The sequence below is a fragment of the Rutilus rutilus genome (genome assembly GCF_951802725.1).
Source record: "Rutilus rutilus genome assembly, chromosome: 1".
NCBI lineage: Eukaryota > Metazoa > Chordata > Actinopteri > Cypriniformes > Leuciscidae > Rutilus > Rutilus rutilus.
This window is the reverse complement of record NC_140209.1, coordinates 68,472,540-68,544,628: the sequence shown is the minus strand read 5'-3', so window position 1 is coordinate 68,544,628 and position 72,089 is coordinate 68,472,540. Positions and strand designations below refer to the sequence as shown.

The 72,089-nt window shown below is 40.0% G+C and overlaps 1 protein-coding gene and 3 long non-coding RNA genes across 5 annotated transcripts in view; 2 read left to right on the top strand and 2 right to left on the bottom strand.

Moving 5' to 3' along the window:
• Positions 1–21,921, bottom strand: part of LOC311295375 (uncharacterized protein) — a 26,310-nt gene extending 4,389 nt beyond the window's left edge. Inside the window, exons 1-9 of one of the 2 annotated variants that reach the window (XM_084416719.1) lie at positions 21,852–21,921; positions 21,612–21,741; positions 20,130–20,336; positions 19,098–19,835; positions 15,118–15,201; positions 10,991–12,931; positions 6,840–7,013; positions 4,874–5,047; positions 2,298–2,468 (exon numbers count right to left, since the gene is read on the bottom strand). In XM_084416719.1, the coding sequence (XP_084272845.1) occupies positions 2,298–2,468; positions 4,874–5,047; positions 6,840–7,013; positions 10,991–12,931; positions 15,118–15,201; positions 19,098–19,835; positions 20,130–20,281 (3,434 nt within the window). In that variant the 5' untranslated portion in view covers positions 20,282–20,336; positions 21,612–21,741; positions 21,852–21,921. The remainder of the gene's footprint in view (positions 1–2,297; positions 2,469–4,873; positions 5,048–6,839; positions 7,014–10,990; positions 12,932–15,117; positions 15,202–19,097; positions 19,836–20,129; positions 20,337–21,611; positions 21,742–21,851) is intronic. The other variant, XM_084416720.1, reaches the window with a different exon arrangement.
• A 34,197-nt stretch (positions 21,922–56,118) lies between these two features.
• LOC311296728 lies at positions 56,119–57,255 on the top strand. Its single transcript, XR_014628692.1, has 3 exons — positions 56,119–56,170; positions 56,288–56,455; positions 57,005–57,255. It is a non-coding gene; the product is annotated as an uncharacterized lncRNA (long non-coding RNA).
• A 2,030-nt stretch (positions 57,256–59,285) lies between these two features.
• On the top strand, positions 59,286–61,767 carry LOC311296707. The gene is made up of 3 exons (XR_014628687.1): positions 59,286–59,397; positions 59,523–59,566; positions 61,430–61,767. It is a non-coding gene; the product is annotated as an uncharacterized lncRNA (long non-coding RNA).
• Positions 61,768–64,778: 3,011 nt separating this feature from the next.
• LOC311296722 lies at positions 64,779–65,995 on the bottom strand. Its single transcript, XR_014628690.1, has 4 exons — positions 65,945–65,995; positions 65,607–65,816; positions 65,131–65,431; positions 64,779–65,025 (listed from the first exon to the last, which is right to left on the bottom strand). It is a non-coding gene; the product is annotated as an uncharacterized lncRNA (long non-coding RNA).
• Between the last annotated feature and the right edge of the window lie 6,094 nt (positions 65,996–72,089).

The following is a 72,089-nucleotide window of genomic DNA, read 5'->3' as shown; positions in this document are numbered from 1 at the left end:
ACCTGATCGCCGAACACGGAGGGGCGGGATGGTATATTTTCGGGCTTTTCAATAGCAGCCGCAACAGGAAATCAATAAAAAAAAAGTGCTGCGTCAATTGCGTTATTTTTTTTAACCCGTTAAACATCTCAAATTAATCGCAAAGATTAACGCGTTAATTCCCCCAGCCCTAATTTAAATTATACGTTTATCTCTGTAAAGCTGCATCAGCGACGGAAAGTATTATATCACTATAGGTCACTGCCCCGCTTACACTGGGTGTTCTTTAAGGTTCAGTTCTTGGCCCACTACTGTTCATCATTTATATATATCCACTTGGTGACATCATATACATGCATGAACTTCAATTTCATTGCTATGCTGATGACATTCAAATTTACCTCACCACCAGCTCTAACAGAGCATCCCTGCCCGACTCACTTACTGCATGTATCAGGGATATCAAGCACTGGATGTCCCTGAATTTCCTCAAGTTAAATAATAACACAACTGAAATATTGATGATTGGCTCTGCTGCCTCAGTCAAAAGGATGGACCGGTCCTTTGATATTGATGGGGTTCATGTTAAGACATTTTAAGACCATAAAGATTGAAATTTAAGACCTACCAAATAATTACCAAATAAATATTAAAATCAAAGAATTATTTTTATTTCAATGAATTCAGTAATTAAAAAAGCATTAATTTAATTTACAGATAAATCACATTAGTAACCTTCCACACCCAACAACGCGTGTCAGAGAAAAGAACAGAATCAGATATAATTTTTTTTATAGAAAATTGTACTTTGCATATTATACTGTAAAAAACACATAATTAGTTGATTTTAGTTGATCATAGTTGATCATAACTAGAGATGAAATGGCATGAACATTTAATTTCATGATTATAGTGACAAAAATGATCATGGTTTCAAGTTTTATGTCGAAAACCAGCAAATAAATAAATTTCGCATCAATATGCACTTTTGGTTTACATAAACATTAAAATAATACCATTAAAAATTAACATTTTTAAAGTGTCTTGCATGTTATATACTAACATGTACAAGTTAAAATAAAGGTTTGACAAAAAAGGTTTTATAAAAAGATAAACCTCACATATTTCAGACTTTAAATATTTTTTTATAAAAAGAATGAGTCAAAAAAGATAAATTACTGACATTTACAATGCACTTTAGCTTATCTTTTATTAGTAAAAAAACGCTTGCTGTAGCTCTGCTACAAGATTTATTTACGGAGAAGAGAAAAACACCCGTAGTGTTTGGGTGCATTCCCATCCTTCCTATTGACTGAGCTTTCAGACAGCGCCTGGAAAAAACGAGCGCGTCGCTTCAATTATGAGCACGCTTACCGCGCGCCTACATTTGAACGAACTTGAGCGCGCAAAAGACACGATATGTGAACGGCCTCTTGGCGAGCGACCTCCAATCAGGCCGCGAGCGACGTGTTGGAGACCCCTGCACTAGAGCTCTGCTTTGTAGGCTACGACTCGATACTTTTTTGCTACTTTGTAATAACTTTCTGCGGCCAGCGTTTCTGGAAATAAACGAGGGTAAACCCTTTTTAAGACCTGACTAAATGAAATTTAAGACCGCGGATGAAAATCTGGCCGTTTTTAAGACGTTTTAAGGCCTTAAATTTAAAGTTCAGAATTTTAGACTTTTTAAGACCCCGCGGGAACCCTGTAAGCCTTCTTCATCCATCCGTAACCTTGGTGTTGTATTTGACTCAACTCTTTTTGCACTCATATTTCTTCTGTTGTTAAAAACTATTTTTTCCATTTTCGTATTATTGCACATCTTCGGTCTTCTCTAGCTGATGCTGACACCTTAATTCATGCATCAGTTGATTACAGTATGTTCTCACATCGACCAGGCATTCTACTCACATTACTCCTCTGCTGCATGATCTTCACTGATAACCCGTGGCATCACGTATTCACTTTAAGATATTACTGATCTACCATCTGATCTACTTTACTCCTACCACCCTGCCTGGTCCCTTAGATCAGCTGAACTTGTTTTTTTTTTGTCCACTGTAGGTGGAAGTTCATTTAGTGTTAATGCTCCTAAATTATGGAATTCACTACCCCTTACACTTCGTTATATCTCATCTATGGCTACCTTCAAGACTCAGCTAAAAACATATCTATTTAACATGTACTTTGGATAATGTGGCTATATGTATCCTTATGTGTTTGCAATGTGTGTGAGGGTGTGTAAATGTATTGTAATGTACAATGTAAAGCGACCTTGAGCTACGGAAAGGCGCTATATACTTAAAACTTCTAAGTACCTCAAAATGTTGAGTTGACAGTTTTTCTTCAGTCCAGCAGAGAGCACCTTCACTCCTGAATCCTGCAGGTCATTGTTACTCAGGTCCAGCTCTCTCAGGGAGGAGTTTGATGATTGTAGAACTGAAGCCACAACTTCACAGTGCTGATCAGTTAGATTACAGGCTGTTAATCTGAAAAAAAAGGAGTACTCTGGTTATAACCATCATGGAATAAAAATATATTTTCATACATTTATGATCAATATATTAACTAGTTAAAATATATTGAAAACTATATGAAATAATATATTGCGTCAATATTTTACAATATAGTATATACAATATATAAACTATATTTACTATGTTACACTAATGTGTATTCACCTGAGTTACTTTCACTCAATTGAGTTGTTTCTGCCACACAAAGTAATGAGTTGAGTTTGTGTGTAAAGTTAATTACTTAAGGGTGCAATGTTGAAAACATTTACCCCCGGTTTCACAGACAAGGTTTAAGCCTAGTCTCAGACTAAAATGCATGTTTGAGTAGTTTCAACCGAAAGCAACTCGCACTGATATATCTTAAAATATGTCAATGCCATTGCTTTGTCTCAAGATGCACACCAGTAATGTTTTTTTTCAAAGGCAAGTTTATAAAAGCTACTTAAATGCCCTAATTGAACTAAGGCCTAATCCTGGCTTAATCTAAACCCTGTCTGTGAAACCGGGCCGTAAAGTCTAATTGGTCAAAAAAAATGGTTAAGTTCAAAACTCTAGGTTTGTTTTTTTTTCAATCACCCCATTCATCAACCAATCAGAGTCATGCATTCAACAGCCCCCCGTAGTATAAATTTATATTAAACACACATTATTATTAACATTAATTAACCTGTTAACCGTTGCCAGTGCGCCCGCGCACTGAAGCGTTATTTATTTATTTAATTCAAAATTACTATCAGATTTAATGTTATACCTTGACAAACTATACATAATTAAAAAGATATAATACTCAAGTTTCAGTATTTGACCACTATTGTATTCTGAGAAACTCATAGTGACAGTTATGTCTTAATTTGTGTCAGGAGTTATGAAATGAAAAAATGAGTCGATACCTTTAATATGAATTATGCGCGTCAGCCGCTTTCATTCATAAAAAACTCCGTGCTGTCGTCATGACAGCGATACACAAAACAACTTGCCTCAGGGCTTTAGCTCAAAAATGTGCAGATTTGGAGAAATATTGATAGATTCGCGTAGATTTACATCATATTTCTATAGACAGGAATAATATTTATTGAATTTATACCCAAATGCGTCGATGTAATCTTTATGAGCATTTGGTATTCCGATACTGTGTTTTTTTAATTCATACCAATAGCCTGAGGGCGCTACATGCACAATAATAGTCCATATATGGAACATGAAGAAGAGCCATGACCATGTGACATTCCAGGACGTCTGATACACACAAAGCTAACAAGAGATCGTGCTGTAACATGCAGATACAGATGTTTTGAAGACAATAAACATGATTGCACTGATATTTGAGTTACCTGTGTTTTTCAAGCCATGCCAGGTATTTTCATAATAATAGATTATATTTATAATGTAATGCCAATCTATATAGACTATCATTGTGCAGAACACTATCCAATAGTATATTTTCTGTCTGATTTTTTTTATCTGAAGCCAAATTAGATCACAGAAGATTATTTAAAATACTCAACGTGCGTTAAAAAGTAAGTTTAGAGCACAAACATGGTTTTAATCTCATAAATTGTCGTGTATTGATGGTGTGCTAAGCTAACATGCTAGCTAGCCCTAGGTGCACCTGCTACCTAGAAGTTATACTTTTATTATTTTTTGAATGCTACCTGAAATGTGTCTTTATTCAAGAAATGCATTTGATACAGTTTAAAATGTGGGGTAAACTTTGAGAAAAGAAATTAGGGACTGAAACCCTATGAATAGCCTGTGAATAGCCAGTCGTTAGTAGCTATAATGCAGACAAAAGAAATGCATATTTCGAGCCATAACCAGGCTGGAGAGGTGTGAATGTGTGCAGGGGGAGACTGAGACTGAATGGGGATCGTCTGCACCACAAAACAATAGAGACAATATACTGGATAGATGGTTAGAAGATGACAATAAACATCAGTAGCATTTTAGCGTCAAATCAAAATAAAGTCATTTGACATGGTCTTGAAAAACATTTAACTAAATACAGAGTTTTGCACTTATTATCTTCAGATTTTAAACATAGAATGTTTAGACATATGGCTTTAGCTGTAGTGCATTTCTAGATTGCTCCAGTGCCAACTTCAATTTTATTTTCATGAGGATGTTTCATAAAAATTAATTTCTAATAATTTTACAAAACTTTGAAGCTATTTATAAAAAAAATTTTCATTATGACAATAATTAATTCTACATTTACAATAAACTGCCAGGTGTCAGCTTTCAAATGAGATCATACTTGTGCTTTTAATGCAAAGGGTTCATGAACTGTATCTGTTTCAGTTTGGGTATGTCATTTCTGGGGATTTTTCAAAAGTGGGGTTGCAGCTTAACAGGTTAATGAATGAAAGTCAAACTCAAACCTCAGTATGTTGAGTTGACAGTTTGGACTCTTCAGTCCAGCACAGAGTAACTTCAGTTTTGACTCCTGCGGGTCATTGTTACTCAGGTCCAGCTCTCTCAGGGAGGAGTTTGATGACTGTAGAACTGAAGCCACAATTTCACAGTGCTGATCAGTGAGATTACCGGCTGTTAATCTGAAAAAAAAAGAAAAAAAAAGAGGACTCCAGTTAAAAGGTTATGATCAGTCAAGAGCTTGGTCCTGTGTTAATAATGGAGAAGCTTCTGAGCACTGGAGGGATGATAGAGAGCGGGAAGGCCTGGGTTGCACTTTTATTTTACATTACATGCACAATGTTCTTACAGTGTACTTACTTTAGAAAGTACTGGGTAATATAAGGTAACTGCATGGGTTAAGGTTAGGTTTAGGGGTAGGTTCATGGTTGGTACCTAGTTAGTACCCAGTTATTGTAATTACTATTATAACATATTAATTAGTATATGTAATAAGTAAATAGCATGTGCAAGAATTGAACCCTGGGGCACCCCCATAGAGACTGCCAGAGGACTGGACAGCAGGCCCTCCGATTTTACACACTAAACTCTGTCTAAGAAGTAGTTAGAGAACCAAGCGAGGCAGTCACTTGAGAAACCAAGGCTGTTGAGTCTGCCAATAAGAATACGATGATTGACAGAGTCGAAAGCCTTGGCAAGATCGATGAAGACAGCTGCACAATAATGTCTTCTATCGATAGAGGTTATGATATCGTTAAGTATCTTGAGCATAGCTGAAGTACATCCATGACCAACTCGAAAACCAGATTGCATAGCAGAGAAAATACGATGGGATTCAAAATATTGAGTGATCTGTTTATTAACTTGGCTTTCGAACATTTTAGCAAGACATGGCAGGATAGATTTACATTTACATTTATTCATTTAGCTGACGCTTTTATCCAAAGCGACTTACAATTGCTATATATGTCAGAGGTCGCACGCCTCTGGAGCAACTAGGGGTTAAGTGTCTTGCTCAGGGACACATTGGTGTCTCACAGTGGATTCGAACCCGGGTCTCTCACACCAAAGGCATGTGTCTTATCCATTGCGCCACCACCACCCCATAGATATAGGTCTATAAGAATTTGGATCTAGAGTGTCTCCCCCTTTGAAGAGGGGGATGACCGCGGCAGCTTTCCAATCTCTAGGGATCTCACACGATACAAAAGAGAGGTTGAATAGGCTGGTAATAGGGGTTGCAATAATTTCGGCTAATAGTTTTAAGAAGAAAGGGTCCAGATTGTCTAGCCCAGCAGATTTGTAGGGATCCAGATTAAGCAGCTCTTTCAAAACATCATCATTGTTAATTTTGATTAATATGTGCGGGGGAGAGAAAACAAAAATAGGTTGAACACAGAGAGAGTGCCTGCGGGGGAGGGGCTCTTTGCTCATTCTCTCTCTCAGTCAACATGCGCCCTTTCACAAATAAATCACAATAACTGATCAAATAAGGCTTTGGCAGGACAAAAATTAGTTTGGGAGGCTGACAAAAAAAATTCAATGTACGAAAAACCCTGATTTGGGATTGCGCGCTGTCTGAGAGAGCACTTCTGGTGTGTCATTCAACGCGATACCACATTGAGTTCTTTTTTCACAAGTTACTGCGCATAGTAACTGGATAAACTCTTTTTGAAGATAAATGTACTTCCTTATTCCGTAATACCTCGTTAAATGTACACACATGCTTCTTTGACATCTTCACGGCTGACTTGATCTCCTTACTCTCTAATATCCCGCCTTTAACAACTGCAAGTTAATCGATTACGAATTGTGATAAGATGGTAATTTTGTTCTTGAAAATGACGAGATTGTCTTATTAACTTATTCTCGCGTGACAGACTACTAGAAGGGAGGGGTGTCAATTTCAAATATTGACAGTGTTTCACAGAAATCGCTTTCTGCTCCTTTACAGAACGAATGTGAAACTCAAACCTCAGTATGTTGACGCCACAGTTTGGACTCTTCAGTCCGGCACAGAGCAGCTTCAGTCCTGAATCCTGCAAGTGATTGTTACTCAGGTCCAGCTCTCTCAGGGAGGAGTTTGATGACTGTAGAACTGAAGCCACAACTTCACACTGCTGATCACTGAGATCACAGGCTGTTAATCTGAAAAAAGAGATGACCATGGTTAAAAGGTTCTGGTCAGTCAAGAGCTCGGTCCTGTGTTAATAATGGAGAAGCTTCTGAGCACTGGAGAGACGTTAGAGAGCAGGAAGGCCTGAGTTGCACTTTTTTTTCTCCATTACATGCACGTACATGTTCTTACAGGGCTTTTCACACTGCAATTAACCACTGGTTATAGTCATTCTTAACCCCGCTTTTAACCCTGGGTAAAGAAATATCTCACATTTGTAAGATAAAAGTGAGTTTAGCAGTATTAGAGCCGCTTCTGTGCGGTTAACCCCGGACTGCAGTGCCAAACTTGCACAGTGTGAAACGATACAGTGTTAGAATGTTACGGCTAGATACTTAGCAATGGACAGCCAATCGAGTGCCTCAAGTTCACATGCTTTGTATGGTCACAGAAACACTGACACAGAGTCTGAAATCGAATACTTCCCTACTATATAGTATGTCAAAAACTGTACGTTAACAGAGGAGTTTGTCTGAATACATAGTATTTGAAAAACAGTCAGCAAAAAGTCGCCGGATGACCTACTACTTCTGGCAAGATTCTGAAGTACGCATACAATGGAAACTTTACTATCCCATGAGGCCAAGGAAGAGGTTTTATGAATGGCAGTGAAGCAATGTAACTGACGCTTGTAGGTCATATAATAATGACAACATGGCGGATGTAGTACGTCCGGATTACATTCATACTAAACACATTCATACTAGGGCTACACAATGTATCGTTTCAGCATCAATATTGCAATGTGCGCAACCGCGATAGTCATGGATTGATGGATAGTCGTGGATTATTTGCAAAGTTTAACCATCATAGAGTGAAAGTTTATCATTTGCACGTTTTTAAGTCGAGTCAGGCATCAAGCACAAGAGGACTCGTGCTCTGTTTTCTGTGCGCACACACAAAGCCACGCAGACAGCACGTGAACGCCAAATTCAGTTCCCTTTCTCTTTATTTCAAGCTTAAACGGACATGTGCACGTGAAATGAAGTCAAAATGCACGTGAAATGAAGTCAAGTCTGGGCATTTGTCTTAAAGGTAGAGCAGCTTAATGTACCCGCAGCTGTTTGTGAGACCAATGGTGATCAAACAACACAAGAGAAAGAGAAAATTACTTTTGTAGCTTTAACCCCTTAACGCCTGAATTTATAAAGCTGTATATAAAAAAAAAAATTCTGTGTGTTTTTGACTTTAGGTAGATGGTAAATAATGTTGAGATTATCAATTTCACTTTTGCACAACAAATAAATAGAAATTTTGGTATGTTGCAAATTTGCGACAACAGGCATTTAGGGTAATTTTGGTATGTTGCAAATTTGCGACAGTGGGCATTTAGGGTATTTTTTTACAAAATGGAAAAATTAATAAAACACATTTTCCCATCTCAGGAATGTAGATTTTATTCATGGCACAAAGTTGTTAGAACTTATAAACTTTATACTTATAAACTTTGACAAATTAATGAATCTTGACAACAGCAAGAAACAAAACACTCTCCTACTCCCTAACATTGACAGTAGTTTTTATACATTCCATGTTACACTCTGTTTAACTCTTTCCTTGTTTCTCCAGTGCATACATTATATATTCTTATAGTGTTATATCCTAACATGCTATTTTTTGTGAAAAAAAAAAAAAAAAAAAAAAAATTCAATTATTCTAGAATGATTCATTCTATTCAAATAGAGCTATCCAAATCAACTGGTGAAATTGTTTATTTATATTTCGCAATATATATCGGAGAAAAACAAAAAATTGCAATGTAAGTTTTTTCCAATATCGTGCAGCCCTAATTCATACTATATATCACATACATTTTTAATGGTTGCAAAGGTAATTTTCAGAGTTTAATGGAAAGCATTTCTAAAGGCAACAGAAAACTCGCCAATTGGAGTGAAGAATATACCTTTTCATTGTAACCTTTACGGTCCAAAAAGTCCATATAGACAAAAAAAAACTTGATAGCAGTTGGCAATATATAATACGAGGATGCGCAATGCAAAAGCCTTCATGTAAACGGGTTGCATGCGGCATTCATCTAATCAATTAATCTAACACCGCAAATGTGCAAATACGAATATTAGCTGAGGGTTTAGAAGTGTACGGCATGAAACATCAGTTTATAAATAACCAGCATTAATTGTTAACCCCAGGTAAATTATGATCAGTGTTAAGGTTTACAATGACCCATGGTTAACTATTTCAAGTGTGAAAAGCCCTCTTGTATGTCAATAATTAGTTATAAGACAGATAGTTCTAGACCTTGATTCGATGGTTGAGCCGTGTTTTAAGCCTTAGTAATAGAGATGCACCGATTGATCGGCTGGTGACCGGAATTGGCCGATTTTCATGTGATCGGCCATGACCGGCGACCGGCCGGTTAGTCTGACATATGCCGATTTTATGCCGGTCAAATGCACCCGGGCGCCGCATGATTAACATCGCGAAACATCAGCATCACACGTGCAAACGGAACGCAATAGGAAACCTCGTGAATTACGGCCATTTCACACGCAAGCGTGAGCGGCGCATGAGCAGTGCGTATTTTTTTCGGTGTGCATACATTCACACCGCAAGCAGAAGCAGCGCGTGAGCAGCAGTGAAGCGCGGGTTTTGGCGCTCAATTAAAGTGAAAGCACACTTTTGATGGACAAAATAAGTATTATTCCACACAAAAAGTGCCCAAAATGCACAGAATTTGCATGTTGTCTAATGTGTTTTAACAAGAACTGGAGTAGGCTATGTCAGAAAATAATATTTATAGAAAATTTACCCATTCAAACTTGTTTTTATTATTCAGTTTGGGTAAAAAAAGTTCTATATGGTGTTTTATATATATATATTTTTTTAAATGAGTAAACTAGTCAGAATGTACAGTATAAGATTTCTTTTAGTTTAATTTTAATTAACTTTTAATTTCCCACACCAGGAGTAATTTATATAGTTCCATTTTGATTATCTGTTCAAAACATTTTCTATGTTCTATGCAAAATGTTCTATTAAAGAAAAGATAGAAAATAAATATTTGTGTGTGCTGTAAAGTGGATAGAAAAAATGAAATCGGAATTGGTTAAAATCGGTATTGGCAGGTCAAACTCAATGAAAAATCGGAAATCGGAATCGGTCAAGAAAATTGTAATCGGTGCATCTCTACTTAGTAAATTACACTACAAGGACTCAAGCCATCCAAGCCACATAACATTTCCAGTGCTCTTATCACGGTTACAGTACCATAGCATTAAGGCCCGGACTAGTAGTCTCAGAGACAGTTTCTGGTCAATCCTGTTCCTGGAGTACCCACAGCACTGCACATTTTCAACTCATCAGCTAGTTAGTAAAGACTCCAAGACCTCGAATATGTGTGTTAGATAAGAGAGACATCAAAAATGTACAGTGCTGGGATACTCCAGGACCAGGGTTGGGAACCACTGACCTAAATCAAGACATTTCTTATTTTAATTCATCCTCTCCACAACCAGATATATGAGGTAGCGTTATTTTAAAAGTGTGATTTCTAGAACAGAAAAAGTCATGTCATTTAAATAAAAACCTACAGCCTAAATACCAAAACTTGGGGGCATTTTTATTGGGTAGAGAAAAATATTTTACTAAAAATACTTAATCCTTATCCAGTAAATCATGAACAATGGAAAGTCATGTAAATTAATTGGTTAAAAAGAATGTTATCATCTATGAAAAAAAAGACTGAGAAAAATTCAGCTTTTAAAACTTCTGCAATTCAGAAATGCAATTACTTAGATATTAATTATAATAAAAAAAAAAAAAAAATTATATTTGAATCAGTGGACACTTCAAATGTATGTAAATAAATAAATAATATATATTTTTTAAATTATCATTACAGTGCATTTACCAGAGGAAATCTATGAGTATGGGGGTATTATGTTCATATTCCAATTCATTGATATTATGTTCATATTTTGACACTCACAGAGCTTTTCTGCAGTTCCTCAGAGCAGGTAACAGTCTCCTTAGACCCTCTTGTGATGATATGATATTGTACTTTTTAGGGTCAAACTCATCCATCACCTCCTCTGACATCAAGATCATGTTTGCCAAAGTTGAACATTGTGCAAGAGAAAGACGTTTTTCGTTTGTTCCAGATTTTAAAAATGCCTGCATTTCTTCAACAATAGAGTTATTCTTCATCTCAATCAAGCAATGCGACAGATTCATCCATCTTTCAGGGCTGACATTGTTTTTTTGACCTCGTTTGAGGTTGTGGATTATTTTCTTGATGTTCTCTGGGTTGTTCTCTGTGTGAATCAGCAGATCCTGTAAGAGTCTCTGATTGGACTCCAGTGAGATGCCATGAAGGAATCGAAGGAGAAGATCCAGGTGTCCATTTTTACTCTTCAAAGCTTTATTCATTGCTCCCTTCAGAAACACATCCAGAGGAACATTTCCAGACTGAGTTCTGGACTTTCCAGTGAGAAACATTTTCATAACTTCACTGTTCTTGTGTAAATAACAGAAAAACACATACAGTGCTGCAAAAAACTCCTGAAAGCTGAGATGTACAAAGCTGTAAACCTTCCTGTGATAAATCACAGATTCCTCCCTAAAGATCTCAGTGCAAATCCCAGAATACACTGAGGCATCAGTGATGTCTATGCCGCTTTCAATCAGGTCCTCCTCATAGAACATCACATTGCCCTTCATCAGCTGATTGAAAGCCAGTTCAGCAAGTTTCACAATCACTTCTCTGTTGGACTGCAGGAGTTTCTCTGGATCTCTCTCTTCATACTTCTGGTTCCTCATGCTAGTCTGAATGAGGAGGAAGTGTATGTACATTTCAGTCAGAGTTTGAGGGATTTCTGCACTGAGATCTTGTTTCAGGATGTTTTGAAGCACAGTGGCTGAGATCCAGCAGAAGACGGGTATGTGGCACATGATGTGGAGGCTTCTTGCTCTTCTGATGTGTGAGATGATTCTGCTGGCTTGATCCTCATCACTGATTCTCTTCCTGAAATATTCCTCCTTCTGAGGGTCATTGAATCCCTGAATTTCTGTCACACGGTTGATGTATTTGGAGGGGATCTGATTGGCTGCTGCTGGTCTGGTGGTGATCCAGATGAGAGCAGAGGGAAGCAGATCTCCTTTCATGAGGTTTGACATCAACACACACACTGATGAAGACTCAGTCACACCAGAAACTTTCTCACTGTCTGAAAACATCAGTGTAATTCTGCTTTCATCCAGACCATCAAAGATGAACACAACTGTACATTCATCATAAATCTTTGGGTCCAGATCTTGAAGTTCAGGATGAAAGTCCAGCAGAAGTCTGTGAAGACTGTACTGATGATCTTTAATCAAGTTCAGCTCTCTAAATGGAAGCACAAATATGAAATCTACATCCTGATTGGCTTTTCCCTCGGCCCAGTCCAGAATGAACTTCTGCACAGAGACGGTTTTTCCAATTCCAGCGATGCCTTTAGTAAGAACAGTCTTGATTTTGTCCTCCTTCTCTCTTCTCTTCTCCTCATATCCTAGTTCGGGTGAAGCATCAAAGATGTCATTGCAGTTGATTGGAGTGTCTTGGAGTGTCTTGTAACTTTTCTCCATCTGTAGCACCTCATGTTCTTCATTCACTCCTTCACTCTCTCCCTCTATGATGTACAGCTGTGTGTAAATCCTGTTCAGGAGGGTCTGATTCTCTTGTAGTTTGATTCCCTCAAATAAGCTCTCATACTTGTTCTTCATGCTGGTTTTGTGCTGGTCTTTGACTCTCTGCAGATCATCATGCACTGGCTGGTGAGAATCGAGCTGCAGGGCTGCTTCTGTGTCATGATGACTGATGTGTTTCTGACAGGAGGAGGATGTGCTGGTCTGACAGGACACATATTTGATCTGGTCAGCTCTCCAATCACTGAAAAAAAAAAAAAAACATTATGATGAACAGAAAGACAAACAAAAGACAGAAAATATTTGAATGTCTTTAATATTAAATTATCCTATTTGAAATCATACCACAAACACATTTAAAAAGAAGTGTTTGATTAATTGACTATAATATGATTACTGTCCCATGTGACAAAAATGCAGTCAAATATATATATTAAAAAAAGTATATTTAACAAAGGCCCTACTGACTAGAGGTCTGCAAGCCCGTCGGGGCCCGACACGCTAAGCCCATTCAGGCCGAGCTTGGGCCATTTTTATTTTTTTTTACAGATCGGGCTCGGGTCGGACTCAGGCTTATTTAGCTTCTCTCCTTTCATTGTGCCCATAATATACGTGCAGAGCACACGTCACATAGTGTGCATGAAATATTGTTATTACAAATATTATACATCGCCTAAGCAACACAAATGCAATACGCATATACGCACGCATCACTCACGTGCATTAACAGGTGACAGTTGACCATGCAGAGGATCAGGGAGAAGTTGGATTTTTTTAAAATTAATATTATTTAACATTAGCCAGTTGGCGAAGAGTTCTTCATTTTTGAACATTGTTTTGTACATTGTTCTTCAGTTACTTAAAAGCAAAGAAAGGAAGGCCGTTTATTTACTTATTTTTGCGGTTGGATCCCGTAGCGCTATATTCTCTACTGAATGCTTATGCTTCTCTCTAATGGACAGTCTGTTCAATATTTGTGTGCATGATGTTTCAGGCCTATAATAAAAGTTTACCTTTTAGTAGTGTGTGACGTGTTTGTGTTTGTGTGTAGCAGAGACAGCGCGCATCAGAGAGTGCACATCAGAGAGCACGCGTCAGAAAGAGCTTTAAGTGATATTGATGTTGGTCTCGGGTCGGTTCGGTTTCGGGTTGAGAAATTGCAGCCGTTGTCGGGCTGGGGCCGGGTAGGGCTTGAACACCACGGGCCAGGGCCGGGTTAGGGCTGAAGTTTTAAAGGAACACTCCACCCATTTGCATTAAGCTTTGCAATGTTAGAAACCCAGTCATACTATTGAATGGTCGTGCAACATTTTCTCATTTTCCCCTGAGACGAGAGAAATCTGTATTTACCTCTTTACACTTCCTCCTACAAAAATCGTCATTTGCGTCATTGTAGGAGGAAGTGTAAAAGGGGGGGATTTCTGTTAAGACTACAAGCACTAGTTCCCACCCTTTCAAACCCGCCCATAGGGGGTTGGACCTAATGCGCTAACAGACCTATCACAGATCAGTGCCAGTGCGTTTGATTTAACCGGCAGAAACCTGCACAAAACATGGACGAAGAAAGCTGAGTAGCAGGGGTTACCATACACTTTTTCCCGGACATGTCCGGCCGTCGAGATCGTCCAAAATGTCCGGGATTCGGCATTTGCTTTCTGCAGTCGCCATTCATTGTTTACATGCACACCTTTTGTTTCAATCTAACTGAATTCATTCCGATTGGTGAATCTGAATGTAGTGTTTACATGAACGCTAAACAAGTGATCGGTTGATGTGCGTTTTAACATTGCTAAGAAAATTCCCGCACCTCCGTGAGATGCAAGACCGGTGCGTCTCACAGGTCTCGCTCATCAGTAATCACGCCACCGGCCTCGCGCCGTTCTCCCACGCCCCTCAGCCTCGTCCTGCTCGCCACAGTAAACATAATGAATGGCGACTGTAGAACGCAAAAGCCGAATCCCGGACATTTTGGGCGATCTCGAAATCCCGGGCAAACTCGTCACGGAGACTCACTCGTAGCCTAGCCTTGTTGTTTTCAACTGCGCCCTCTTACTGGTAGGCGTGGCTTGGGAGTGGCCTCATAGGGCAGCGAAGCAAGTGCATTCTGGGAGTTGTTGTCGTTCATCCACATAAGCCAAAAATACATTTTCTGGCTTTTCTCAGTCTAGAAAGCTCCAAATTCAAAAATAATTTCACATTTCTTCTACATAAATGACCTATTTTAAATACACATTCATCTTTCCAGAGGTGGAGTGTTCCTTTAAAGACTCTTTCTTTACATCACAATTTCAGTTTCTGTTGTATTTGATGTTTTCTGTTTAAAGAACTTTATTGCTGAAATAAAATAAAAATGTAATAATGTTCCTCTTGTTGTTTGTGTACACTCTGTGTTCTTATGTTGAATGTCTCACTCTACATGAATATACTCACAGACGGTCTCTGGGCGCTGCTTCATCACTGAGATCAGGGGGCTGTAGAGGAGATGCTGCTCTCTTTCTCTTCCTGCTGAAGATACTGGGAGAAAGAGAGAAATATTTCAGACTGTTTCTTTGAAGATTATCTGTGTGCTCCAACAAATTAACACCAATACTGGTTTAAAGAGCAGTACTTGTATTACATGTAAAGAAAACAGAGGTTTTCTCTTTAAAATATTATATATTATAATATAAACTAATAAATGTTAATTTAATGAAGCAGACACAGATTACTGTTTTCCTTGATCCCTTTCCTAACTATGTGACAAAATATTTTAAGTTTAAACTGACCAATCAGTAGACAAGAGTAGGGATGTCGTGATTACCCAATTTCACAATTTACCGCAATTAAATGGTCACAGTTATTAAACCATAATAATATGGAAGATACTGTTAAAAACTGAAAAAAACACTGTCTTTCGGACTGAGATTAAGCACTTGCTCCCCGCGTCTGCCTGGATGCTCTGTGAGGCTGTTACTAGTGAATTCACAAGGTGATTATCTGGGTAAAGCAAGCGCATACATAGCAGGAACTTTCAGCACAAGTGAAACTCAAAATGAAAACATGGTAAACACAGACCTGCAAACTCACAAGTGGTGAAAAAGGTTGCATGTTTATGAAGTAAACTGTTGTAGGGGGGTCTGGGGGCATTGTCCCCCATGAGAAAACATTTGTGATTTTAACATGTAGGCTAAATGAAGCATTCTGATGAATTCTGACAAGAAAATAAAGGAAAAAAGATATTTGCTTCAAGTAAAAAAATAATTTATTGACACTGGGCTGGACATTGACACACATTTCCTAATTTAATTCAATATTGGTTAACTTGGGGCCTATCAGGTACATAGCAAATTTCTTCAAAGAAAAAAAATATCTTTTAACTAATGCTGTAAACTATAAGGAACCCCAGTTGGTACATCATTGTAAAATTAAAGGTTAAAAAATATTTATTTGTAGGCTTAAGATACTTACATTTAAATTACACATAAGGAAGTTTTTATAATAACGTTATAATACATTTGTAATTACATAAGTATGTTTCTACTCTTTTTTTTATATATAAACATTTAAATGGTGGCTGTCATAAGTAAATATAATTTATTCTGAAGCAATATTCTCATCAGTGTTCTATCAGCTTTTACATGTACTTAAATCTGCATTTTTGTGATATTTACCACTGGGCGTTATTTACCTTTATAAAGGCCAATTTTTAAAAATCTTTTTAAATATATGCGTCATCTTTCATGTCACATTCTTAAATTTGATCAATAATTTCAGTTTTAATGATGAGGGCTGTTATCAATCGAATTAAATAATTTGCACTGCAAAATTACAACTGTAATAAATAATGTTATGTGATTGATGTTTAAACAAATGTACAAAAATAAAAAATAAAATCAATGATACTTTTAAACATGAAACTAAACCACCAATAGGTGGCGACAAGTAACCGTCTTAATAAATTAGTCATTGAGTCATTCATTAAAACGATTCGTTCAAAATGCTGTACCATTCAATAACAAAATACTGCACTGAAGTGTTGCTTTTCTTTTGTAACAAAAAGAGTCAATATTGTGTCTAAAATGTAAGTAACTACATATTAACTACTTGTTTATTAAACTATAAATTCAATTTAATATTTGTATTTGCAATCGTGATAATATTCAGTAGACCAGCTCCCTTAGTCGTGTTATGTTACTTATAACATTTAGTGAGTTGTTTCTGTGTGTTGTTACGCTCATTTGTTGAGACTGTCCTTGCTGCAGCCATTTGCGCAATTACATACTTGATAAATAAAATACGTAGTTAATGTTTAACGTGCATGCACGGAATTGGATGTTTTTAACACGCATGTATTAATCTTGTATTGAATGTAATTTAAACTGTAATGCCGAGTTAAAGATGGAATAAATAGATACAAATGGTTGTGTTTCATTAGAGAAATTATTCTGTGATTTTAAATCAGTAGCTATCGTATATAAACTTTAAGCAACGAGGGCATAGTGTTTTGAATAGCCTATATAACCCATGTATTATTATTATAATTTGTTTAATTTGGTCCTTTATGAATACAAATAGACTGAAAATATCTATAACTACTGTCTTAATTTTTTTTTCACTCATAGTCTGTCTGATATATATAGCCTTATGTGTTATTTGTTTCATATTTCCGTAAAAGCAATGTGGCATTTATTTGTTCATGAATTAATTAAATACTATTTCTTACATGGCTGCAGTTTGAGGAAGAAACTGTGCGTGTGTGTGTGTGTGTGTGTCTTTGTTACAAGATACCAGAGGAAGAGAGATATGGCTTCAGGGAGATGTTTGACAGACCAAATGGGGAAGACATATAGAAGTGCAGATTTGTGCCGAATATTTGTGACCGAATCGGAATATTGAATAGAGGACAGGGTTTTACTTTAACGCTCCTCCTCTCCATCTCTGCTCATAGCAGACTGACAGTTTGAGCGGAGTGGTTTAACGTTTTCAACCCAAGCCGTCAAACTGACGTCATCAGAGAAGGAACGCCATTCCAGACCGAAAGTAACTTTTCAGATTTTGATTAAAGCCACACTAAGTAGAATTTGTGTTTTTGTCAAACAGCAACCCCTAGAGTCGCTGTGGAGTACTTGCACTGCCGTAAATATATTAGCCTATATTATAACGTTTTTACATGATTGCAACTAAATCACAAGTAAATAGTCTATAGTCTAGGCCTACTGTATAATTTAATTTCTGTTGTTTTTACTGGAATGTAAACATTACAAAATGCTAGATAACATCAATTAAGTTAAATGTACGTCGCATTATTTCATAACATTGGCCGTTATGATGTTTAGACATTAGACATGATTATTGCAATTTATCATAATAGTTTGCAAATTGTGCTCGTTCATACTATTTACAACCTCTACGTTAGGCTTATTTATGTCCTGATAATTATGTGAGATATTGAAAGCTGTTCTCATGATAATCGCAGAAATTATGTCAACAGCGTCGTCTGATATCCCTCAGGACTACGTGATAAATACACCTCACAACACCTGAGTTCAGCTGGCAAACTAATTTGTGAGGCATAGCTATCTGATTTATCAAAACAATTCCATTTACACCTGGTCACATAAATGTATTTTTGCGAAACGGATTTAAATCCGATCTTCAATTCTCGCGCTATATGCAGATTGAATGGAGTGCACGTCACCGAAAGCAACAGATATGAGCTGCATTTCATAGATCATCAGCTAAAATTTCAAAATCAAAGACCGCAATAGCCTAAGAGAGAGCAGTAAGCCTGGTAAGATCATTTCGTTTCTTTACTTTTAATGATGAAGATTGTGTTAAGCGTCTGCGACTTACTTTCACTTTGATTTGCGATAGTTTGCACGTTGGCTTGATGCAGTTGCTCATCTGCGGTGATGCGTGTTCCAGCGCGTCGTCATATCTGGATATAACATATAGCATATAACACGCTCTCACACGTTTTTTTTTTGTATTTTATTTTTTTTTTTTGGGAGGAGTACAATTTGGTTTCTTTCAACAACCATATGCATTTACACTTGTCCAGTTTCGTCTGGAATGCGTCTCAGATCACCTCCTGAAGTGGTTTGAGGGATCGGATTCAAATCCGTCTCGAATGCATTTCGGAGGGCATTTACACCTGGACTTTTCACGATCGGATAGCTATCAGATCTGAGAAAACGCATTAAAGGGGCATTTCACCCATTTGAACATTGTTTTTTATTTAAAGTGGGTCATATATGTAGTCGAAATGTAAAATAAATTTTGAATTTGGTGCCTTTGTGACCGAGAAAAGACAAAAAATTACTTTAATCGATTGACAGCCCCATTATTAAGATATTCATATTCAGAGAAAAGAACATCAGTGAGTGAATCATCATGTTAAAAAATTTCACATCCAACTTCATGATACTCACACAGGGCCAGAGGTCACAGCAGGTCCATCACTGAGATCAGGGGGCTGAAACATGGATCTGTTACTCTTCATAGACACACAGCTGAATTCTGGAGATGGTCCATTACTGAACATAGGGGGCTGAAACATGGATCTGTTACTCTTCATAGACACACAACTGAATTCTGGAGATGGTCCATTACTGAACATAGGGGGCTGAAACATGGATCTGTTACTCTTCATAGACACACAACTGAATTCTGGAGATGGTCCATCACTGAACATAGGGGGCTGAAACATGGATCTGTTACTCTTCATAGACACACAACTGAATTCTGGAGATGGTCCATCACTGAACATAGGGGGCTGAAACATGGATCTGTTACTTTTCATAGACACACAGCTGAATTCTGGAGATGGTCCATTACTGAACATAGGGGGCTGAAACATGGAGTTGTTACTCTTCATAGACACACAACTGAATTCTGGAGATGGTCCATTACTGAACATAGGGGGCTGAAACATGGATCTGTTACTCTTCATAGACACACAACTGAATTCTGGAGATGGTCCATTACTGAACATAGGGGGCTGAAACATGGAGTTGTTACTCTTCATGGACACACAGCTGAATACTGGAGATGGTCCATTACTGAACATAGGGGGCTGAAACATGGAGTTGTTACTCTTCATAGACACACAGCTGGATACTGGAGATGCTGCTCTCTGAGTGTGAACAGAAGCCTCCTTTAATCCCTTTCTGTAAGAACAAACAAGTGCTTACAGTAAAATTATATTCCAATTGTTGAAAGAGAACAAATTTAAAAAGAGTCAAAGGTCAAGTGCTCAACAAAAGCAAACAGGAATCACCATAATGGTGACGTCAAACATCAACATTAACTAGAGATAAGTTTAATTCTCAGTGAGAACAAGAGACCTATGAAAGAAATAAAGTCAAACTGGTCTTTATTATTAACATTCATTTTCAGACTAAAGAACCTCAGTGAATGAATCATCATGTTAAAAACTTCACATCCAACTTCATGATACTCACACAGGGTCAGAGGTCACAGCATATCCTTCACTGAGATGAGGAGGCTCAAGCATGGAGATGTTACTCTTCATAGACACACAGCTGAATCCTGGAGATGCTGCTCTCTGATTGTCAACAGAAGCCTCCTCTTCCCTCTCCTCACACACATTCATTTTACAGGCAGACTTCTACTTCTCTTCTTCCTAGATAAGATACATTATTTCAGGCCTGTGTGTGGAAACACAAAACATACACTGACTTTTGACACAATTAAGTTTCAGTCCTAGCTGGTGACCAGAAGCGAGGGTGCACAGTGACCGAAGTGGCCGGGCCCCCTGTGGTGCAGACGCTGTGTGTTTGGGGCCCAAGACGCTGTGGTTTACAGTGATTTTAGGCCAGTTAAGGGCCGTTTTTATGATGACACACAAAACACAGATACAGCAACACCCACTGTTGGCGCAATAATACTGGGATAATGAGCTCACAGGTGTGCGTTTATAGAATATTTTACAATGGCTTTGAACACAGCTCAGTCAATATTAACCAAGGACCAGAACTATCAATTTGTGATCCCATTTGTGCTTTACCTAGTTTGTGGTTTCGTGTTTAACAGAGACAAATCTTGAATCTTGTGTTGCTCTGTCAAAATTGTTTATTATTATGAAGTCTTATTATTATCTACATCCTAAATGATACTGCAGACCAACTTCAACTTTCTATTCTCAAACTAAAACATTTTTACTTGCTTATTTCTGTATTCATATACATTGATTTATGTAGTTTACATATTATTTTTCGTTAACAGAACAACCAGCTACAAACATCAGTAAGTTCCCTTAAAGGCAATTTGCGCTGCATTGAATGACGCTGTGGGAATGCTCTGTGTGATTGCATTGTGAAGCATGTGTGAAATCAGTCCATTGGTTTGTCGGGATCGGGTTGGATCTGAGGTCATTTTATTATTAAAGTTCGATTTTTTTCTATACTCAGTTCAATTGATATGAACAGATATTATGAATATTAATCATTTTAATTTCATTTTCAGGGATGACACTGAGTTCTTTCTACATGAATTCCATGATTAAATGGGCTTAAGAATCAATCGTTCTTGTAATCAATTTTACTGTGATTTTTTTTTTTTGTTATGTAAAGTTTGTGTTTTTGTAACAGTTATGAGTTGTTTTTATAATTATTATTTGTTATATATTTTATTAAATGCCTTTAATTATAATTAAATAAACTAAATTTTACATTAAATGTCCATACGGTACACACTATTTTTAACAATAAACATTAAGGTAATAATATTAGCCTATCATGTAAAACAGTCCTTGGCAAATAGTGCTTACAAAAACGTTTTGGCAACTCTGTGCCAAAACGTTTTTGTAAGCACTATTTGCCAAGGACTGTTTTAGCTAAAAGCTTTCGCTTTTAGCTAAAAACTCTTTTACCCCTCTTTGTTAATTTTTGAAGTTAACTTTTTGCCTGTATTATCATATTTACCTAGTGTTTTGGACTGAACACACGAGTAGAGTCGCAGTCGGTGTGCTGTAGCTGTGAGTGAGTTTGTCCTAAACTCCCTGCGCTTCTAGTCCGGGATCCGCCATTATAGTTTCTACCGTGATAGGAGGAGCTGTCAGGAGAGAAGCGAAGCGAACAACTTGTTTAAATAGTTTAGACGCAAATGGTCTTCATTGGTATTATAACTGTGAAACGTGAAGACATTGTTAGATTTTGATTTACCCAAATGGTGTCTAGTCATCCGATATGAACGCTTTCGGTTTCACTGTTGACATGAGAGTTCCGCTGCGTCAGTTCCTCCCAGGCTGAACGTGATGACGTTGCAAGTAGAGGTCTCCAATTCCCGCGTCAGGTCAAAGCCATACATTTTTGTTATGGTTCTGTAATTTAAGAAATCCTAACGTTGCTGTAGCCTAACGTTATATGTGTGTGTGTGTGTGTGTGTGTGTGTGTGTGTGTGTGTACTGTGGAGCTTTTTAATCTATGGTGCTGTTAACGTTACCGTGGTCAATAACGTTAATGGACATTGATATTATTGGCTAACGTTAATTAATTAATCACAAAAAGCTGCAATGGCTGCATATTATGTTATATTAACATTATAAAAAGTTGTTATGGTCGATGGGAAGTAACTAACCCCGCTGCTTGTTGATGATGATGATGATGATGATGATGATGATAATATATGCGCGAATATCGATCCTGAAATATTGATAGGCCTAAACGTTACTGATGTTGTATCTATTCTAAAGGATCCACACATAAAAAATATCGATCCTAAGGTGTTTTTTTTAAAACAGTAATTTTATTTATTTAGCACGAATTTATTTTATTCATAAAGTATGCATTAAATTGATTAAACGTGACAGTAAAGGCTTTTACATTGTTACACAAATAATATTTGTAGAATATATTATATATATTTCATGTAAATGCTGTCCTAATAATTATGATGCTGAAAATTTATTTAGCTTTGATCACAGGAATAAATTACATTTTAACATAATTCAAGTGGAAAACAGATCACCTGTTTTAAATTGCAATAATATTTCACAATATTTGTTTTTACAAAGATTTACTGTATTTTTGATCAAATAAATGCAGCCTTGGTAAGCAGATTAGACTTCTTTCAACATTAAACATCTTACCGACCCCAAACTTTTGAAAAGTAGCGCACATGTAACATTTTCTATAATTATGCTAGTTTGTGTAATTACATTTATTTGGATTGGTCGTTAAAGTTCAAATGGATTGTGTTATGTTCTGTAATTGTTGTTAATAAATCTGTCTGAAGAAAATGTGCAAAAGTTACAAACAGTGGCAGTCCTTTAAAAATTAACAATGGTTTTTACTACGGTAACCATACAAACAACTAATTACAGGCGCATCGAGAGCACAAATTATTTTAGAGGTCATGAAAATGTATTCATATTTAGCATATTAATGATGCATTGACCACCTCATATATCACACACACTCTCTCTGTTTCTAATTCTCTCTCTCTCACTCTCTCTCTCTCTCTCTCTCTCTCTCTCTCTCTCTCACACACACTCTCTGTTTCTAATTATCTCTCACTCTCTCTCTCTCTCTCTCTCTCTCTCTCTCTCTCTCTCTCTCTCTCTCTCTCACACACACTCTCTCTGTTTCTAATTATCTCTCACTCTCTCTCTCTCTCTCTCTCTCTCTCTCTCTCACACACACACTCTCTCTGTTTCTAATTATCTCTCACTCACTCTCTCTCTCTCTCTCTCTCTCTCACACACACTCTCTCTGTTTCTAATTCTCTCTCTCTCACTCACTCAAAGTCAAATTCAAATGATCTTTATTGGCATGACTTGTACAGTATTGCCAAAGCATTGGCCATTACATAAATGGACATTACATACACAAATAATCAATAAATTCAACAAATCAATCAGTAAACAAGTGCATGAATACATTTGTATAAACAAGATAAGAAGAAAAAAAAAGAAAAAAAAAGATATATATATATATATATATATATACATATAAATAAAAATAAAAACCTATGTACATTTGTACCAACATTCAGACAAGATGAGAATGATTCTGACTTTAGTTTTGTCCACTGGCTGACTCTCGTAGTTTGTGGCTGTCACATATTTTGCTGCTGTTGTGATTGAGCTGGAGTTCTCTCCCAAAATATGATTTAATTTTTCTGAATTTGGTAATGCCATAAAATTTGGTTCTAGTTGTTGGAATCTAGTGAAATAGTCCGATCTAATGCTGTGATAGTGATCACAGTGTATCAGGAAGTGTTCTTCTGTCTCCACCTCTCTCTCAGAGCACAGTGAACACAGTCTCTGCTCTCTCGGCTGCCATCTCTGCCTGTGCCGGCCTCTCTCTACAGCCAGACTGTGGTCACACACACACACACCTCTCTCTACAGCCAGACTGTGGTCACTCACACACACACACACACACACACACACCTCTCTCTACAGCCAGACTGTGGTCTTTCTCACTTTATGCTCTTTCAAACAGCTCAGGTATTCTGCTGGTTTATAATATCTTTTCAGGTGTAAATAGAGTTCCATCTTCTTTTGTGATTTAGTAGCATCTTTCCAATAGGTAATGTCATTTTGTTTTTGTAATTTAAGAATTTGGTTGGGCCAGATAGTGCAGTGCTGGTCTGGCTGTAGTTTCAGCATGAGCTGTGAGAGTGCGCTCCGGTGCCGGTTCTGCTCCTGACACCGCAGGGCTTCAGCTGGTATGTGCTCGGGTCACTGCGCTTCAGGTGCTGGTAGAATTTCACAGCTCTTTTCTGGATAGTGATCAGCAGGGGGTATTGTCCTAATTCAGCTCTGCACGAGTTGTTTGGTGTCGCTCTGTTTACTTTTAGGATGCTTTTACAAATTTGGGTATGCAGAGTTTCGATTTCCTCTTTTTCCCATTTTGAGAAATCTTGGTTTTTCAGAGGTCCCCATATCTCGCTGCCATACAGAGCAATGGGTTCGATTATTGCTTTTAGGATTTTTAGCCAGGTTTGAATTGGAATTTCATGTTGAATAGTGTTTTTAATCATGTAGAAGACTCTCATTGCTTTTGCTTTCAGTTCATTCACAGCCAGATTAAAGTTCCCTGTTGAACTCAGCTTTAGTCCCAGATATGTGTATTCGTGAGTGTGTTGGAGGACTTGGTTTCCTGCTCTGAAGACGTATTTATTTTCCCTACACTTGGATCTATTTTGAAAAATCATTATTTTTGTTTTAGCTAAGTTAATTTTGAGAGCCCACGTTCGACTGAATGTCTCTACGACGTCGAGGAGCTGTTGTAGTCCCTCTTTTGTTTCTGACAGAATGACTAGATCATCTGCAAAGAGCAGACATCTGACCTCTGAGTCCGTCAGGGTTGGGCCGGGGGCAGTGGAGGTATTTAAGGCTTTGGCTAATTCATTTATATAAATGTTAAATAGAGTGGGGCTCAATGGGCAACCTTGTCTGACTCCTTGATGTTGGGGGAAAAATTCTGTTCGTTTATTCCCTATTTTTACAGCACATGTGTTGTTTTTATACATGGTGTTTATCAAATCAAATGTTTTCCCTCCAATCCCATTTTCCAGTAGTTTTAGGAAGAGTCCTTCGTGCCAGATCGAATCGAAAGCCTTCTCAAAAGCCGCTTTCCGAACGGAGGAACCTTTTCACAGTTCCTAGAACTATTGGCTAAAGTACCCGGATGTCGGCGTGTTCACACCGCAGGAACTAGGAACTAGGAACTTTAGTTCTAGGAACTCTATTTGTAGGAACTAATTTAGGTCCTACTTCAGAGTAGGGTCTAAACCAGCACTATAGGAACTATCCGTGACGTTAGTGTACGCTGATTGACCGAATGCACGCGGAACACCAGCACCCGCCATTTTTAAAACAGCTAGAATGTAAACACACAGATTATAGCCTATATATTTACTCCATAAACTAACTATACAAAGTTTAAACATGGAAAACAGTGATAGATGGGTCTCTAAACCTTAATGCTGAAGAGAAAATCCAACGCAACTTTGAGGGGACCAAGCCAAACATGATGTTTATCTGCCCAGCTAGCAACACTGGGCATCAACCACACGGCATAGGCTAATAACCTTTTTTCATATACTGTCTACTTTCTATAACAGTTCTATCTGATAAGATATTAAACAGTACTGTTAGACAGATCGCTAACTAATAAACACAGAGAATGCGAGCAGTGTTTGCTCTGGCGTTCTCAGCGCCGCCAAAATAAAGGTCCGTCGCGCCGTCAAAATAAAAGTCACCGTGCTTGCATCACTCCCTTACCCCTCCTACCAGTTCCTATGGCCACTTGGCCAGTGCGAACGCAAACAGCAAAACCGAGTTTGGGGGAGAGTAGTTCTTAGAACTGTTTAGAAGTGGACAGTTCCTAGAACTAAGTTCCTGTAACTACTTAGTCGGAAAGCGGCTAAAGTCAATAAAGCAAGCGAAGACTTTGGATTTATTCTGGTAAACATGTTTGTCGATGATGGTGTGGAGGGTTTAGATGTGGTCAGATGTTCTGTGTTTGGGCAGAAAACCAATTTGACTTTTGTCTAGAATTTTGTGGGTTTTGAGAAAGTTCTGCAATCTTACATTAATAATCGAACACAATATTTTCCCCAGGTTGCTACTCTACACACTCACTCTTACCCCTTTTCCACCAACAAGAACCGGGTGCTGGTTCAGAGCTAGAGCTATTGCCAGTTCGGAGTTGGTTCGACTGACGAGCTTACTAAGAACCCGTTTGCGTTTCCACCGGCCAGAGAGCCACAACAGAGCTATATCTTACGTCACTGCATACGTATCATGTTGCCCAGCAACGCTAGTGCGGCAGCGCCAAACACATACACACCAGACTTGTTCGAGATGCATCGGCTTCTCGCAGAACGATCAGCACATGAAATCAAAGCACTGCGAAAGCGATCAAAAAGCACAAGGAGTCGTATGATCTCCAAACACTCCCGAATCTCTGATCGGTCCACGCTGCTCCGATGCATCTCGAACAAGGCATCAACAATAATAGACGTTGCGTTACTATGGATGCTCATGGGTTTGCGAAAATAAATCGGCATCCAAACACGGCGAATCCAACGCGTTCGTGCAGCTCGCCGTAACTTACATAGACGGATATTATAATCGAGCTGCTATTAGCTCGACTAGCTGCTATTTAAAAATGGCGGTCACAAGTTTCTCTTCAGTCTTGTTGGCCACGGTAACCCCGCCCCCAGCCTCTGACGCAAGCGGTTCTTTCTTGGCTCCGTTCTAGACCCTGCAATGATTTGGTGCTACTTAAGAACCAGTTTTACTGGTTCGGAGCTGGTGCTTTGGCGGTGGAAAAACAAAGAACCGATTTGAAACTAGGCTCTGGCTCCGAACCAGCACCAGCTCTGCCTTGGTGGAAAAGGGGTATCTCTCTCTCTCTCTCTCTCTCTCTCTCTCTCTCTCTCTCTCTCTCTCTCTCACACACTCTCTCTGTTTCTAATTCTCACTCACTCTCTCTCTCTCTCTCTCTCTCTCTCTCTCTCTCTCTCTCTCTCACACACACTCTCTCTGTTTCTAATTCTCTCTCACTCTCTCTCTGTCTCTCTCTCTCCCTCTCTCTCTCTCTCTCTCTCTCTCAGTGCATGCTGGGAAGTGGAAGTGTGTGGGAGGGTGATTACGGTGAGAGGGAAATTTGAACACGGTTTCTTAACTATTGTTTTGGGAGCCTATTGGGAGGATTTCTATGTGTGTAATTTCGCAAAACTAGTTTGGTTTTAGTCTGTTACCTTCTCGGATCTTTGTTTCTCTAAGTGTAATAGTCGGGTACTGATCGTGCCGGGGACGGAGATGGCGTCGCACGGGAGTGTGCAGGCGTCGTCTCTGTCACTCCGTCACGGTATCAGGTGTGTCACGAACGCCGGCGAGTCTGTGGAAGACGTGTTGTTGGATGTAGCTGAACGCGTCGGTCACGACAACATTGTTTCTGCGTCCCGAATGAACAAAGCGGTGGTGGTTTTTCTCAAGGATGAACATCTAGTGACTCGTTTAATCGAAAGCGGGATTTCGGTAAGTGGCGCTTTTATTCATGTTCAACCGTTAGCAACACCAACAAGTAAAGTAACCATTTCCAATGTTCCGCCGTTCATTTCTAATGCTGATATTGAGCGCGAGCTTTCGCGTTTTGGTAAACTTACTAGTGGAATCAAAATGGTTCCACTTGGCTGCAAAAATGCAGCTTTGAAACATGTGCTGTCGTTTAGGCGGCACGTATTCATGTTTTTGAACTCGCTGACTCTTAATGTGTCGTTTCGGTGCATGTATGAAGGCAAATCGTACATGTTATATGCGAGTGCAGGTGAGATGCGATGTTTTGAATGCGGTGGTTTCGGGCACGTAAGGTTATCATGTCCAAATAAAACCGAGGCAGGCCCGAGTGGAAGTGAAACTGCCGTGCAAATAGATCCACATGAAGATCAGGTTGTTGTGGTTAATGCTGAGAATGTAAGGAAGGATGAGGAAGTTCCTACTGAGAAAGTAATACATTTCGAGGAGGTCTCAACTGAGAGTGTGAGGAAGGACGTGGAGTCGTCTGTTGAGAATGAACAAATGGATGACGGTGATGTTGAAGTACAGATGTCTGAAACAAATGTTGATTTGAGGATTGAAGGTCAGATAAGCAGAGATTGTGTAGTGACCAAGTCTGGAAGAGATAAGGATCATAGAAGTGTCAGAGAGGTAAATTCATGTGAGCCTAAATAAAAAATAAAAAAAATGGGTGAAGAAATAAATGAGGCTGATGATGAGGAGGATGGGTTTCTATCTGATACTTCGGATCTGTCAGATATTTCTCAGATAGGTTGTGATCAGATTTACTCGTTGGATGAGATAAATTCGTTTTTGGATGAGACTTTTGGAAAGGTTGCTGATGTGAAGAATTTCTTTCCAGATGTAAAGAAGTTTGAATTTTCAGTTTTGTATTGGCAAAAGAGGGTAGGAGAAGAAAAACTGAACACGCGAAAGAGGTTTCGCTTGAAAAAGTTTCTCACTAAACTTAGAAAGGGGAAAACCCCAGTTAAAAGTAAATCAAATTGATTTTGCGAAATGATATACACATCAAGGGTGTCTTTGCAGTGCGTTCTGTCTCTTTTTTTCCTCTCTTTATATCTCTTTATGGATATTTTGAGAATAGGATCTTTGAACATCAATGGAGGGAGAGATAGGAATAAGAGAGCAGTGATTTCAGAATATGTTCATCTGAAAGATATCAATGTTATGTTTTTACAGGAAACACACTCAGATAATCAAAATGAGATTGAATTATATAGATGGTGGGAAGGTGAATGTATTCTGAGTCATGGAACAAATTTAAGCGCAGGAGTAGCGATTATCTTTTCCAAACATTTGGATCTAAAGATCCTATCCACTATTGAATTAGAAAAAGGTAGAGCTTTAATAGCAATAGTAGAAATTAAAGAGTTAAAATTTCTTTTCATTAATGTATATGCTCCAAATTTAGGCCCACAGAGATTAGAACTATTTGAAAAGTTAAGCATTGCAATAAGAAAATATGATGATGGAAAAATGTGTGTAATAATGGGAGGAGATTGGAATTGTACTACTGATTTTGTATTGGATAGGAATGGTCAAGAACCTCACTTACAGTCTAGTAATATGCTCCTCCGTATAACTCAAGAACTAGAACTGGATGATGTGTGGAGGAATAAGAATCAGTTCACAAAACAATACACATGGGTTAAAATTGTGGATTCTATTGTGAAGGGAGCACGACTGGATAGAATATATATAAATAAATCAGATAATAATAGAGTCATGAATGTTGGGATATCTCCATGTGGGTTTTCTGATCATCATATAGTGACTATTGATTTTAATACTAAAAGCATGTCACATTCAAAATCTTATTGGCATTTTAATGTCAAACTGGTGCAGGATAAGTTATTTTGTGAAAAATTTAAATGTTTCTGGGAGAGTTGGAAAGTAGAAAAAGACAATTTTGAAAATGTAATTCAATGGTGGGAGGTAGGAAAAGTCCAAATCAAGATTTTTTGTCAGCAGTTTTCTTATAATAATACTGTGATTATAAAGAGAAATATTGAAAGTTTGGAGAAAGATATTAATGAAATAGAAAATGTAATTGATTTGAATGTTTCGGGTATGACTAAGGATTTAAAGATAAAGAGATTGGAGTTGAAAACACTGTTAGAGGAAAGAGCAAAAGGTGCCTTAATCAGAGCAAGGATATCTTCCATTAAGGAAATGGACGCTCCAACAAAGTTCTTCTTTAATTTGGAACGTAAAGTAGTAAAACAAAAAAATATGCTTTATCTTCGGAAGGATAATGGCACATTAACTTCAAATCCTATCGAAATGAGGAAGATCGCAGTGGACTTTTATGCTGAACTTTTTGGGTCAAAAGACTGTGATCCTGAGAGTATGGATCAGTTATTAAAAGGACTGCCTATTTTGAAACCTGAGGACAGAGAAACCCTGGACAAATTAATTTCATATGAGGAACTTTCAGAGGCCGTAAAGCAACTGTCCATAGGGCGTTCCCCGGGAGTAGATGGTCTGCCTGCTGAATTTTATAAATCATTTTGGGACATTTTAGGAGAGGACTTTTATAATGTAATCTGTGAATGTTTTCAAAAAGGTACTTTACCCAGCAGTTGTCAAAGAGCAGTGCTATCACTTCTACCAAAGACTGGTGATTTAGGGTTGTTGAAAAACTGGCGTCCTGTCTCTTTAATGTGCCAAGACTACAAAATATTGTCTAAATGTTTAGCAAATAGATTAAAGAAGTTTTTGAGCACTATTGTGAGGAATGAGCAAACATACTGTGTTCCAGGACGTACCATAATGGATAATTTATTTCTAATAAGAGATGTTATGGACCTTTCTATGAATGATGATTTTAATATTGGTTTCTTATCGATTGACCAAGAAAAAGCGTTCGATCGTGTGGGTCATGAATATCTTTTAAATGTTTTGAAAGCATTTGGGTTCGGGGAGACTTTCATTTCTTGGATCAATTTACTGTATAGAGAGGCTTCAGTGATGCTTAAGGTTGGAGGGGGACTGAGTTGTCCAATACCTGTGAAGAGGGGAATTAGGCAGGGGTGTCCAATTTCTGGACAACTCTACAGTTTAGTTATTGAGCCCTTGCTTATTAAACTAAGAAATAATTTGAAAGGTTTTTATATACCAGGGGATTTTAATGGTTCAAGTGTTTCTGTTTCAGCTTACGCTGATGATGTCACTGTGTTTATTACTGGACAAGGGGATATTCAGACACTGTCTAAAAGTTTAGCTTTATACGAGAGAGCCTCCTCATCAAGAGTAAATTGGGCAAAGAGTGAGGGTTTTGTTGTGGGTCCCTGGAAAAATGGTGGGCCACCTAAGCTTCCAGGGGGGTTACAGTGGAATACGGAGGGAATTAAAATTCTTGGAGTATTTCTGGGTAAAGAAACTTATAGACAAAAAAACTGGGAGGGTATGCTGGAGAAGGTGTCTGCCAAGTTGTCTAAATGGAATTGGCTATTACCTGAACTATCCTACAGGGGTAGAGTCTTGGTTACAAATAACCTGGCCGCCTCCATGCTATGGCATAGACTCAATGTGCTGGATCCTCCAATTGAGCTGATTAAAGTTATACAGAAGAAATTTGTGGATTTTTTTTGGTCGGGGCAACACTGGATTCCTGGATCCGCATTATATCTACCTTTACAAGAAGGAGGACAAGCTCTGATAGACATCAGAAGCAGGATTATGACTTTTAGACTGCAAACAGCTCAAAGATTATTATATGAAGAAGATCTGGGATGGATTCGTGTTGCTTGTGCTATTTTAAGGACAGCATCTGGTCTCGGTTACGAGAAACAATTGTTTTTACTGAGCCTTAAAGAGCTGGACTTGAGTAATTTAACCCTGTTTTATCAGTCAATGCTGAGAGCCTGGCTTGATAACTTTAATATCAACAGAGATCTTTCTGAACCAAAGGAGTGGATAATGGGAGAGCCATTGTTTTATAACCCACTGATACAAACGAGAACTCTGTCATCGGGAAGTTTGATGAACTGCCTGGCGGGAGCTGGACTCAAGAGGATAGGAGACCTGAGAGACCTCAACGGATGGAAGACGGCTGCAACATTACAGCGTGAGACGGGTATTCGATCTCTCCGTCTTCTGCAGCAGGTGATGGAGGAGGTGCAGAGAGCATTGCCTGGAACCTGCAGGGAGGCACTGGAAACTCAACCAACTCAAGAGTGGAGGAGAAACTATCAGTTTCCAACTATCAGTGTATCTGCTGCTGCAAAAGAAAATTATGATGATGCTGACACAATATTAACTTTTAAGACCCCGGAGATGGGACAGTTTCGTGAAACAACAAAAAAAGCAATCTACTTTACTTGCGTTAAAGTTGCCCATCAGACTGTTTTAAAGCGAGTACGAGCTGGGAGGTGGACAGAAGTGTTTGGACCAGACTTTAAAGGATCCTGGAGGTCTTTGTACAAACCTCCTATTGAGAAGCGTACAGCAGACCTACAGTGGAGACTTATTCATGGTGCTATAGCTACAAACAGACACGTGGCACACCTGAATCCAGCAGTGGGGAGGGAATGTCTTTTTTGTGGAATTGAAGAGACAGTTGAACACTTATTTATTAAGTGTGTGAGGTTAGGCAGTCTTTTTATTATTTTACAAAATTTGTTTAAAGGTTTTGGTAAAGATTTTTCCAATCAGTGTTTTATAAGTGGTCCTAAATATACATCTCATGAGAGAAGAAGAATATGCTTATTAAATCTTTTGTTGGGAATGGCCAAGATGGCAATTTGGAAGACTCGAAAGAATAAGTTATTGGGTATAGGTACAGTAGATCCAGAAAATGCTTTTAAAGGCATGTTGACTGCTAGAATTAAAATTGAATATACATATTTTAAATTGATTAATGATATTCAAAGGTTCGCCGAAATATGGTCCGTGGAAGGAGTTCTGTGTGAGGTTTTGGATGATATGTTGTATTTCAAATTTTAAAGATGTTTGAAGTATAAATGTTATGTGTGTATATTTTTATTGTATATTTATTATAGGTGATTTTTTGTATTATATGATCAGATAGGAAATCTGGTACTTGGAAAAAGTTAATGTAATAATAAAGTCGTGTTAAGCCTCTCTCTCTCTCTGTCTCTCTCTCTTCCGGTGCACGGCGGGGAGCGTTTGGGGTGTGCGTGAGGTTTTCTTTCGCGGGGAGTACGGGAGTTTACTTTTTTTTCGTATTTCTATTTTCTACTGCACTTTAATTAAAATGTATTAGAAGAGGAATACGTTTTGACCAAGGAAACAAAGACTTTTGTTTATTTGGAAACTTTTGTGGCGGCACCGAGATGGCGTCTCCAGGGCCGTTGCTAGTGGGGTGAAAGGTGGTGACAATTATAGGGGCCCCCGCTGCCCAGAGGGCCCCACAAAATCCAGCAGTTATACTATATAGGCCCCTGTTGTATGAATAATTATAATATTTATATTAGTTGCATCCCTGAGATTTAAATGAAAATCACAAAAACATGCAATTTGGTTAAATATTTTTTCCAAATATCTGCTTCTCTGACCTCCCTAAAAATGGTTTAGTCCGATCTAAAGTATTTATTCATTATTCAGTCAGTGACAAACATCAGATGGACCCAATAAAATGGTAAGTCCCACCCCAGCTCGTGAACAGAACCAATCAGAGTTGAGGCGGCAGTGCCTGAAGTTAACGATGAAGTTGGTGGAAGAGCAGGAGACTGACTGACTGACAAATTTCGGGGAAAAGAAAACATAAATCAGGGAACCAGAAACGCCATGAAAAGAATGAGAGGGAGGCCAGGAGAGTTGTATCCCAGTCGATCAATCCGTTCTCAAAGACAGGTTGCATTGTTATTTTGCTGGGAATAAGAAAATTACCGTTGACTAAAGCCTGCCGGGTACTGTCACTCTCCATTATCGCTGCGCACCACAATCGACCGAACGATTACGTGGTCAAAATTTCTCTTTTTACACTATTGTACATAGAGTTAAAAAATGTACACGAGTCACGACGCATTGCATTATGCACCTGACCTGCCGGCTGATGAAGTATTTATTACATCAAGAAAACACGAATACAACACACTGCACTTGGATGAATATATTTATTAGATTTATTTAATAATATTATCAGTTCCATATTATCTTTATTAAAAAATAAGACAATAAATGATTTTATTTTTTAAATTTGACTGCATTCTTGTCAATTTCTAAATGTTTGCTTTTTGATTTATGAATTATAATAGACTGATGGGGAAAAATTTCTTGATTCAACAATTCTTTGCTTTTTGTTAGTTTTTATTAGTTGTAATTTTATATAAACATTTAACTTTTAAAATAAAGGTTTTACAACAATATCACCATCTTCTGTTATATTTGGGCCTCCATGCTCATCTATTTACAGTAGTGGAAGGGGCCCCGAATCCTCTAGCTACGGCCCTGGGCGTCTCACGCGAGGTGGTGGTGTCACCTGTGTCGCTCCGTCACAGCGTCAGGTGTGTGCCTGTACAAGGCGTGACGGTGGAGGATGTGTTACTGGTGGTTGGAGAACTAATCGGATATGAAAACATTTCTTCGGCGTCGAGGATGAATAAGGCGGTAGTGGTGTTTGTAAAGGAGGAAGAACTGGCAAATCGGTTGATAAGCGAAGGAATTGTGGTAGGTGGAGATTTTCTTACCATTTCACCGCTGGTAACGCCAACGACCCGTATAACCGTGTCTAACGTTCCCCCTTTCATTCAGAATGATGAAATTGAAAGAGCGTTAGTGAGATATGGAAAGTTTGCAAGTGGGGTTAGAACTATTCCACTGAGATGCAGAAATGAAGCTTTGAAGCACGTTATGTCTTTCAGGAGGCAAGTGTTTATGTTTTGAATCAGCCAGAGCTGGATGTGTCGTTTAGAGTTGGTCACGAGGGAAAAACGTATGTGGTGTACGCTAATACTGGTAGCATGAAGTGCTTTGAGTGTGGCGATATTGGGCATAAGCGGATGGCGTGCCCACATAAGGCCCAGGATAGGCAGGAACAGGTAGCTGAACATAGGCCTAGTGCTGTTGCTGAGGATGTTCAGGGACACAATGAAGATGTCCAGATTAATACTGATGAAACAAATCATGAGAGAGAACTAACGATGCATCTAAAATGGGGGAAAGTAGTGTGATGACTGATGATGTCACCAAAGGAAAAATAAATGTTGAGATGGTTCAAACTGACGATCCTGAAATGTTTAACAGTGTTGAAATGTGTACTGATTCTGAAATGGGAGATGATGATAATTTCTCTGAAATTTCAGATATTGGTTCACAAATCATGGAGGACACATATACACTGCAAGAAATAAATGACTTTTGTTACAAGCCTGGCTCAAAGCAAGCAACAGAGTAGGGAAAGACCACACGCGGAATAACAATATATATTAGATTTATTAAATAAATAGAATTTAACAGAATAAATTGTATACAGTCAGTAATGCAATTGGCTTTGAAAAATAAAGGTGTAAGCAATCAGTATAGTGAGGTGCAATGAATAAGCAAAACAAAATCCTAAACGGTGCGGGAGAGATATGGAACAGCGGCAGATCCCCTCCCGGTCTCATCTGAAGCGTCTTTAAAGGCCTAGACCAGGAACTGATTAGCAAAACTCCAAACACCTGCGCCCAGCTCACCTGTAGGAGACAGACGCAGCACACAGACAGGAGGAGGAGCCAGGCAAAGCCCACGTGGCTAGCGTCGACCTGCATCTCGAAGGACTGGTCCATGCGGGGAGCCATTAAAACAGGAGCAGATGTTAACAACAGCTTCACATTATCAAATGCGGCCTGACAAATCGCAGTCCAATCAAATTTAATACGGCCCTTCAAAAGGTCAGTCAATGGGGCAACGACAGTGGAAAAGTTAGCACAGAAGCCACGATAATACCCCACCATTCCTAAAAAGCGTCTGAGCTCAGGTTTGGTAGCTGGAACAGGGAAATTATCGATAGCCACCACCTAAAGGCCTATTTATACTTCTGCGTCGAACTGCCGCCGTAGCTACGTCGTAGGCTGTGTGTAGCGCGCGTACCCTACGGCGTACCCTGACGTGCACCTCTCCAAAAATGTAACAACGCGTCAATTCTACGCGGACACAAGCGCTGTGATTGGTCTGCCAGAACCCCTCCCTCGGGGTTTCACATGCTCCCTAGGTGCGCGTCAACGCGGACAACGACACAGAAGTATAAATTAAAACCAACACGTTGCCTACGGCGTATAGGCTCCGGCGTAGGTCCGACGCAGAAGTATAATGAGGCCTTTAGCGTGCACAGGCCTCACCTGGCCCTGCCCCACCACCTTCCCCAAATAAACAACGGTTGCCTGGGCAAACTCGCACTTAGCGAGATTTACAGTGAGTCCAGCTTCAACTAGCCGTGTAAAAAGAGCCTGGATACGCTCAAGATGTTCAGACCACCCGTCACTATACACGACCACATCGTCCAAATAAACAGCACAGCCCTGTAAACCAGAGACTACGCGGTTCATTAGTCGCTGAAATGTGGCGGGCGCATTTCGTAACCCAAAGCTCATCACCGAGTACGAATACAGGCCAGACGGCGTTATAAAGGCTGAAACCTCCTGAGCCCGAGGTGTCAAAGGAACCTGATAGTAGCCTTTAAGTAAATCAAATTTACTTACAAACCTGGCCGATCCTACCCGGTCAACACAGTCCTCAACCCTTGGGAGCGGAAAAGAATCTGGCTTTGTGATGTTATTTAGCTTCCGATAATCGGTACAAAATCTATACGTCCCGTCAGGTTTACTAACTAGAATGCAAGGTGAAGCCCAACTGGAATAAGAGGGTTCTGCCAAACCATTATTCAAGAGATACTTCACCTCTGCCTCTAGGTGCTGCTGTTTCTCTAGTGACACTCGATAAAACCTCTGCCTTATCGGCTCAGTGTCACCCACATCAATGTCGTGCTTGATCAAATGAGTGCATGACGATGTGTCTGAAAACAAAGCAGGAAAGTTACAAATCAACGACTCAACTTCTAATGTAGTGTTGTCACGATACCAAAATTATTGTTTCGATACCGATACCAAGTCAAGTATTGCGATTTCGATACTTTTTCGATACTTTTCCTGAAAAGGGAGAAACACTCTCAAATATCATTGCTGTGCTTTATTTTAAAACCGGGACAACATTCTAATCATATAACACACTAATAAATGAACATATGAACAGCAGATATATTAAACATTTGAACAAAATATGAAATATCAAAATATAAAAAAAAAATTAGAGCAATGACATTCAAGAAAAAAAAAAAAAAAAAAAAATTATCATAAGAAACATAAGAGTTACCGGTAATAACTTTATCTTGATTCTGAACTTTGAATAAAAATATGAACAGCGATTATATTAAACAATGTTTAATATTGGTAACATATGATAAGCCTCATTGGTGATATATTTGACATATGGGGAGAGAGTTGTGGAAGGCCTATACTATATAGCTATAAATAATATAGCTATAGCTAATAATATACTATATATACTATAAATATATAGCAGCAAAGACAACGTCGGCAGTGTTGACGGCAAAATAGGCTACAGAATATTTCGTTCTGTATTGAGAGGTGCAATATTAGATTTTTTATAATTTGATAAATTTTTTTTAAATTACATTTATATTGTATTTATGTCAAAACCTAGAGACTTTCAAACATCAAAATATAATTTATTAATATGTATTCGTGTCAAAATGACATAGAAACATCTTTCCCTATTCTATTTTGCCTGGAAACGCTTGCGTGTCGCGTGAAAAATAGGCGTCGGTTCTATTTCTGGCATGCATGGGTTTTCCGCGCGTCTCGAGCTGCGCCTGAGACGCGTGTGTCACGCAGGCAGTTAAATATTTTATTTCGCAGGCCGAAATAAAAACGGACACGCCACGCAGCCAGTGTGTCGCCGGCCTTACAAATCTGGAACGCGGTCATTCTTAGAAGTATCGATACTAATACATTTAGGAATCGTGACGTTTTTAATTTCCGATTTATTTTGGAAGTATCGGTGCACCGTGCAACAGAGCAAGGTAGGCAAAGTACTTCCATATGTCACTCCTCGCGTCATCTTTTTCTACGATGTGGACCACTTGTGCTCGCACATGCAGCCATCTCGCTGTAGTGTTTTGTCACATGACACTGACAGCGGCAGCTTCTTTGCTGCGTGCTTCAGGAAAAAAAACAGACGTCCAGATAGGGAGGCGTTTTTTTTTATTTTATTTTTTTGAAGTATCGATACTGATAAATTTAGGTATCGTGACGTTTTTAATTTCCGAGTATCGCGATACTTTTGAAGTATCGGTACACCGTGCAACACTATTCTAATGCCCTCTCCTTGGACAAATGCCCCAGTAGTGTCCCCAACTCAGACAACTTCTCTGAGTTCTTCAACCGAGGCTGGAGCACACAGTCGTCTGGGCTAACCACATCCTCATCACCACACGCTGCCACCATGTGGGGAGAGAAGCTAGATATCCCAGCAACGGCAGCCAAAGCAACTGACTTAACCTGATCACCAGTCTCTGCTGCCCCAGAAACTGGAGACCTACTGTAGTAAGGTTTCAAAAGATTAATGTGACAGAGTTGCGTATTACGCCTACGATCAGGAGTTGAAACTAGATAGTTCAGGTCTGACACCTGCCGAACAACCGTGTAGGGACCTGCATATTTAGCAAGAAAAGGAGAACCGGCTATCGGCAACAGTGCCAGAACCTGATCTCCAGGACTGAACACTCTCGGCTCAGCCCGGCGGTCATACCAGCTCTTCATTTTCTTCTGAGCCTTAGTCAGATTTTCTACAGCCATCTCACAAGCTAAGAACAATTTTCGGCGGAAGCCGTTCACATACTCCAACAAGTTAGTAGGACTCTCAGGACACTTCAGCTTATCCTGCAGGACAGCTAAAGGCCCACGAACTCTATGGCCGAACACCAAATCATTAGGTGAGAAACCTGTACTTTCCTGTACTGTTACCTCACGTGCTGCAAGCAACAACCATGGAAGCCCTTCCACCCAGTCTTTACTGAGCTGAACACAGTAACCCCTAAGCAGTGACTTGAGCGTCTGGTGAAAACGCTCCAAAGAGCCTTGGCTCTGGGCGTGATAAGCACTACTAAGCTGATGTTTAACCTGCAGCTGCTCAAGCACTTCTGAAAACATACGTGATGTAAAATTGGAGCCTCTGTCACTCTGAATAATCTGAGGGATGCCAAAAATGGAGATAAACTGAGAGAGAGCCTTCACCACCGACTTGGTAGAAATTGTACGTAACGCATAGGCAGCGGGGTAACGGGTGGCCTGACACATCACAGTCAAAAGGTAAACACACCCTGACTTAGATGGAGGCAGTGGTCCAACACAGTCGATTAGCAAATACTCAAATGGGTTCCCTAAAGCTGGAATAGGGTAAAGTGGAGCTGGCTTGATCACCTGATTAGGCTTTCCAGTTAGCTGACATGTATGAAAGGTCTTAATGAAGCATGCCACATCCTTCTTTAGGCAAGGCCAGTAGAAGTACTTCATAAGTCTGTCATACGTCTTCCGCACACCCAAATGGCCCGCTATATCACCATGAGCCGTCTGTAGTATCAAGTCTCTAATCTTCACGGGTACTACTATCTGGAAAACAGGATCGTCAAACATATCATTAGTCTGAGGCATCCACTTACGAACCAACAGTCCATCCTGAACAAAATAACCCCTCGCTGCACTATGTCGCTCCTCAACGGGCAAAACCTCAGCAAACAGTTCACTCGATGTTGAGTCCTCCTTCTGAGCTACAACAAAATCACTAAATGACAGAGAAGATGGCAAATCTGGCAAAACAATAGGCTGTAAATCAGGCTTAAGATTTCTCTCTAAAACCTCAGTTCCAGAGGCACGGTTCATGGCACGTGTTACTGCACAGGCAGGAAAAACCTCAGGTAAGCTCTGCAGGCTACTATCAGCACCTGATGGAATAGATGGAACACTCTTAACCACCACAGGTGGCGGCACATCACGCCAAACACGCTCTCCAGCCAAGTTATTACCCAAGATGAGATGTACACCATCTACAGGCAACGAATGGCGCACAGCAATGACAACCTCACCCTGAACCAGGTCTGACTGTAGCTCAATCCTATGCAGAGGAACAGTTACAACCTGCAACCCAATTCCCCTCACTAAAACATTACCAATGCTGGACTCACTAGAAAGAGGCAAAACAGACTCTAGAAGAAAAGATTCACCAGCCCCCGTATCTCTAAGAATTTTAACTGGCACCTTGGCAGAACTGCCCACCAATGATACGAAACCATCTGTAATGAAAGGAGAGTAATCATTGACATCGGCTTCAATTACATCAGAACGGCTATACTGGCTAGATTCCATAAGGCTGTCAGCAGACAAGTTAGAGGAGGCCACACCCACTTCAGGGTTCGACCTAATCTCTGTGTGGAGGAACCCAGACCATGCACGCACACCAGAAATGGCAAGAGCAACAGGTCTTGCCGCACCAGATTTGCTCCTCTGGCCTCTTTCTTTCAAGGCCGGACACTCGTTCTTCCAATGCCCCTTCTCAAAACAGTAACGACAAGCATCCGGATCTGCCTTTCCACGAGACTGTTCCTTGGCAACTGACTGACTGGTGGCAGTATTAGAAAATCCTGGATGTTCACTGAAACGTCCAAAGCGCTGCTCGCGGTAGCCCTTTCCTGGATTATATTCTTTAAAATTTTGCCTGTGCGTTAAAACGTATTCATCAGATAAAACTGCGGCATCTGCTGCCGTTTTAACCTTTCGCTCATTTATATATACTGCGATTCGATCAGGGAGGATGTTTCTAAATTGCTCTAAAACAATTAAATTACACAACTCTTCAAAGGTAGAGACGCCTACTGCCGCACACCAACGATTGAAATGACAATTCAGCTCTCTTACTACCTCTGTATAAGTCTGCTTTTCTCCCTTCTTCCAATTACGAAATCACAGTCTATATGCTTCTGGAACTAACTCATATACTTTAAGCACAGCATCTTTCACGCTTTTATAAATCCTTCTTTCAGGCACCGACAAAGCAATAAACGCCTCCTGCGCTTTTCCAACTAGAACGCTCTGGAGTAACAACGTTCGTTCAGAATCACTCCAACCACGATCCTCTGCCACACTTTCAAACAGTGAAAAGAACACATCCGGATCTTTCTCATTAAACCTTGGTAGCAATCTGGCCATATTAGAGATATCAGGGGTGCGCGCTGGTCCAGTCGGAACATCCCCACCAGTATCACCTCTAATTTTCCCTTCTGCAATCAACCTAAGACGTTCTAAAGCAATTTCTTGATCACTTTGGATTTTATTATATTCTAGTTGACGTTCAGCTTCTCTCTCTCTACGTTCAGCTTCTCTCTCTCTTTGTTGCATTTCTAACAACTCTTTTTGTTGTTCAAAAGTAAGACCAAAATTACTGCAGACTCACCCAATGTTGCCAGTGGCGTTGAAGCACCTTCAGGCTCCAACTCATCCATTGAAGCTATTGATGGAAGAACTTTTCTTTCAGCCAATTTAGTTCTAACCGCCTGCCTTATCTGCGCCAATTTCACATTTTTTTTCAAGCCCAATTCAAAATTATAATGTTCACTAACATCACACAACTGCTCCTTAGTCAACGTATCTAAAACCTGATCTGATGGAGCAGCGAAAAAAATATCCAAAGTATCCATTTATTTCCTTTTTGCTTTAACCCTTAAACCAAATTTTAAATAAGCACGTTTATCAATGTAAGTGCGGCCCCCACACTGCAGCTACAAGACAAAAAAAAAACAGAGCTGCCCTGCACACATCGATCCACTTCATGCATATCCCAAGAACAGAGATTTTTAATACACGATATCAGCGGCACCTTAACTTCCCGACAAAATGCCGTTAAAGCAGGCATCCACGACTGTGCCCTCCGCCCAGGATATAGCACAAAAACAAAAAACTAAAATAACAAACAAGCGTTAAACGCTTAGCAGGGGTTCGCAAAGCTCCAATGGCTACACCATCAATTAATTTATTATTTTAAATTTTTAAATTTTTTTTGGTCTCGCAAACACAGCGAAGGCCCGCACCTACCCAACAATGAACCACCCGCAATACTTTAACCTGGCTGTATTTAAACAACCCCAGGCACAAACAAACCAAATTATCTCCATATATCCCGCACCGACGTAATACAAAAAAAATAAAAATAAAAACCTAGTTAACTGATCCGCGTGTGTCTTTCCAATAATTTACCATGCGTTTAATGCCCAATCAAACTTACTGCGCTGGATCACCGTAGGATCCGAATACAGTCAACAAATTAGGCACGTTAATCAAAACGGCCTACCATACTAAGTGCGTTTAACAACGAACACTATTAAATACTCAAACTCAATTGAGAAATGTAAAAAAAAACTCATATTTACCGATCGATGGTTCAAAATACCAGACGAGATCCCCAAATCTGTTACAAGCCTGGCTCAAAGCAAGCAACAGAGTAGGGAAAGACCACACGCGGAATAACAATATATATTAGATTTATTAAATAAATAGAATTTAACAGAATAAATTGTATACAGTCAGTAATGCAGTTGGCTTTGAAAAATAAAGGTGTAAGCAATCAGTATAGTGAGGTGCAATGAATAAGCAAAACAAAATCCTAAACGGTGCGGGAGAGATATGGAACAGCGGCAGATCCCCTCCCGGTCTCATCTGAAGCGTCTTTAAAGGCCTAGGCCAGGAACTGATTAGCACAACTCCAAACACCTGCGCCCAGCTCACCTGTAAGAGACAGACACAGCACACAGACAGGAGGAGGAGCCAGGCAAAGCCATGACACTTTCTAGATGCAACTTTTGGAAAGACTGTGGAAGTCAAGGATTTCTTCCCAGATGTAGGGAAATTTATAGTGTCGGTGACTTTGTTACAAAGAAACGTTAGTCATGAGGCTCTTAGCAAGCAGAAAAGATTTCGGTTAAGGAAGATTTTAACGAAGTTAAGAAAGAGTAAGGCGAATGCTTCACAAAATGATTAAAACACACAGGGTGTCGGCTACTCTTTGTCTTTTCACTCTATTTCTGTCCTTTTTATACTTTTCCCTTTTTATGGAGTTTTTGAGAGCAGGCTCCTTAAATATAAATGGGGGTAGGGATGGAAATAAGTTGGCAATGGTGTCAGAATTATGTAGAATTAAGAAGGTGGATATTGTTTTTTTGCAAGAGACACATTCTAATACGGAAAATGAGTCGGAATGGGATAGATGGTGGGAAGGAAAATGTGTGCTAAGCCATGGGACAAATTTGAGTTCTGGTGTAGCCATATTATTCTCAAAAAATATAAATGTAAATATTTTAGTTGTAGAAGAAGTTGTAAAGGGAAGAGTATTATTAATGCATATAGAATATAAGGGGACTGTGTTTGTGCTTATAAATGTTTATGCACCAAATATTGGGCCTGAGCGGGTGGAGGTTTTTATGAAACTAAAAAATGCTGTTCAAAAAATTGGAGATCAGGTGTGTGTTATCATTGGAGGTGACTGGAATTGTACTGTTGATTTTATAATTGATAGGAATGGGGAGGAACCTCATAATGAGTCAAGTGTGGTATTATCAAAAATTATAAAAGAGCTTAATTTGATTGATATCTGGAGGAAAAGAAATATAGGAATGAGACAATATACATGGGTTAAAGCATCTGAGAATAGGGTTAGTGGGGCAAGGCTAGACAGATTTTATATTGATAAAACATGGAACAATAAGGTGATGAATGCTGTTATTTTACCTGTTGGGTTTTCAGATCACCATTTGGTTTTATTTGATTTAAACATGAAGGCAATTACAAAGCCAAACTATTTTTGGCATTTTAATGTTAAATTATTACAAGATGCTTTATTTTGTGATAGTTTTGAATTATTCTGGAATAAATGGAAAATGCAGAAAGAGTCTTTTGAAAACATGTGTCAGTGGTGGGATGTTGGCAAAGTAAATATAAGAATATTTTGTCAAAATTACAGTTCACATAATACATCAAGGGTAAAGTCTGCAGTAAAAAGCTTGGAGAAAGACATTCAAAGAATGGAAAGTACTATTTTTAATAATAATGAAACTGGGCAGAGTGAGCTGTTGAATAAGAAAAAGAAAGAACTTGGCAAGTGAAAGGAGCAATTGTAAGGGCGAGAATCTGTTCTATTAAAGACATGGACGCTCCTACATCATTCTTTTTCAACCTTGAAAAGAAAAGCTCCCAACAAAAACAAATGTATCACCTTCAACGGCCTGATGGGACTATAACGTCAGACCCGGTGGAAATAAAGAAGCTGGCGGTTAACTTCTACAAAAACCTGTATGACACTGAGAACTGTGAAGTGGAGAGTGCTTCTGATTTGCTGAGTGATTTACCTCAGGTGGAAGATGAGGGGAGAACATCACTAGACAGTCAAATAAATTTTCAGGAGATTACAGAAGCAATGAAACAGTTATCAAGAGGACGTTCTCCGGGAATTCATGGACTGCCAGTTGAATTTTACCAAGCTTTTTGGAATATATTAGGACAAGATCTGTATGAAGTACTCATTCAAAGCATCAAAAGTGGAACACTTCCTATAAGCTGCCGAAGAGCTGTACTGTCTTTGCTTCCAAAAGAAGGAAATCTAGGTCTTCTAAAGAATTGGAGACCAGTTTCTCTATTATGTTTGGACTATAAAATACTGTCGAAGTGTTTAGCAAATAGGTTAAAGTGTTATTTAGAGTTATTGGTTCAAAATGACCAGACGTATTGCATTCCCAAAAGGTCAATCATGGATAATTTCTTTTTATTGAGGGATGTAATTGATTTTAACCAATTTAATAATTTAAACCTGGGTATTCTTTGTTTGGACCAAGAGAAAGCATTCGATCGGGTTGACCATGTGTATCTTCTTAAAGGTCCCGTTGTATGCCCCTTTTCACAAGATGTAAAATAAGTCTCTGATGTCCCCAGAGTGTGTATGTGAAGTTTGAGCTCAAAATACCCAACAGATCATTTTTTACAGCATGTTTAAATTGACATTTTTTGGGGCTCAGAAAAACGAGCTGTTTCAGTGTGTGCCCTTTAAATGCAAATGAGCTGCTGCTGGACGACCCAGGGGGCGGAGCTTCATGAGCTCGCGCTCAGTCTGTCAGGACAAATTCATCTCATGGAATGATGATAATATCAGAAACTCTCAGTAACGGCGTTCATTTCGAGTCGGACAATAATGCCTACAGAGTCAGAGTGCTGTATAGAGATGAAACAGGTATGGTTTAGTAGTTTAATTACGGTTATTATAACGTATTTGTCATCTGCTTGTATGTATCCATTATTTATTAACAGCCTACAAGTCTGCTGTTTCGGACCAGGTCCGAATGATGATCAAACATGTACTGATGAGTTTAATAAAGTTTATTGTACATCACACAAAAGATGAAGCGTCAGTTTTACTTCAGAAAATCACGGTAAGAGCTGAGTAAACACAGTAGCCTAATGGCTAGTTCACACTACAGGATTTTAAGCCCGATTTAAGCCCGATTTGCAAGTTAACGAGCTCGCCGACAGGTCGGGCTGTAATCGCGTGCAAATCTGCGGGTGATCTGCGCTCGCCAATCTTTAAGTGTGAAATACTTAACAACGCATCAAAAACGCTCGCTGACACATCGCCGATGCGTCGCAGACGCCAGACAAATATCTAGCATGCCAAATATGTCATGATAGAAACACGGAAGCAAATGCAAGTTAACTCTTTTCTCTTTATTGTAAACAAGTTGATGATAGATAATGTCCAGGGCGAAACAGGATAGTGGCGCAGGGACTTCGATGGTCAGATGTGCCGTGATGAAGGGTGATGACGTGACGTGACAATTCCAGGGTGAACATCCACGGGGACACGAACAGGAACGAGGGGACACCGAGACTGGAACAAGACGAGATCACACACCGGGAACCACATACAACGATCTGACAAAGGAGACGAGAATTGAGTGAGCATATATAGGTGCTGAGATGAGCTGCAGCTGGTGACGGAGTGATGAACTTGATTGTTGATGAGTGCTGATCAGCCGACACGCCCACACAATCAGCACGCAACATACAACAACAGAAACACGAGACAAGAAAGAGGCATAGGATTTATGAACCGTGACAGTACCCCCTCCCCTAGGAACGCCTCCTGGCGTTCCCAGGCTCCCTTACCTGCCGATTGTAATCATCGATAAGGGAGTGATCCAGGATGTCTCTAGCCGGTACCCAACTCCTCTCCTCCGGACCGTAACCTTCCCAGTCCACCAAGTACTGAAATCCGCGTCCCCTCCGCCTTGAGTCCAGAACACGACTGACCGAATAAGTAGGTTCCCCATCTACGAGTCGCGGCGGGGGGGGGGACCGGGACTGGCGGATTAATACGAGCAAAAAAAACGGGCTTAATTTTGGACACATGAAAGACGGGATGAATCCTCCTGTACACTGGGGGAAGATTGAGGCGGACTGTCACCGGACTAATGATTTTAGTGACAGAGAATGGGCCAATAAATTTAGGAGCAAGCTTATTAGAAACGGAGCGGAGAGGAATGTCCTTGGTAGAAAGCCACACTTTAGAACCGACGACATACACGGGAGGCTTACGCCGGTGGCGATCGGCTTTGGCCTTAGTGCGCGCCCCCACTTGGAGTAGAGTCTCACGGGCTCTAGTCCAAGTGCGGCGACACCTCTGGACGAAGGCGTGGGCAGAGGGGATCGCGACTTCGGATTCCAGACTTGGAAAAATAGGTGGCTGGTACCCTAAACTACATTCAAACGGTGATAGGCCCGTGGATGACACTGGCAACGTGTTGTGGGCGTACTCCACCATAGACAGTTGCTGACTCCAAGAGGAAGGATTCTTGGACACTAAACATCGCAACGTTCTCTCCAAATCCTGGTTGGCTCGCTCAGTTTGGCCATTGCTCTGGGGATGAAACCCAGAGGACAGACTGACAGTCGCACCCAGGCATTTACAAAACTCTCGCCAAAATTTGGACACAAATTGGGGTCTTCTGTCAGAAACCACGTCTATCGGGAGGCCATGTAGCCGAAAGACGTGATTAACGACAATCAACGCTGTCTCCTTGGCTGAGGGTAATTTGGGCAAGGGAATGAAATGGGCCGCCTTCGAGAACCGGTCCACCACGGTCAAAACTACCGTGTGACCCTGGGAGGGTGGGAGGGCGGTGACAAAATCTAGAGCGATATGGGACCAGGGTCTCGAAGGCACCGGCAGCGGTTGAAGTAACCCATCTGGAGGGCGATTGGAAGTCTTACCTGTGGCACAAACTGAGCAAGCCAAGACAAAATTGTGAACGTCACGAGCCATGAGAGGCCACCAGAATCGTTGCTTGACCAAAAATTTAGTGCGATTAACTCCTGGATGGCAAGCCACATTGGAACAATGTCCCCACTGAATCACGCTGGACCGTAAACCCTCAGGCACAAATAAACGATTCGGTGGACAACGAGTCGGAGGCGTTACCCCTTCTAAGGCCTTCTTGACCTTCGATTCGATCTCCCATGTGAGTGTAGAGACGAATAGAGACTCTGGTAAAATGCACTCGGGAGTAGACGGGCGTTCGGAACGGTCAAAAATACGCGATAAAGAATCGGGTTTGATGTTTTTGGAACCCGGGCGGTACGAGAGAGTAAAATCAAAACGACCGAAAAAAAGAGCCCACCGAGCCTGCCTGGAGTTTAGTCTTTTAGCTGTCCGAATATATTCCAAGTTCTTGTGATCGGTCCAGACGATAAAAGGTACCCCCGACCCTTCTAACCAGTGGCGCCATTCCTCCAATGCTAACTTGACTGCCAATAACTCTCTGTTGCCAATGTCATAATTGCGCTCCGCAGGGGATAAGCGATGAGACAAAAACGCGCAAGGATGCATCTTATCGTCTGAGGAAGAACGCTGGGATAACACTGCACCTACCCCCACCTCTGACGCATCGACCTCCACCACGAACTGACGTGATGGATCAGGGGTTATCAGAATGGGGGCTGAAACGAAGCAACCCTTTAGTTTGGCAAACGCAGCCTCGGCTGCGTCTGACCACCTGAACGTCGTTCTGGGGGAGGTCAAGGCGGTCAGAGGTGCGGCTAGTTGGCTGAAATTGCGAATGAAACGCCGGTAGAAATTGGCGAACCCCAGAAACCTCTGTAGGGCCTTACAGGAATCTGGACTTGGCCATTCTACCACAGCCTTAATCTTCTCAGGATCCATGCGCATTCCCTCAACCGACACGATGTAACCTAAGAAAGGAACAGACTGTGCATGAAAATCGCATTTCTCCGCCTTGACAAAAAGCCCATTCTCTAGCAATCTCTGGAGCACTTGTCGGACGTGTTGCACATGTTCCTGGAGAGACGAAGAAAAAATCAATATGTCATCCAGGTAGACATATATGAACTGATCGACCATGTCTCGCAACACGTCGTTGACAAGTGCTTGGAAGACCGCTGGGGAGTTGGACAGCCCGAAGGGCATGACCAAGTATTCAAAGTGCCCCCTGGGGGTGTTAAAAGCGGTCTTCCATTCATCCCCCTCCCTGATGCGGACCAAATGATAAGCATTACGTAAATCCAATTTTGTGAAGATGGACGCTCCCTGCAACCTCTCGAAGGCTGAAGACATCAACGGCAAAGGATAAGTATTCTTTACCGTGATGCTGTTCAGCCCCCGGTAGTCAATACAAGGTCGCAGAGACCCGTCCTTCTTCCCCACAAAAAAGAACCCCGCCCCCGCTGGAGAAGAGGAAGGACGGATGAACCCTGTTGCTAGAGAATCAGAAATATATTTCTCCATGGCCTCCCTCTCTGGAACAGAGAGTGAATATAACTTGCCCTTGGGCGGAGACGTACCTGGCAGTAAATCTATGGCACAGTCATAGGGACGATGCGGGGGAAGAGAAGCAGCCCGAGACTTACTGAACACCTCCTTCAGGTCCAGGTACTCCGCGGGCACGTTAGATAAATCCACTGCCTCCTCCTGAAACACAGGGACAGAAACAGACGGGCAAGCAGACACAAGACAAGACTTATGACAAAAACTGCTCCACGCAGACACAGAATTGGTTAGCCAGTCCACTCTAGGATTGTGACGGGTGAGCCAGGGGTGACCAAGGACGATGGGTGCGAGGGGAGTGTCCAGAATGTAAAAGGAGATGATTTCTGTGTGATTTCCTGAAGTGATGAGAGTGATGTCTTCGGTGATGAGTGAGATGGTGGGAAGTTCCTGGCCGTTAAGAGCGTGTACTGAGATCTTGTGTGTGAGGGGTCTGAGGGGAACTTGGAGTTTGCGTGCAAATGAATGGTCCATGAAATTCCCTTCTGCCCCAGAATCCAGCAGTGCTCGACAGTCGTGAAGGTGAGTTGACCATCTCAGTCTTACCGGAAGGAGAGTAGATGTGGATGAGGACTTCTCGGCGGAGATCCCACCCGATAGTAGCCTCATACTTACTATCGGGCTGGGCCTTTTAATGGGCAGTTATAGGCGAAGTGACCCGTTCCTCCACAGTACATGCAGAGGCCCTGGGATCTCCGCCTCTCCTTCTCCTCCCGGGAAAGCCGGGCTCGACCCACCTGCATGGGCTCGTGATCGCAGACAGGGCTGACCGCGTCCCCGCCTCCGAATCGTTGGCCCTCGAACCCTCCTGTGGGGCGACTGGGCAAAGTGCGTCGATACATTCGTGATAACCGTGCGTCCACTCTTAATGCCAACGCAATCAGGTCGTTGAGAGAAGCTGGCAGGTCCATGGCATAAATCTCCTTCTGGACGCGGTCAGCCAGCCCATGCAGGAACATATCCCACTGCGCCTCCTCGTTCCATCGGCTCTCCGCCGCTAGAGTCCGAAACTCGATGGAGAAGTCTGAAACGGATCTCTCTCCCTGTCGCAAATCGGCCAGCATCCTTGCTGCCTCACGTCCAGCGACGGCCCGGTCGAAAACTCGTTTCATTTCGGCGGAGAGCTCCTGGAACGAGGCACAGCATGGATCTTGATTCTCCCACACCGCTGTTCCCCAGAGTGCCGCCCTCCCAGTCAGCAGCGTCAGCACAAAGGCGACCTTGGTTTGCTCGTTGTTGAATGTTCTGGGCTGAAGAGAGAAGTGCATGGAGCATCGTGTTAAGAAAGCTCGACAGAAGTTGTGTTCACCTGCATAGGACTCAGGAACTGGTAGGCGGGGCTCCGACTGGGAGGGATTCTCTGGTGGTGATGGGGGAACCGGCGGTGTGGGGGGCGCAGCGGGACCTCGCAGATGTTGAAGCTGTTGGGTGAGCCCAGACACCTGCGCCACTAGAGCCTGAACAGCGCGAGCTGTATCGCTGAGGTTCTTCTCCTGGGAGTCCATTCGAAGTATACTGCTGTTCACGAATTCCTCCAGCGATCTGGTGGAGCTACTCGCTGCTTCCATCGATGGGTCAGATCGTTCTGTCATGATAGAAACACGGAAGCAAATGCAAGTTAACTCTTTTCTCTTTATTGTAAACAAGTTGATGATAGATAATGTCCAGGGCGAAACAGGATAGTGGCGCAGGGACTTCGATGGTCAGATGTGCCGTGATGAAGGGTGATGACGTGACGTGACAATTCCAGGGTGAACATCCACGGGGACACGAACAGGAACGAGGGGACACCGAGACTGGAACAAGACGAGATCACACACCGGGAACCACATACAACGATCTGACAAAGGAGACGAGAATTGAGTGAGCATATATAGGTGCTGAGATGAGCTGCAGCTGGTGACGGAGTGATGAACTTGATTGTTGATGAGTGCTGATCAGCCGACACGCCCACACAATCAGCACGCAACATACAACAACAGAAACACGAGACAAGAAAGAGGCATAGGATTTATGAACCGTGACAGTACCCCCTCCCCTAGGAACGCCTCCTGGCGTTCCCAGGCTCCCTTACCTGCCGATTGTAATCATCGATAAGGGAGTGATCCAGGATGTCTCTAGCCGGTACCCAACTCCTCTCCTCCGGACCGTAACCTTCCCAGTCCACCAAGTACTGAAATCCGCGTCCCCTCCGCCTTGAGTCCAGAACACGACTGACCGAATAAGTAGGTTCCCCATCTACGAGTCGCGGCGGGGGGGGGGACCGGGACTGGCGGATTAATACGAGCAAAAAAAACGGGCTTAATTTTGGACACATGAAAGACGGGATGAATCCTCCTGTACACTGGGGGAAGATTGAGGCGGACTGTCACCGGACTAATGATTTTAGTGACAGAGAATGGGCCAATAAATTTAGGAGCAAGCTTATTAGAAACGGAGCGGAGAGGAATGTCCTTGGTAGAAAGCCACACTTTAGAACCGACGACATACACGGGAGGCTTACGCCGGTGGCGATCGGCTTTGGCCTTAGTGCGCGCCCCCACTTGGAGTAGAGTCTCACGGGCTCTAGTCCAAGTGCGGCGACACCTCTGGACGAAGGCGTGGGCAGAGGGGATCGCGACTTCGGATTCCAGACTTGGAAAAATAGGTGGCTGGTACCCTAAACTACATTCAAACGGTGATAGGCCCGTGGATGACACTGGCAACGTGTTGTGGGCGTACTCCACCATAGACAGTTGCTGACTCCAAGAGGAAGGATTCTTGGACACTAAACATCGCAACGTTCTCTCCAAATCCTGGTTGGCTCGCTCAGTTTGGCCATTGCTCTGGGGATGAAACCCAGAGGACAGACTGACAGTCGCACCCAGGCATTTACAAAACTCTCGCCAAAATTTGGACACAAATTGGGGTCTTCTGTCAGAAACCACGTCTATCGGGAGGCCATGTAGCCGAAAGACGTGATTAACGACAATCAACGCTGTCTCCTTGGCTGAGGGTAATTTGGGCAAGGGAATGAAATGGGCCGCCTTCGAGAACCGGTCCACCACGGTCAAAACTACCGTGTGACCCTGGGAGGGTGGGAGGGCGGTGACAAAATCTAGAGCGATATGGGACCAGGGTCTCGAAGGCACCGGCAGCGGTTGAAGTAACCCATCTGGAGGGCGATTGGAAGTCTTACCTGTGGCACAAACTGAGCAAGCCAAGACAAAATTGTGAACGTCACGAGCCATGAGAGGCCACCAGAATCGTTGCTTGACCAAAAATTTAGTGCGATTAACTCCTGGATGGCAAGCCACATTGGAACAATGTCCCCACTGAATCACGCTGGACCGTAAACCCTCAGGCACAAATAAACGATTCGGTGGACAACGAGTCGGAGGCGTTACCCCTTCTAAGGCCTTCTTGACCTTCGATTCGATCTCCCATGTGAGTGTAGAGACGAATAGAGACTCTGGTAAAATGCACTCGGGAGTAGACGGGCGTTCGGAACGGTCAAAAATACGCGATAAAGAATCGGGTTTGATGTTTTTGGAACCCGGGCGGTACGAGAGAGTAAAATCAAAACGACCGAAAAAAAGAGCCCACCGAGCCTGCCTGGAGTTTAGTCTTTTAGCTGTCCGAATATATTCCAAGTTCTTGTGATCGGTCCAGACGATAAAAGGTACCCCCGACCCTTCTAACCAGTGGCGCCATTCCTCCAATGCTAACTTGACTGCCAATAACTCTCTGTTGCCAATGTCATAATTGCGCTCCGCAGGGGATAAGCGATGAGACAAAAACGCGCAAGGATGCATCTTATCGTCTGAGGAAGAACGCTGGGATAACACTGCACCTACCCCCACCTCTGACGCATCGACCTCCACCACGAACTGACAGAGTTGTTGTCAGCTCCTGTAGTGTGTAACCCCCTGTTGCAGAACATTTACGTAGTGTCACATAGTGTGAACACCACAACGACTTCAAGACTCCAGAGCAAGTCATGTAGTCTAAACAGCACAGCGATCTGCCGACGTTTAAAGTTGTGTAGTGTGAACTAGGCATAAGTTATAAGAAGTGCGCAAGTAGCCAGTAGAGTTGAGGGAGCATTCCTGTGGGCGGAGGTTAGTCTAAACATGGTTCTGGTGATGTCACTAATGAAGGAAGTAGAGGGGTGTAGTCCAATCGAGCCGTTTTATGTAGTCAACTTCTGTTAAATAAAATATCTCGCTTGGCATTGAACTTTGAGCTTTATAATTTTACAGATATTATTTATACTCTAACAACAACATTACACACTAACTAAAGTTTGAAACATGGGATCACGTAGAACGGGACCTTTAAGGTTTTAAAATAATTTGGATTTGGGGAGAATTTTATATCTTATATTAAGTTATTATATTCAAATGTTTTTGTGATGGTTAAAGCTGGTGGAGGATTAAGTGGACCCATACCGGTATCAAGGGGTATTAGGCAGGGTTGCCCACTTTCTGGACAATTGTACAGTCTCGCTATTGAGCCTTTGTTGTGTAGGATAAGGAGAGATCTGAATGGAACCTTACTTCCTGGTATAAATAGCAGTAGTAGGGTGTCTTTATCTGCCTATGCGGACGATATCACAGTCTTTATCACGAGTCAAAATGATGTTGACATTTTAACGGGAATTATTAGTAAATATGAGAGGGCATCTTCAGCAAAAATGAACTGGGGGAAAAGTGAAGGGCTTATTATTGGTCAGTGGGGAGGGTTAGGACCTCCAAAATTACCAGGTGGATTGCTGTGGGTAAGAGAAGGGTTAACATTTTTAGGTGTTTTTTTAGGAAATACAGCATTTAAAGGAAAGAATTGGGAGGGAATGCTGGAGAAGGTGAATGCTCGATTGTCTAAATGGAAATGTCTATTACCACAATTGTCGTACCGAGGAAGAGTTCTGGTGGTAAACAACCTGGCTGCCTCTATCCTGTGGCATAGACTTGTGGTGCTGGAGCCTCCTGATGAGCTGATCTGCAGGATACAAAGGACTCTTGTGAATTTCTTCTGGAGTGGAGAGCACTGGATTCGTGCAGCAGCACTGTATCTTCCAGTTGAAGAAGGAGGCCAAGGTCTGGTGGACGTGAGGAGCAGAATCTGTGCGTTTAGAATCCAAGCAGCACAGAGACTTTTCTACCACAAGGACTTGGTTTGGTCTCAGACTGCAAAGGCAATTCTTCAGAAAACTGGGGGTCTTGGATTGGATAGACATTTATTTTTAATGAACCTGGAGAAGATAAACATGTCTGAGCTTTCGCATTTTTACCGGACAATGTTGCATTCATGGAGAGCTGTTTTTAAAGTTGAAAGAGAGGTTGATGAACCTGGGAACTGGGTTCTAGAGGAACCATTGTTTTTTAATTCAATGATTCAAACAAGACTTTTGTCTTCTGTAAGTGTGAGTGCATGCTTACAGAGAAATGGAATTGTCAAGCTGGGACACCTCTTGAATAGAGATGGATGGAAGTCGTTGGAGGAACTTAAGGAAATGACTGGCTTAAGATCGTCACGCTTGACAGAAAAGTTGATGGAGGAGATTGTCAATGCCTTACCAAGTAGTTACAGAGAGAACATTGGGAGAGGAACTCTGATGGACTTGACGAATGAACAGGAACTCCCAGGAATTCAAATCTCACATCTTATAAAGACGGAAAATGAAGATGAAGATGTGGGGTCAATTCTATCTTTTAAAACCCAGCAGCTGGAATATTTTGAGTATGCATCAAAAAAAGCAGTATATCACTCTACAGTCAAAGTTTTACACCAGGACTCTCTTAAAGGACAGAAAGCCTCCAGGTGGCCAGGTTTGTTGAAGCCGGACTTCCTCGTGAGGGACAGGTGGAGAGCCCTGTATAAGCCTCCCATAGAGAAGCGCACTGCTGATCTGCAGTGGAGGCTTATCCACGGGGCGATAGCTACGGACAGACATGTAGCGCACCTGAATCCAGCAGTGGGGGAACAGTGTAGGTTTTGTGGAATGGTAGAAAATTTGGAACATTTGTTTTTAAGATGTAATAGGTTGAAAGGTCTTTTTAATCTTCTTGATAGATGGTTTCAAGCATTTGATGAGAATTTTTTAGAAGAAGTGTTTATTGGGGGTATGATGTACAGACTCTTAATCAGAAGGAAAGCGTGTTTGTTAAACTACTTGATCGGAACTGCAAAATTAGCAATTTGGAAGACGAGAAAGAATGAGGGGCTGAATCTTCTTAGTACTAATGCTGAATTTATGTTCAAGAACCTTGTAGCTGCAAGGTTAAATATAGATTTTGTATATTATAAGCTTATAAAAAATGAGGGATGTTTTGATGATATTTGGTGTCTTAATAATGTTTTGTGTGAAATTGATGAGGGCCAGTTGGTTCTGAATTTTTAATTTATTTTATTTTTGATTAACGAGTATTTGATGATGGTGTGAATAATGTTTTTATTATGTAAATAATAAAGTCTTGTTAAACCTCTCTCTCTCTCTCTCACACACACTCTCTCTGTTTCTAATTCTCTCTCACTCACTCTCTCTCTCTCTCTCTCTCACACACACTCTCTCTGTTTCTAATTCTCTCTCACTCACTCTCTCTCTCTCTCACACACACTCTCTCTGTTTCTAATTCTCTCTCTCTCACTCACTCTCTCTCTCTCTCTCTCTCTCTCTCTCTCTCTCTCTCTCTCTCTCTCTCTCTCTCTATCTCCATTTCTTTCTTCTAAAGCTTCACTGTCTTCAAGTAAGTATTGTTACTCTATTCTTTATTTTTCTTTTACCTTACTCTCTCTCTCACTGTCCAAAACATTTTTAGAAATGTAGTTTTTAATTTGCAAAAGGTTTACCTATTGGGGTACAACACTGGCAGCCCTTTAAAAAAATTAACAATGGTTTTACTACGGTAACCATACACACAACTAATTACAGGCGCATGGAGAGCACAAATCACAAATTATTTTAGAGGTAATGAAAATGTATTCACCTCATATATCAACCCAAAGTGCATGCTTTTAAAAGTAAAAAGTATCGGTATCAGCGTTATTGAACCCTTTATTTACTTGGTATCGGATCAATACCAAATTTTGCAGTATCCAGTGTAGTCTACTTCCTGTTCTGTGGTGTGCAATCTCCACTCTCTCTTTCTCATATCTTATGCAGTCCTACAACAAGCTGTCGTTAATAACATTGTCACATTGTCTTCCTCTCTTCCAGAAGCCTGGTGTCTTCAAGTAAGTATTGCTTTTTTTTTTTTTTTAAGTCTTGTCCTGTTTTGTTTGTGTGAAAGAAGTACTTCTCAAAATCTTTTTGTGTCTTTGTCACTCTCTCCCGCTTACTCTATCTATGATAGAAATGCCAGGCCAAGGGTCAACAAGGCGAAATTGTATGGTTTGCCATACAGAAATGAATGTGGCCTGCAAAACTTGCAACACATGCCAGGAAGAACAGCCACATAAGCTGAGGCTAAAAAAAAAACTAAAACAATGTGATCAGAAGAGGGAGAGCTGGTGGATATGCAGAAACAACATCGCACCACCTCTCATATCCAGGGTGAAGCTGTGTTGTTGGTATGCGATTGCTTTCATTGTTTTTATGCAGGTTATGCAGGTTATTTTCCAAATGTTGCTATATATATTTTCAAATAATACATGTTACTTTGTATGTGTGTGTCCTTGTATTTTTAGCTTGAAGAATAGCAGGCACTGGGATTAAGGGGGTTTTACTTTTGTCCAAGCCTGGAAAACAGCCGAATGCTTGGGTGTCTGAGGTTTTGGCACCCCGCTGTCAGCTGAATGTGACATCACATACATGCCTGGAAAGAATTAAGGGCCTGTATGATATTGTTATTCAAGGTAAGAATATTCTGTTATTTTATTTTTTTAGTTGTCCTGTATTTGATGCTGTCACAGGTAAGGCTGTGGTTGCCTTCTCTTGACTAATAGATCATTCAGATTATCATTGATGGTTTTCGCTTACAATTAAAACTGGTCCTAGCAGAGTAACTTCACGATAGCCTATATTTTATTATTTGTTTGTTTATAACGAACTATGACATTGAATTGGAAGACAAGGTAATTAGCCATGCTATAATTTTAATTACAAAATTCCAGTAGAAAAAAATGGCACAATTGGTCAGCCACCAGACTAACTCAAACATCCATCACATGTCTTAAGAACATTCACCTATTAAATCAATACTGCTTGGTAGAAGTAGTTTGGTAGAACAGCACTTGTTAGGTCTATACACATCTCTTTTTGCTACTACGGCTGCAACCAACCATTATTTCTACTGTCGTTTTTTTCCCCTTAAATTAATCGATTAGATGTTCTATAAAATGACGTAAATTTATGAAAAAGGTCGATCAGTGTTTTCTAAATAATTCTGTACTTCTACCATGTAGGCTGGACCCCACAAGTTGCTGCAGAACAACTCAATGAACCTTCATCAGCAGCCCCAGTTGAACCCCCAACAGGACCACCAATGGTCACACCAGATCAACAGGAAACAGTGGCCCTGCTTAATCCCCCAACAGCTCCAACGGGACCCCCAGCAGCACTTATTGGACCACCGAAGTCCCCAATTGGACAGTCAGTGTCCCTTTTAGCACCCTCAGTACAACCACAGCAGCTGTCCCAGAACCTGGGGAACAGACCCCACTCCCCAGAAGGGCCTTCAGCAGCCTCCCCAGTTTCTCTTGATAAAGGTAAGCAAAAAAGGAGCTATATGAAGAGTATTGAAAATAAGTTGTAAGCCCCACAAAACCATACTCTTACTTTGTGTAATGTGAAACTGTAAACAAATTCAGAGTCCAGAAACATTTATTATTATTATAATCCTAAAAAAAATTACACAACTGTTTTCAACATTGATAATGATAATAAATTACACAGTGTGTCCGTGAGCAAGGCAGTGAAGGCACTTTACTCCAGGGGCTCCAGGGGGATTGTCCCTGTAAATGCACTGTAAGTTGCTTCGGATAAAAGCTTCTGCCAAATGCATATATATATATAAATGTTTCTTGAGCATCAAATCATGATATTAGAATAATTTCTGAAGGATCATGTGACACTGAAGACTAATAATGATGAAAATGCAGCTTTGATCACAGAAATAAATTACATTGAAAAATATAATCAAATAGAAAACAGTTTTTTTTAATTGTAAAAATATTTCACAATATTGCTGTTTTTTGCTGTATTTTGGATCAAATAAATCCTTGGAGACCGGAAGTCTTCTTTTAAAACATTAAAACATCTAACCGTTCTAATGATTTTGGCCACCACTGAATATACATTTTAAAGCGATTATATGATCAGAACCTCTCATCAAATTCCATGAACTGCTGCAGTTCATTACTTCAATAATGCCTGTGTTTGCCCATATTTTAGGACATTGTTTGGGTGTTTCGGTGTCTTCCTATTCGTGGTGCACAATATATTCACTCAGTATCATTATTGCAATATCATATGAAAATGTTGCAGAAAGTATGCAATATTTCGTTTATTTTGTGGAGAGATGCGTCCGTTGACTGTGTGGCTTAGTTGTATTCGATTTAGAGTAATCGTTTCATTGGCCAGTTGCATACCCTATAGAGTAATCGTTTCATTGGCCAGTTGCATACCCTATAGAGCACCACATGATGAGTGCGGCTCTGGGAGACAACAAAACAATGGAGATCAGAGGCGAAAAATATCAGAAATGGGGCCAATCAATTTTTGTGTTTTTACATCTGTTTAAGAATATCTAAATTAATATCGTTATCACAATGTTCATGATCAATATTCCAATATCACATTTTGTCAATTTCGTGCAACCCTAATTAGGCACTTTGATGGAAATTGATTTGCAAGATCTAACTGTCTATTCAAGGTTATAAAGTTGTGGAATGATAGGCTATTTTCAGCTGTGATTACTTCACTGTGATGACATTATTCCAGACTGATTGTACAAGTCCTTCAGCGGCTTTAGCCTGCTAATGGCAGGACCTGGTTATCCTTAAAGGAATAATTCACCCATAATGCATCATTTATGTATCAAGTGCTCACCGTGTGCTGCCTTCAATCCCTGAAACAAAGTTTTAGTTGTTCATGGAAAGACATTTGGACAAATAAAGCCCAGTCTTCATTATAAACTGTGCTTAAATATCTTTTACATATTTTAAATGTTTCCCTGTGTTTAACAGATGAGGTTGTGGAAGGAGGCTGCCCTGCTCCCGCTACTGTGCGGCCAAATAAAAGGAAAGGTGTGTTGATGTACTGCTTGTCCAGCTTTCTGTATAGGAGTGTGGACTGAATGCCACAAAATGGATGAGTATGAGCTGCAGTATCTAGCTACAGTCTTCTGGCAATTATCTGGCAACGTAACAGCATACATAGTCAGAAAGTCACATACATTTTTTGGTTTTGGTTTTCACAGTCAAAAGCATGTTAGTCTCTGCTATGAGAAAGCGATTAACGACTCTCAGGCAGCACAATAGAGATTCATTTGAATTCATGGATTTAACTTGTCTTTGTTTGCCAATATATTTATCACAACTGCCCGACCCTACAGTTTGTGTTGATTACAGTAAATTACCAGTGTTCAATACAACTTCTGTACCATAATAACTACAATATGAAAACTATAACTAAGCACAACCCATGCTAGCTTAATTATCATTCTATAATGGCTTGTTTATTGTAGTGTTAAGCTTTGTGTGAATAATATTTTTTCCTTTCAGAATGCCGACATACAGTGACAGGGAGCCGGGATTATTACCCTGTGAAGAGGGTTGCCAAATACAGAGTTATCAAGGTTAAATACCACTAAAACACTATACAGGTTACATAATGGTCATTTATTGGTGTAATGGTCTTGAAAAAGTATTGGTGATTGGTATAACTGCTAAACATGGCAAATATTTGAAACACTATTTTTAGGGCCACAAATGGAAGCAAGTGGAGTGGGAGCCATGCAAACTCTGGTATGTACGACTTCTCATGGGTAACACATAGCCAATTCATTTTAACATTTACAAACTATTGACATATGTTAGGTAAGATTAAGGTAAGATTTGTCTATATAGTTCATAAATATATTATTATTACCAACACAAAGTGTCTTAATAAGGTGTTGGGCTAGTACGTGCCACCAGAAGAGTTTCATGTTCTTTGGCATAGATTCTCTAAGTCTCTGAAATCTGGGGAGCTTCATTCGTCCAAAATATATGCTTTCATTTGGTGTTTTGATGACGGTGGTGTCCAAAACCATAACAGCTTCAGTCCAGAAAGTTGTTATGGTGGCTCTTGGTGGCCCAACACCTTACCAAGACACTGTATTTAGTTTTTTCTCTTAAAGGGGTCATGACATGAGAAACCAAATTTGAACAATTGCAGTATGATGCTGGCTTTGCCAGAAAACCTTTGCATAAGATAAGGCCGTGTGGACTATTCTGGGCTCAACAACGACGACGCAAACTGTAAGTAATGTAGGCTATTTAAAACTTAAAACTGTTTTAAAACGTTAATTGCAGTTTAATTCATTATGAATAATCACCGTGTTTTGACTTAGTTTAGCCTACTTATTGTTTTCATGACCGTCATGTTCAGGCTATTAAAAGATGTAGGCTGGCAAACTGACAAAATAGTTTCACACTTTCTATGTGGACGGGCTGATGCATTCTTAGTTGTGTTGATGGTTCATTTCCTCTGATTCCGACTCAAACATCATTGCAATCGCCATCGCCTCGCACGCATCACCCGTCACTATGGTAACGGTAAACACAGCTCCGCAAAATCCGCACGTTTTGACAAGGGGGCGTTAACAATTGATGCATAGGCACTGACGTTATCCAATCATAACAGTGGGCGTTAACACTGAACTCTTAAAGGGGAAACACCCCCAAAACAGACTGTTTGAATCAGAGGATGAGAAACAGGGTGGGAAAAGGTCATAAATCACTCAATTTTAAACGTTTTTTGTCCAAAAAACTATAGTAATACTATATTTGCACCTAAGGGAACATAATAAAATAAAAGAAAAAAACATGTCATGACCCCTTTTAATCTTTTTTTTTTTTTTCACTGATTAAGATGTTAAGATGCCCAAACTACTCGGCCTGCATTATGTGAAAGTTTTCTTTTTTTTTTGGAGCTTCAAGAGAGAAGCAAAGGAGACATGACCTGTTGCCTCAAAACATTGAATTCACTGTTACCTTGCGGATGGCTTATATGCCCCATGTAGTTACATTGGAGCTAATTTTTAATTAAGTTTCTCAAAAGTAATGTGATCGGTGACATTTTTCATTTTAGGACCTCATTCTCATAAATCTACAATACAGAGATAAAGAAATTGTCTGTTACAACATTACTGCCTTACTTAATACCTGGATCAATATATTTAGTGTCAGCTTGTGATCTTCATTTGTCACATATGTTGTCGTACAGTAAAATGTGGACTTCACATTCCTCATTTCTGAGTTACTAAGAAAACAAACAGTATTTCTTTTTTAATAGAATTGTCTCTAAAACGGAGCCGTTGGCTCAGTCAGTCTTCATAAGTGAAGATAAACCTACCAAACATGTAAAACACTTTGGAGTATTGTGCACACCAAACAGTGGTTCATGTCACACACATAACAGATTATAGGATTTTATTGTCTTAAAATAACAATTAAGGCTTTCCTTGCATTGTAGTTGACTAGCATTAGCCTACTGTGATGTAATGAAACCCCACTAAAACACAGCGATTGGAAAACAGCTACAGGGGTCTTAATGTGTGTCTTTGTGTCTACAGTTCATCTGCAGAACCAAAACATCTAATTGCATATTTCCTTATTGTGTTACAGTGGAAAGAAGTGGCCATTGGAGTGGGTGGCGGATATGGACACTTGTTAGTGATCCCATCAGGTTCCCAAGAAGGTGCTGGAGCACTGTTATGGTTTTTTTGGTGTAATAGTTTGCCTTTCTTTCTTTCTTTCTTTCTTTCTTTCTTTCGTTCTTTCTTTCTTCTTACTGTTGTGGACATAAACGCTTCTTGCGACTGGACCCTTTCATTGCCTCTTTCAGGTGTATTTAATTTTGCACTTTATATTGGGTATTAATACTTTCATGTTCTGCACTCCAGTTATTGTCAGTTATGAGCGAGTTTAGTTATGATTTGTCGTTGTTTACTGTGCTTTCATCAATAAAACGTTGAGGAATGAATTTGTTCTTTATTTTCAGACACACTATTTATTGAATTGTACACTTCATTATATGAGCATCCAAGACAACATAAAATATATATGGGAATTTATTCAGAGAATAGTTTTATAAAAAAATAAAATAAACATTTGTAGCTTTTGATCCTTAACTTTTCTCTATATAGAAACCATACTGTCTCCTATGAATAACACATGATGTCCTGTCAGTGTTGGGCTATCGAAAAATATCAATCATCCACACTAATTAATTGATCACATATTTTGCCTACACATTTCATCTGTCAAACAATGGAAATGCCTTCGCATACAGCACCATGACTCTAAATGGCAACCTGTTATACAACTATACAAAGCTTTTTTACATAAAAGATTGACAAATTTGGGAAATAACATTTTTTTTTTAAATATATGTAAAACTACATTACATAATGTGTTGAGTAATCGTACCATAATTAAAAATAATGTGAACTGTTGTCCTACCAATCACATTGTGAAGTTTTGCTCAATAAAAATGGTTTTAAAAGTGTGCCGGTGACCTCATAAAGCATTGCACATAATGTGTCGTGTCATTATGACGTACAGTTTGTGACTTTACTTTGTCCTGGATGGAGCTGTCCCTGGATTCCCCTTCCTCTTCAGATGGCACTGTTATTACCAACAGTGTATAGATTACTTTTACTAAGATTACTGCAAACAGATGTCTTTCATTAACAAGGTAATGTACAGGAATACATTTATAATCTTAGCAATTACATTACAATTACTATTGTAATCAAATTATCTTTACTTCAGTTACTTGAGCACTGGACTTTTGAAAGATATCATGAGAGCTGAGGTGTCTTTTGGTAAAGGACCAGGTTTTAATATGTTTTTTTTGTGAAACTGACCCTGAATCAGACCTCATGATGTGGTATCTTGCTCTGCTTGTGGTATAGGCTGGACTCAGTGAGATTTCAAAGTAACACAAAAGTAATTAGTAAATCTAATTACTGTATTGCTCTTGGAGATATGGGAAGTGTAATATAATGTCATATGTGACGATTGTCTATGTAGCCACTTAGCCATATGACCACAGCATAAAAACACTTAATTATGAACTATAAAAGTATGGACTGGGAGGATGGACACTGGATATCTATAATGATTTTTAATGTAACTCACCTCTGTATTTTAATTCATATTGAATCAGATCACTCTGAAACACTTTATCAGGTTAGGGTTTGTGAAAAAGAAACGTTCCAAGAGGCCCACAGTGACATCTGTGATTCAAATAATTTAAAATAAACTCCGATCATATTTTGAGCTATTTATAAACATTCAGTGGTCTTTAAATTATGAATATGCCGTTTTTAGCCAAAATCACAAAACCTGTGCCGTTTTCTGGGACTTCGCTTCAGCAGAGCGGCAGTAGCTCATTAGCAATTCGCCTCTGCGTTGTGGGCGAAGCCGTTGGCACGGAAACTTAAATTTAAGTTTACTTATAGAGCACATTGAAAACCTAGGTCTAAAGTTTAAAGTTCAATTGTGCATGTATTTATGATCCCCTCCCCTCCCCTCCCCTATCAGGTGTTCTTGTGGTAAATGCATTACTATGCCCATTGCTACTGAGAATATTTGCTGCTGGGAAATACCCAAGGTAGATTATATGATGCTATACATTACTTATTTACAATTGTATTGATAATTATTTTGTCTCCAATATAAGCCACTGTCCACATAATTGATGCCGTCTGTATTTTTTCCCCTGTAGGTTGTTGTCAAACTAAGGGTTCTACTGCAGCCTCATCCTACCTGTATGAGTCTTCACCCAGGATTAGAGCCAGTGTGCCTAGATGAATATGCACTTGAAAATGCCCTCAATATTTTCAGAGCCCTCCATGGCCCAATGCTAATAAATGTTTATAATGCGTAAGTAAAATACTGTTAAACAGTTCGTGCACATCAAAAGATGCATAGGGGAAATCACAAGATCCCACATCGTGTTGTCTCAAAAATGTCTGCATTTCAGATTTTTGTAGTACAAAATATTGCAACAAATAATGATTTACTAAAACAGTAATCACATTTTATTTATATTATTATTAAAGTATAAATTTGTTATATACATTCTGTGATAAACACCAAAAATGTAAATCTTATCAGATGGATGATCACAGGACAAAATTTAACAATAGTCTGCAGTCTAGGGACATAGCTTTGTGTAAACAACTAAATATAATTTACAATCTTGCATTTTTTTCCCAGGCAGAGGAGGTATCTGGCCTACCGCCAGTTTGTCAGCTGGGTGTGGGGGTACTTGGGCCATGGCAATAGGCTAGTGATCCCATCCTGTGTTGTGGTCAGCATCCACCAGCGGTATCCAGACCCTGAGGGAAATTATGTTGGCTTCTTACACCACTAGATGATTGCCTTTTTTCAGATGAAGAATAAAAAGAAATAAAAAGATTTTGAAGAAATAATTGTACTTTACTATTCTCTTGAATTATAAAACTATAACTATATGTCTGTTAATGATTGAAATTAAACATCATATGAATTAAAATAATCAACCAGAATAGACTGCCATGACATTTGTGTTTGACGTCTGCCAAGACGCTAAATAAATAAAGTACATCAGTGGCTGACGCGAGATACATAGGCAGCAACAGCCTCTTGCTTGTCTGGTCTGTGGAACTGAGAACACAGGGTGTCTGGGATCTTCAGTTCCTGAAGCTCAACAGTGAATTTTGCTGGTTCATGCAGCACCTCGTCGAAGAAGACGAAGGTTGTCCACATAGTTGCTAATGCCAGACATTACAAACGGTGATGATCGTGTTTTTTGTTTTAGTTTTTTTAAGCAGTGGAAACGAAATGATCAATGTTATTCTGACTGTCATCACCACTGTAAAGGGGCTGCTTCTGTATATGCTCTTAAACAGCTGGGAATAAAACAGTAATCAAACATCTGTTTCTATACACATTATTTACAGCACAAAGTAATTACAGTTACTTGCTGTTAACAATACATCAAGCAATTAAACAAAATCAATCAAATGTGCAAGCAGAGGCAACTCTCACAGCTTCCTTGTAAACCTCCATGCCAAATGTGTTACTGTGCATGAGAGGGTCAATACTGTCCTGTAATTTGGCCACAACCTCCCGAAGTAAGGAAGGGGTTCTGGAACAGAAACTGTTGATTCTTCATCAATCTCGGTCACGACCGGTCCATCCCAGTCAATGCTCAGATGATCAGATCCCAACTGAAATAACAGAGGGAAAAAACTTATAAGGATTTTGTGAAAAAATACTGAATAATTTATTTATATTTTAAATCCAGAAATACCCCTTATCAAGGCTTACTCCACCTGATCACACAATGTTCCTGTACTTGAAATTTGTCCTGAAGTCCACAGTTGCTGAGGAGATTTGTGGCCTTGTGAAGAAAGAGGGTGAATTCTGAAAATATTAAGGTGTGCATTTATCCTGGGAATCATGACAAATTGTAGACATAAGATGTGCAGGTCATTGTTGGGATCTAGAAAGCCAGAGTCCTCAAGATGAGGGAAGGCTGCATAACAGTTGCTGAGAACAGAGCACCACAAGTCACGCCGTAATCGCTCGACTGGTTGATTGTGCACACTTCTGCCTGTGATCATGCTCCTGTTTCTGCCAAGTAAAAAGGAAGAATTAAAGGTACGATGTTGGTTGTGTTAGTAATGTAGGAAAAACAACAACATCATGAATATCAACATCTCATTCCATATCTTATAGCACGCACCTGTTAAGTACAGGGGATGAGATTGTAAGTTGAAAAATAAATAAATATTGAAAGTTAAAATACCTGGTCCCCTTAAGGGATGCTCTAACATGAACCGAGCAACATCAGCATTTTCTCCACCCTTGTCACTTCGGACACGAACAGGCAATCCATGACTCTGTACAGCCTCCAGAAAACACTGAAGCACCGTTGAGGCTTTGTTGTTAGTATTTGCTTGAAGACACATGATTTTCCTGCTATACATCAATTCCTCCATGGACAATTATTCGCCATCTAAAATGAGAACAGCAAAATAACAATTATTCCAAAGGAACAGTGTGTGTGTGTGTGTGTGTGTGTGTGTGTGTGTGCACTAACTTGGATGGGTTAAATGCAGAGGACAAATTCTGAGTATGGATTACCATTCTTGGCCTTCTCATCATGTCAACTTCCATAATTCCCCACAATCATAATGTGTAACTGACACAGGAAAACTAAAATAATGAAAAAGGTTAGTTTACATTTTCGTTACACATAGCTCAAATATAACATTTTTAAATATGTATAACCATTTGCATAATGTTTCTAAACTTGTATTGTCTCCATGATGTACAGCTGAACAGTGGTTTGTTTTTTTATTTGTCGATTTGTTGAATTTAAAATTCTTTACATTATTGAATATTATGAAGTAAACAAAGACTCGCCTCACAAGCTCGTGATTTCCATCTATGTGCCAAAGTGACAGTGGCGAGGGAACGGAGTCGGGTCTTCTAGGTATGAGCAGGACCTCAAGGCCTCGTGAGACACTTCCAATAGGATCAATGGATCAGAGAGTTGCTCGGACTCTTTGCTGAGGGATCCTTTTGGGGGGGAAAAGCATAACACTAAATGCATGGCAAGTATAGTTCAGGATATTGAACTAAAGATAGATTCTGTACATGTGATAATGCAAGTTTGTTTACTTAGTTATTTGATTTCTTAAGTAAAACTTGTAGGTTAAGAACATATGTTTGGAGCACAATATAGTAAGCATCTTATTTGCCATACCTTATGCCTGTGCTCCTCAGATATCCAGAGACCTTTCTGTATCCAGAGTTGGGAGTGGTTGCAAGAAAGTCTGCCACAGTTCGTCGGAGATCCTCCTCACTAATGTCTGTAAAACTTCACTGATAATTCCAGTTCTTTCATTCGTCTTCTAATTGTTCTGACACTCACATCCAAAAGTCTAGCAATTTCAGGAGCAGTGAAGTCAAATTCAAGAAGGAATTCAAGGTGCTCTTTTGATATGTCAAAACGAGGGCGTCCCCTTTTTCCTGATTGAATAATTGGTGCTTGGTACCCATTAAGAAGTGTGCACTGACATCTGTCTAGTGTTTCCAATGCAGACGCCAGATTCCACACAACTTCTGGAGCTTTGGGTATTGAAGTGGTTTCAGAAAACCTGGACAATACATTTAGAACTTGTTCAGTTCTTATAGACAAAGTCCATGTCCTCATGAATGGATGCCGATCTACATCTAAGGTCGAGGAATATGTTGGAGACCTCTTCCAAAAATTCTTGTTTTTTGACAAAAGTTACAAATACATGCAAAACAAACCACCTATAGCAATCTTAGGCCGCTGGCTGTTGTCACGGCTGACAAAGGAAGATGTGGATCTAAAAAACATGTTCTACGCTTTAACAAAAACAAAGAAGGTAATCCATCATGACACAAGAAAAAAACATGCAACAGCTTCACATAATATAAAGACAACACCAGTCAAAGATCTGAATCAATATTAGGGTACATGAACACGTGATAACGAGTAATTCAAATGAAATGAGTAACAACTAAAGCAAACTAGAGACTGACAAGATCAGACAAAACAAGAACTAACAGGAGAAAACAAATGAATACGAAATAATAGTCCTAGAACACAAAAAAACTAAACTTGATCGCTGTGTTTGGGATTTTTTTTATTTTTTTTATGCAGGTTTTAAACTGGTCCAAGCTTTTCAGCTGGGGATCACTCATAACAACCTGAACAAGGAATATTAGGAATAATCCCATCCGATAATGACGAATAATTGTGCCAAATCAAACAAGTAACAAGGCTTAAGTGCACAGGTTTTCCATTAAATTGCTTCACTTTGGTTCAGTTGTCTCAGTTAGGATGCCAGATTGATGAATCTTGTCTGTTTGATAATCCGCTGAAGCCCACGGTCAGCTCTTCTGCTGGTGCATCTTCTCCTGCCACATTTTGCCCGTCCACTAGACTTCCCATTGATATGCTTGGACACAGCACTCTGTGAACAGCCGGCCTCCTTAGCTATGGACTTTTGTGGCTTACCCATCCTATGGAGGGTATCAATGATGGTCTTCTGGCCAGCTGTCAAGTCTGCAGTCTTCCCCATATTGATCCTAACTGAGACAACTGAACCAAAGTGAAGCAATTTAATGACACCTGGGAAAACCTGTGCAGGTGCTTTGAGTTTAGTACATGAGTAGTGTGTGACACTCAGTGTAAAACATTCATGCCCTGTCAAATTTGGGCTGATTTCTTCACAGTATTCACATTTTTTGAAATCCTGTTTTCGTGGGTTTTATGAGCTGGAAGCCCAAATTATGTACAAATAAACAACTAAATACTTGAAACCGTTTAAGTTGTGGGCCCTGAATCTATAATCTATGGAAGTTTAACGTTTTGAATGGAATTATGGAAATAAATAAACTTTTCCATAATTTTCAAATTTTTTGGAAAGGGTCTGTATTTACATTTTAGGATATTCTACAGATCTGTGTGTGAGCGTGTTTTAAAACAGTCCGCCAGAGGGCAGCAGACGCGCTCATTCATCCTTAAACAACATTGACTGAGTGATGCAGTGTACATAATCAGTGAAATTGATTGTATATATTCATATTTATATGTGGAGCCTAACAGAAGTAATATATTAAAGGGATAGTTCACCCAAAAATGAAAATTCTGTCAGTAATTACTCACCCTCATGTTGTTCCAACCGCGTAAGACCTTCGTTCATCTTCGGAACACAAATTAAGATATTTTTGATGAAATCTGAGCCTTGTCTCACTCCTCCATAGGCTGCTATAGGTGGCCCAAACTTGCTGGCCCAGAAAAGTTATTAAAGAGATCGTTAATATAGTCCAAGTGACTACAGTGGCTCAATCTTAAGTATATCAAGCGACGAGAATACTTTTTGTGCGCAAAAACAAACAAAAATAACGACTTTATAATGTCTGTTTTTGATCTGCATGAGGGTAAATGACAGATCTTACCGTGACTGTCTCCGGTCACAGTGTCAGCTGCGGGTCTGCGTCTCTTCGTCAAACAGAAAATGTCTGCGATCAGCGCTCGCTTTCTGCTCATTTCTCACTGTTTACAGAGATCATTTATCTGTTTTCACTCATATAGCGGCTGTATACTCGCTGAGAAGAGCACTTAACTGTTTTTGTGAAAATGTGAGTGTGACGCGGCAAACCTGTCACTCACATGAGATCCACCAATAGCAAACCACAACCATCCAATCAAAAATCAAGCCCCGCCCTGCGTTAAGTCACATTTAAATATAATGTATGAACGCATATGACTCTTTTCTGCTTATCGGCTCTGGAAATGTTGGTCGAGTCTCGTCCATCACTGTGTTCGGCTGCACATTTGACCTGTGAAGAGCAGGTAACGCCACACAGAAAACAGTTAAATGTTGAAACCAGTAGAGCTGTCAAACAGAGGCCAGTAAACGACTGAAGTGAAACTCATGTGATGGAGGACATGAACCTCTGCGCTCCGCTTGATTTAACTTCATCTTTGATTCAATCATGTTAAACTCCCACATATTTGCTTTGGGATCTTGAATTATTACATATAACATCAGATTTTCATTGAAGTAAAACTGTGTGTGAGTTCAGTTTCCATTTTGTACATGTTGAGTTTCTTTATGAAAGAGATTTAATGCTGATCTCTGATAATCTGCTGTGTTTTCTGTTTATGAAATGATAAATTACCAGAACAATGTTCTATGTAATATTTGTAAATGAGGTGACTTTGAAATAAAGGCTGACTTGATTGTTACTCTTTGTAAGTCTGTTTATTGGACTGTAATCTGTTTAGTCAGCGTTGTGTTTTTGATCATTAGATGTTAATGGATGATTTAAACTGATTCACTCTTTTCATTTCAGTGAAATAAATGTCAGAATGTGCTTCAAGTGTATTACTTTTGCACAAGACAAAATGTTAATATCTGGATTTTCATATTTTGCACTATTAAAGTTATAAATACTAGTTTGATTCCTCTCTTTCTCACATATATTTACAATTTTACTTGTAAACAACATTAATTCACATTGTAGATAAAAAATAATAATAACAATGTTCCATTAAAAAAACCCTTCCTGACCAGTTTAACCTTTCATCAGCTTCGGCCTTTCAAATGTCAAAACTTTACAGCAATCATTTTCTGTTCAACTATTATTTTTGTAATTTACAAGAACAAATCAAACAAAACTAATATTAACATTCAGACATCAAAGAGCCATAAGAATATTGAGTTCTTCACAGACAACTAGTCAAAGCAGTGATTGTCCTCTTTCTCATTAGATTTTCCTTCTGCTAAACTAGATCTGTGTGTGACTCCAGTAGAGAGACAAACATCAGCCGAGTGTTTCATTCATTTCAGCTTTATTCACACCTGAGGTCTGACGACACCAGATATGAGGCCGAGAGCAGAACTCACACTTTACTCCAGTCAACATCTGCTTCATTTCTCCACACAAATCACTCTCATGTTCACTGTTATTGCACAGGGGAAAACAGCGCATTATTAACAACACACACTGATCTAGTAATGGGGCATGTTGACACACTAATCTGGGGAAATGAGAAACTCTTTCCACTGAAAACAACAACCATTCATTTGATGAGGTTCCAGTTGTTCATGTGGTTTCAGTCCTGATGTAATAATGACTGACGGCACAATGTTGATGCTCTTAGTTTCTCTTTTCTGCTCAGATGATTCTGTCATGTTCAGCTTGTTGAGTTTCTCCAGATCGAATTTAACATAAACTGACCTGGAAAAAATAAACATAATGAGCATTTATTTATTTATTATTCTAATTTAAAATGATAATTATAATTGCAATTTTGTTTAACATAATTCAGATGTAGTTTCACATATATGGGTGTTTAAGGACAATATGTTATTACTTTTTTCTAAAAACTTGATAAATGTATTTTTTTTTTACAGGTTTTTTGGTTACACTTTATTGTTACACGTTACATGTATTTACTGTAATAATAACTATAAACTCGAATGTACATTTCCTGAAGAAAATGTAAGTGGTGCTTGCAGTGGCAAAACTCGGCCCTGGACACATGCTAACACAATTAACAATGTTGTGATACCATGATATATGATATACCACATTCTAGTATGATTTACCACGTTTCTAACATGATTTACAACGAATGATCACATTATAGCATGATTTACCGTGATTTACCATGTTTCTAACATTATTTACCAGAATTTATCACAATCTAGCATGATTTACTATGATTAGCATGTTGTTAGAATCATGTTAGCATGATTAACATATTGCTAATACGATTAACATGATGCTAGCATGCTTAGCATGTTGCTAATATGTTTTTAGCAAAAGATGTTAGCATGATGCCAGCATGATTAGCATGTTACTAGCATGATGTTAGCATGATTAGCATGTTATTAGCAATTTTCTAGGATGTTTTAACAAGATGCTAACATAATTAGCATGTTGCTAGCATGATGCTAGAACAGTTTTTTTATCATGTTTACCCTAAGCTAATTGCAGTTAGCATGTAGCTTTTCAGTGTATTCACTGTATTGGAAGTCATATTTTGCTAGCATGAGCCAAAAGAGCCAACCACCATCTCTATACGATGTTCTGATGCAGAGATATTGGTCTTGCAAAATGGTTGCTAGGGTACTCTATTTGGTTTCTAGGGAGTGGCTTGGCAGCTGCCAATGATGAAACTCCAAAGGCTGCTTGTCAGTGTGAATGATATAAACCAACTCCCACGCCTCTGTGACATTCAGAATGGAAGATATCCCTCTTTGGATGTTGGTTGCTAGGGTGTTCGACAATGGTTTCTAGGGCGGGGCTAGGATGTGTTGAAGTGATTCTGATTGGCTGTTTGCTGCCCCGAGTCAAACGAGACCACCCTCATGTTTCTATGACACTTCTATCCGGATATCCCTTTGATCTCTTTCAATGGAACTTGTTGCTATGGTGCTCTAAATGGTTGCTAGGGCGTGGCTTGATAGCTTCACAATGATCCTGAGAGACTGATTGGTCGGCTGAGTAAAATGAGCCCGCCCCCTTGTCTCTATGACACTGTGATCCAGAGTTATGTTCAATACAAACTCCCTGTGCAATTCACCATAGTAGGAGAAACACACGCGCTTCAGGGCCGACCTTCGCCATAGTAAGTCAATGGGGCACTTTGGGACGCTCCTGCCCCCCAGGGGTGACACTTTTACCCCAGCGTGAGGAATGTTCTCACAGAGCCTGTCAGCCTCTTCAAATGTGGAAA